The following is a 68,639-nucleotide window of genomic DNA, read 5'->3' as shown; positions in this document are numbered from 1 at the left end:
AGCGACACTTCAACCAGAGCTTGAGACCCCTGCCCCTGCCCCCCACCCCCCTGCTCCTGCGCCTTGGAAGCTACTGAGCGACGCTTCACCCAGAGCTTGAGACCCCCCCTGCCCCCCGCCCCCTTGCTCCTGCGCCTTGGAAGCTACTGAGCGACGGTTCACCCAGAGCTTGAGACCCCCCTACCCACCGCCCCCCTGCTCCTGCGCCTTGGAAGCTACTGAGCGATGCTTCACCCAGAGCTTGAGAGCCTCCCTGCCCCCCACCCCCCTGCTGCTGCGCCTTGGAAGCTACTGAGCGACGCTTCACCCAGAGCTTGAAACCCCCCCTGCCCCCGCCCCCCTGCTCCTGCGTCTTGGAAGCTACTGAGCGACGCTTCACCCAGAGCTTGAGACCCCCCCTGCCCCCCGCCCCCCTGCTCCTGCACCTTGGAAGCTAATGAGCGACACTTCAATCAGAGTTTAAGACCCCTTCATCTGCCCCCCGCCCCCCTGCTCCTGCACCTTGGAAGCTACTGAGCTAAGCTTCACCCAGAGCTTGAGAGCCCCCCTGCTCCTGCGCCTTGGAAGCTACTGAGCGACGCTTCACCCCGAGCTTGAGACCCCCCCTGACCCCTGCTCCCCTGCTCCTGCGCCTTGGAAGCTACTGAGCGATGCTTCACCCAGAGCTTGAGAACACCCCCCTGCCCCCCGGCCCCCTGCTCCTGTGGCTTGGAAGATACTGAGCAACGCTTCACCCAGAGCTTGAGACCCCCCTTCCCCCCACCCCCCTGCTCCTGCACCTTGGAAGCTACTGAGCGACGCTTCACCCAGAGCTTGAGAGCCCCCCGCCCCCCTGCTCCTGCGCCTTGGAAGTTACTGAGCGACGCTTCACCTAGAGCTTGAGAGCCCCCCTGCCCCCTGCCCCCCCTGCTCCTGCGCCTTGGAAGCTACTGAGCGACGCTTCACCCAGAGCTTGAGAGCCCCCCGCCCCCCTGCTCCTGCGCCTTGGAAGCTACTGAGCGACGCTTCACCCAGAGATTGAGACCTTCCCCCTGCCACCCGCTCGATGCTCCTGCTCCTTGAAAGCTAGTGAGTGATGCTTCACCAAGAGTTTGAGAGCCCCCCTGCCGCCAGCCCCCCTGCTGCTGTGCCTTGGAAGATACTGAGCGACGCTTCACCCATAGCTTGAGAGCCCCCTCCCTGCCCCCCGCCCCCCTGCTCCTGCGCCTTGGAAGCTACTGAGCGACGCTTCACCCAGAGCTTGAGACCCACCCCTACCCCCCGCCTCCCTGCTCCTGCACCTTGGAAGCTACTGAGCAACCGTTCACCCAGAGATTGAGACCCTCCCCTGCCCCCCGCCCCCCTGCTCCTGTGCCTTGGAAGCTACTGAGCGACGCTTCACCCAGAGCTTGGGAACCCCCCCTGCTCTCTGCCCCCCCCCTGCTCCTGCGCCTTGGAAGCTACTGAGCAACGCTTCACCCAGAGCTTGAGACCCCCCTCCCTGCCCCCCCGGCCCCCTGCTCCTGCGGCTTGGATGCTACTGAGCGATGCTTCACCCAGAGCTTGAGAGCCCCCCGCCCCCTGCTCCTGTGCCTTGGAAGCTACTGAGCGACGCTTCACCAGAGCTTGAGAGCCCCTCCCTGCCCCCCGCCCCCCTGCTCCTGCGCCTTGGAAGCTACTGAGCGATGCTTCACCCAGAGCTTGAGAGCCCCCCCTGCCCCCGTCCCCCTGCTCCTGCGCCTTGGAAGCTACTGAGCGACGCTTCACCCAGAGCTTGAGAGAGCCCCCCCTGCCCCCGCCCCCCTGCTCGTGCGCCTTGGAAGCTACTGAGCGATGTTTCACCCAGAGCTTGACAGCCCCCCCGTGCCCCCCGCCCCTCTGCTCCTGCGCCTTGGAAGCAACTGAGCGACGCTTCACCCAGAGCTTGAGACCCCCAATGCCCCCCGCCCACCTGCTCCTGCGCCTTGGAAGCTACTGAACGACGCTTCAACCAGAGCTTGAGACCCCTGCCCCTACCCCCCGACCCCCTGCTCCTGCGCCTTGGAAGCTACTGAGCGACGCTTCACCCAGAGCTTGAGAGCCACCCTGCTCCTGCGCCTTGGAAGCTACTGAGCGACGCTTCACCCAGACCTTGAGACCCCCCCTGACCCCCGCCCCCCTGCTCCTGCGCCTTGGAAGCTACTAAGCGACGCTTCACCCAGAGCTTGACACCCCCCCTGCCCCCTGGCCTCCTGCTCCTGCGGCTTGGAAGCTACTGAACAACGCTTCACCCAGAGCTTGAGACCCACCCTGCCCCCCCCGCTCCTGCGCCTTGGAAGCTACTGAGCAACACTTCACCCAGAGCTTGAGAGCCCCCCGCCCCCCTGCTCCTGGGCCTTGGAAGCTACTGAGTGACGCTTCACCCAGAGCTTGAGAAACACCCCCCTGCCCCCCGCACTCCTGCTCCTGTGCCTTGGAAGCTACTGAGCGACGCTTCACCCAGAGCTTGAGAGACCCACCCTGCCACCCTGCTCCTGCGCCTTGGAAGCTACTGAGCGACGCTTCACCCAGAGCTTGAGGCGCCCCCTGCCCCCCGCCCCCCGCCCCCCTGCGCCTGTGCCTTATAAGCTACTGAGCGACGCTTCACCCAGAGCTTGAGAGCCCCCCCTGCACCGCCCCCCTGCTCCTGCACCTTGGAAGCTACTGAGCGAAGCTTCACCCAGAGCTTGAGACCCCCCCTGCCCCCCGCCCCCCTGTTCCTGCGCCTTGGAAGCTACTGAGCGACGCTTCACCCAGAGTTTGAGAGCCCCCCGCCCCCCTGCTCCTGCGCCTTGGAAGCTACTGAGCGACGCTTATACCAAAGCTTGAGAGACCCCCTGCCCTCCGCCCCCCTGCTCCTGCGCCTTAGAAGCTACTGAGCGACACTTCAGCCAGAGCTTGAGACCCCCCCTGGCCACCCCCCTGCTCCTGCGCCTTGGAAGCTACTGAGCGACGCTTCACCTAGAGCTTGAGAGCCCCCCCTGCCCCCCACCCCCTGCTCCTGCGCCTTGGAAGCTACTGAGCGACACTTCAACCAGAGCTTGAGACCCCTGCCCTTGCCCCCCGCCCCCCTGCTCCTGCGCCTTGGAAGCTACTAAGCGACGCTTCACCCAGAGCTTGAGACCCCCCCTGACCCCCGTCCCCCTGCTCCTGCGCCTTGGAAGCTACTGAGCGACGCTTCACCCAGAGCTTGAGACCCCCCCTGCCCCCTGGCCCCCTGCTCCTGCGGCATGGAAGCTACTGAGCTATGCTTCACCAAGAGCTTGAGCCCCCCCCTGCCCCCCGCCCCCCGGCTCCTGCGCCTTGGAAGCTACTGAGCGATGCTTCACCCAGAGCTTGAGACCCCCCCTGCCCCCCGCCCCCTTGCTCCTGCGCCTTCGAAGCTACTGAGCGACGCTTCACCCAGAGCTTGAGACCCCCCCTGCCCCCGCCCCCCTGCTCCTGCGCCTTGGAAGCTACTGAGCGATGCTTCACCCAGAGCTTGAGAGCCCCCCCGCCCCACCCCCCTGCTCCTGCACCTTGGAAGCTACTGAGCGACACTTCAACCAGAGCTTGAGACCCCTGCCCCTGCCCTCCGCCCCCCTGCTCCTGCGCCTTGGAAGCTACTGAGCGACGCTTCACGCAGAGCTTGAGACCCCACCTGCCCCCCGCCCCCCTGCTCCTGCGCCTTGGAAGCTACTGAACGACGCTTCACCCAGAGCTTGAGAGCCCCCCCTGCCCCCCGCCCCCCTGCTCCTGTACCTTGGAAGCTACTGAGCGACACTTCACCCAGAGCTTGAGAGCCCCCCTGCCCCCCGCCCCCCTGCTCCTGCACCTTGGAAGCTACTGAGCGACACTTCACCCAGAGCTTGAGACCCCCCCTGCCCCCCGCCCCCCTGCTCCTGCGCCTTGGAAGCTACTGAGCGACGCTTCACCCAGAGCTTGAGACCCCCCCTGACCCCCGCCCCCCTGCTCCTGCGCCTTGGAAGCTACTGAGCGACGCTTCACCCAGAGCTTGAGACCCCCCCTGCCCCCTGGCCCCCTGCTCCTGCGGCTTGGAAGCTACTGAGCGACGCTTCACCCAGAGCTTGAGCCCCCCCCTGCCCCCCGCCCCCCGGCTCCTGCGCCTTGGAAGCTACTGAGCGATGCTTCACCCAGAGCTTGAGACCCGCCCTGCCCCCCGCCCCCTTGCTCCTGCGCCTTCGAAGCTACTGAGCGACGCTTCACCCAGAGCTTGAGACCCCCCCTGCCCCCGCCCCCCTGCTCCTGCGCCTTGGAAGCTACTGAGCGATGCTTCACCCAGAGCTTGAGAGCCCTGCCCCTGCCCTCCGCCCCCCTGCTCCTGCGCCTTGGAAGCTACTGAGCGACGCTTCACGCAGAGCTTGAGACCCCACCTGCCCCCCGCCCCCTGCTCCTGTGCCTTGGAAGCTACTGAGCAACGCTTCACCCAGAGCTTGAGAGCCCCCCCTACCCCCCGCCCCCCTGCTCCTGCACCTTGGAAGCTACTGAGCGATGGTTCACCCAGAGCTTGAGACTCCCCCTGCCCCCCGACCCCTGCTCCTGCGCCTTGGAAGCTACTGAGCAACGCTTCACCCAGAGCTTGAGAGCCCCCCCTTCCCCCTGCCCCCCTGCTCCTGTGCCTTGGAAGCTACTGAGCGACGCTTCACGCAGAGCTTGAGACCCCACCTGCCCCCCGCCCCCTGCTCCTGTGCCTTGGAAGCTACTGAGCGACGCTTCACCCAGAGTTTGAGAGCCCCCCCCCTGCCCTCCGCCCCCTGCTCCTGCGCCTTGGAAGCTACTGAGTGACACTTCACCGAGAGCTTGAGACTCCCCCTGCCCCCCGACCCCTGCTCCTGCGCCTTGGAAGCTACTGAGCAACGCTTCACCCAGAGCTTGAGAGCCCCCCCTTCCCCCTGCCCCCCTGCTCCTGTGCCTTGGAAGCTACTGAGCGACGCTTCAACCAGAGCTTGAGACCCCTGCCCCTGCCCCCCGCCCCCCTGCTCCTGCGCCTTGGAAGCTACTGAGCAACGCTTCACCCAGAGCTTGTGAGCCCCCCGCCCCCCTGCTCCTGCGCCTTGGAATCTACTGAGCGACGCTTCACCCAGAGCTTGAGAGCCCCCCCTGTCCCCCGCCCCCCTGCTCCTGCACCTTGGAAGCTACTGAGCGATGCTTCACCCAGAGCTTGAGAGCCCTCCCCCCCTGCCCCCCTGCTCCTGCGCCTTAGAAGCTTCTGAGCGATGCTTCACCCAGAGCTTTAGAGCCCCCCCGCCCTCCGCCCCCCTGCTCCTGCGCCTTGGAAGCTACTGAGCGATGCTTCACCCAGAGCTTGAGACCCCCCCCGCCCCCCACCCCCTGCTCCTGCGCCTTGGAAGCTACTGAGCGACGCTTCACCCAGAGCTTGAGACCCCCTCTGCCCCCTGCCCCCCTGCTCCTGCGCCTTGGAAGCTACTGAGCGACGCTTCACCCAGAGCTTTAGAGCCCCCCTGCCCTCCGCCCCCCTGCTCCTGCGCCTTGGAAGCTACTGAGCGACGCTTCACCCAGAGCTTGAGACCCCCCCCGCCCCCCACCCCCTGCTCCTGCGCCTTGGAAGCTACTGAGCGACGTTTCACCCAGAGCTTGAAAGCCCCCCCTGCCCCCGCCCCCCTGCTCCTGCACCTTGGAAGCTACTGAGCGACACTTCAACCAGAGCTTGAGACCCCTGCCCCTGCCCCCCACCCCCCTGCTCCTGCGCCTTGGAAGCTACTGAGCGACGCTTCACCCAGAGCTTGAGACCCCCCCCTGCCCCCCGCACCCTTGCTCCTGCGCCTTGGAAGCTACTGAGCGACGGTTCACCCAGAGCTTGAGACCCCCCTACCCACCGCCCCCCTGCTCCTGCGCCTTGGAAGCTACTGAGCGATGCTTCACCCAGAGCTTGAGAGCCTCCCTGCCCCCCACCCCCCTGCTGCTGCGCCTTGGAAGCTACTGAGCGACGCTTCACCCAGAGCTTGAGACCCCCCCTGCCCCCGCCCCCCTGCTCCTGCGTCTTGGAAGCTACTGAGCGACGCTTCACCCAGAGCTTGAGACCCCCCCTGCCCCCCGCCCCCCTGCTCCTGCACCTTGGAAGCTAATGAGCGACACTTCAATCAGAGCTTAAGACCCCTTCATCTGCCCCCCGCCCCCCTGCTCCTGCACCTTGGAAGCTACTGAGCTAAGCTTCACCCAGAGCTTGAGAGCCCCCCTGCTCCTGCGCCTTGGAAGCTACTGAGCGACGCTTAACCCCGAGCTTGAGACCCCCCCTGACCCCTGCTCCCCTGCTCCTGCGCCTTGGAAGCTACTGAGCGATGCTTCACCCAGAGCTTGAGAACACCCCCCTGCCCCCCGGCCCCCTGCTCCTGTGGCTTGGAAGATACTGAGCAACGCTTCACCCAGAGCTTGAGACCCCCCTTCCCCCCACCCCCCTGCTCCTGCACCTTGGAAGCTACTGAGCGACGCTTCACCCAGAGCTTGAGAGCCCCCCGCCCCCCTGCTCCTGCGCCTTGGAAGTTACTGAGCGACGCTTCACCTAGAGCTTGAGAGCCCCCCTGCCCCCCGCACCCCCTGCTCCTGCGCCTTGGAAGCTACTGAGCGACGCTTCACCCAGAGCTTGAGAGCCCCCCCGCCCCCCTGCTCCTGCGCCTTGGAAGCTACTGAGCGACGCTTCACCCAGAGATTGAGACCTTCCCCCTGCCACCCGCTCGATGCTCCTGCTCCTTGAAAGCTAGTGAGTGATGCTTCACCAAGAGTTTGAGAGCCCCCCTGCCGCCAGCCCCCCTGCTGCTGTGCCTTGGAAGATACTGAGCGACGCTTCACCCATAGCTTGAGAGCCCCCTCCCTGCCCCCCGCCCCCCTGCTCCTGCGCCTTGGAAGCTACTGAGCGACGCTTCACCCAGAGCTTGAGACCCACCCCTACCCCCCGCCTCCCTGCTCCTGCACCTTGGAAGCTACTGAGCAACCGTTCACCCAGAAATTGAGACCCTCCCCTGCCCCCCGCCCCCCCTGCTCCTGTGCTTTGGAAGCTACTGAGCGACGCTTCACCCAGAGCTTGGGAACCCCCCCTGCTCTCTGCCCCCCCATGCTCCTGCGCCTTGGAAGCTACTGAGCAACGCTTCACCCAGAGCTTGAGACCCCCCTCCCTGCCCCCCCGGCCCCCTGCTCCTGCGGCTTGGATGCTACTGAGCGATGCTTCACCCAGAGCTTGAGAGCCCCCCGCCCCCTGCTCCTGTGCCTTGGAAGCTACTGAGCGACGCTTCACCAGAGCTTGAGAGCCCCTCCCTGCCCCCCGCCCCCCTGCTCCTGCGCCTTGGAAGCTACTGAGCGATGCTTCACCCAGAGCTTGAGAGCCCCCCCTGCCCCCGTCCCCCTGCTCCTGTGCCTTGGAAGCTACTGAGCGACGCTTTACCCAGAGCTTGAGAGAGCCCCCCCTGCCCCCGCCCCCCTGCTCGTGCGCCTTGGAAGCTACTGAGCGATGTTTCACCCAGAGCTTGACAGCCCCCCCGTGCCCCCCGCCCCTCTGCTCCTGCGCCTTGGAAGCAACTGAGCGACGCTTCACCCAGAGCTTGAGACCCCCAATGCCCCCTGCCCACCTGCTCCTGCGCCTTGGAAGCTACTGAACGACGCTTCAACCAGAGCTTGAGACCACTGCCCCTGCCCCCCGACCCCCTGCTCCTGCGCCTTGGAAGCTACTGAGCGACGCTTCACCCAGAGCTTGAGAGCCACCCTGCTCCTGCGCCTTGGAAGCTACTGAGCGACGCTTCACCCAGACCTTGAGACCCCCCCTGACCCCCGCCCCCCTGCTCCTGCGCCTTGGAAGCTACTGAGCGACGCTTCACCCAGAGCTTGACACCCCCCCTGCCCCCTGGCCTCCTGCTCCTGCGGCTTGGAAGCTACTGAGCGACGCTTCACCCAGAGCTTGAGCCCCCCCCTGCCCCCCGCCCCCCGGCTCCTGCGCCTTGGAAGCTACTGAGCGATGCTTCACCCAGAGCTTGAGACCCCCCCTGCCCCCCGCCCCCCTGCTCCTGCGCCTTGGAAGCTACTGAGCGACGCTTCACCCAGAGCTTGAGACCCCCCCTGACCCCCGCCCCCCTGCTCCTGCGCCTTGGAAGCTACTGAGCGACGCTTCACCCAGAGCTTGAGACCCCCCCTGCCCCCTGGCCCCCTGCTCCTGCGGCTTGGAAGCTACTGAGCGACGCTTCACCCAGAGCTTGAGCCCCCCCCTGCCCCCCGCCCCCCGGCTCCTGCGCCTTGGAAGCTACTGAGCGATGCTTCACCCAGAGCTTGAGACCCGCCCTGCCCCCCGCCCCCTTGCTCCTGCGCCTTCGAAGCTACTGAGCGACGCTTCACCCAGAGCTTGAGACCCCCCCTGCCCCCGCCCCCCTGCTCCTGCGCCTTGGAAGCTACTGAGCGATGCTTCACCCAGAGCTTGAGAGCCCTGCCCCTGCCCTCCGCCCCCCTGCTCCTGCGCCTTGGAAGCTACTGAGCGACGCTTCACGCAGAGCTTGAGACCCCACCTGCCCCCCGCCCCCTGCTCCTGTGCCTTGGAAGCTACTGAGCAACGCTTCACCCAGAGCTTGAGAGCCCCCCCTGCCCCCCGCCCCCCTGCTCCTGCACCTTGGAAGCTACTGAGCGATGGTTCACCCAGAGCTTGAGACCTCCCCCGCCCCCCGCCCCCCTGCTCCTGCCCCTTGGAAGCTACTGAGCGACGCTTCACCCAGAGCTTGAGAGCCACCCTGCTCCTGCGCCTTGGAAGCTACTGAGCGACGCTTCACCCAGACCTTGAGACCCCCCCTGACCCCCGCCCCCCTGCTCCTGCGCCTTGGAAGCTACTGAGCGACGCTTCACCCAGAGCTTGACACCCCCCCTGCCCCCTGGCCTCCTGCTCCTGCGGCTTGGAAGCTACTGAGCGACGCTTCACCCAGAGCTTGAGCCCCCCCCTGCCCCCCGCCCCCCGGCTCCTGCGCCTTGGAAGCTACTGAGCGATGCTTCACCCAGAGCTTGAGACCCCCCCTGCCCCCCGCCCCCCTGCTCCTGCGCCTTGGAAGCTACTGAGCGACGCTTCACCCAGAGCTTGAGACCCCCCCTGACCCCCGCCCCCCTGCTCCTGCGCCTTGGAAGCTACTGAGCGACGCTTCACCCAGAGCTTGAGACCCCCCCTGCCCCCTGGCCCCCTGCTCCTGCGGCTTGGAAGCTACTGAGCGACGCTTCACCCAGAGCTTGAGCCCCCCCCTGCCCCCCGCCCCCCGGCTCCTGCGCCTTGGAAGCTACTGAGCGATGCTTCACCCAGAGCTTGAGACCCGCCCTGCCCCCCGCCCCCTTGCTCCTGCGCCTTCGAAGCTACTGAGCGACGCTTCACCCAGAGCTTGAGACCCCCCCTGCCCCCGCCCCCCTGCTCCTGCGCCTTGGAAGCTACTGAGCGATGCTTCACCCAGAGCTTGAGAGCCCTGCCCCTGCCCTCCGCCCCCCTGCTCCTGCGCCTTGGAAGCTACTGAGCGACGCTTCACGCAGAGCTTGAGACCCCACCTGCCCCCCGCCCCCTGCTCCTGTGCCTTGGAAGCTACTGAGCAACGCTTCACCCAGAGCTTGAGAGCCCCCCCTGCCCCCCGCCCCCCTGCTCCTGCACCTTGGAAGCTACTGAGCGATGGTTCACCCAGAGCTTGAGACCTCCCCCGCCCCCCGCCCCCCTGCTCCTGCCCCTTGGAAGCTACTGAGCGACGCTTCACCCAGAGTTTGAGAGCCCCCCCCTGCCCTCCGCCCCCTGCTCCTGCGCCTTGGAAGCTACTGAGTGACACTTCACCGAGAGCTTGAGACTCCCCCTGCCCCCCGACCCCTGCTCCTGCGCCTTGGAAGCTACTGAGCAACGCTTCACCCAGAGCTTGAGAGCCCCCCCTTCCCCCTGCCCCCCTGCTCCTGTGCCTTGGAAGCTACTGAGCGACGCTTCAACCAGAGCTTGAGACCCCTGCCCCTGCCCCCCGCCCCCCTGCTCCTGCGCCTTGGAAGCTACTGAGCAACGCTTCACCCAGAGCTTGTGAGCCCCCCGCCCCCCTGCTCCTGCGCCTTGGAATCTACTGAGCGACGCTTCCCCCAGAGCTTGAGAGCCCCCCCTGTCCCCCGCCCCCCTGCTCCTGCACCTTGGAAGCTACTGAGCGATGCTTCACCCAGAGCTTGAGAGCCCTCCCCCCCTGCCCCCCTGCTCCTGCGCCTTAGAAGCTTCTGAGCGATGCTTCACCCAGAGCTTTAGAGCCCCCCCGCCCTCCGCCCCCCTGCTCCTGCGCCTTGGAAGCTACTGAGCGATGCTTCACCCAGAGCTTGAGACCCCCCCCGCCCCCCACCCCCTGCTCCTGCGCCTTGGAAGCTACTGAGCGACGCTTCACCCAGAGCTTGAGACCCCCTCTGCCCCCTGCCCCCCTGCTCCTGCGCCTTGGAAGCTACTGAGCGACGCTTCACCCAGAGCTTTAGAGCCCCCCTGCCCTCCGCCCCCCTGCTCCTGCGCCTTGGAAGCTACTGAGCGACGCTTCACCCAGAGCTTGAGACCCCCCCCGCCCCCCACCCCCTGCTCCTGCGCCTTGGAAGCTACTGAGCGACGTTTCACCCAGAGCTTGAAAGCCCCCCCTGCCCCCGCCCCCCTGCTCCTGCACCTTGGAAGCTACTGAGCGACACTTCAACCAGAGCTTGAGACCCCTGCCCCTGCCCCCCACCCCCCTTGCTCCTGCGCCTTGGAAGCTACTGAGCGACGGTTCACCCAGAGCTTGAGACCCCCCTACCCACCGCCCCCCTGCTCCTGCGCCTTGGAAGCTACTGAGCGATGCTTCACCCAGAGCTTGAGAGCCTCCCTGCCCCCCACCCCCCTGCTGCTGCGCCTTGGAAGCTACTGAGCGACGCTTCACCCAGAGCTTGAGACCCCCCCTGCCCCGCCCCCCTGCTCCTGCGTCTTGGAAGCTACTGAGCGACGCTTCACCCAGAGCTTGAGACCCCCCCCTGCCCCCCGCCCCCCTGCTCCTGCACCTTGGAAGCTAATGAGCGACACTTCAATCAGAGCTTAAGACCCCTTCATCTGCCCCCCGCCCCCCTGCTCCTGCACCTTGGAAGCTACTGAGCTAAGCTTCACCCAGAGCTTGAGAGCCCCCCTGCTCCTGCGCCTTGGAAGCTACTGAGCGACGCTTAACCCCGAGCTTGAGACCCCCCCTGACCCCTGCTCCCCTGCTCCTGCGCCTTGGAAGCTACTGAGCGATGCTTCACCCAGAGCTTGAGAACACCCCCCTGCCCCCCGGCCCCCTGCTCCTGTGGCTTGGAAGATACTGAGCAACGCTTCACCCAGAGCTTGAGACCCCCCTTCCCCCCACCCCCCTGCTCCTGCACCTTGGAAGCTACTGAGCGACGCTTCACCCAGAGCTTGAGAGCCCCCCGCCCCCCTGCTCCTGCGCCTTGGAAGTTACTGAGCGACGCTTCACCTAGAGCTTGAGAGCCCCCCTGCCCCCCGCCCCCCCTGCTCCTGCGCCTTGGAAGCTACTGAGCGACGCTTCACCCAGAGCTTGAGAGCCCCCCCGCCCCCCTGCTCCTGCGCCTTGGAAGCTACTGAGCGACGCTTCACCCAGAGATTGAGACCTTCCCCCTGCCACCCGCTCGATGCTCCTGCTCCTTGAAAGCTAGTGAGTGATGCTTCACCAAGAGTTTGAGAGCCCCCCTGCCGCCAGCCCCCCTGCTGCTGTGCCTTGGAAGATACTGAGCGACGCTTCACCCATAGCTTGAGAGCCCCCTCCCTGCCCCCCGCCCCCCTGCTCCTGCGCCTTGGAAGCTACTGAGCGACGCTTCACCCAGAGCTTGAGACCCACCCCTACCCCCCGCCTCCCTGCTCCTGCACCTTGGAAGCTACTGAGCAACCGTTCACCCAGAGATTGAGACCCTCCCCTGCCCCCCGCTCCCCTGCTCCTGTGCTTTGGAAGCTACTGAGCGACGCTTCACCCAGAGCTTGGGAACCCCCCCTGCTCTCTGCCCCCCCCTGCTCCTGCGCCTTGGAAGCTACTGAGCAACGCTTCACCCAGAGCTTGAGACCCCCCTCCCTGCCCCCCCGGCCCCCTGCTCCTGCGGCTTGGATGCTACTGAGCGATGCTTCACCCAGAGCTTGAGAGCCCCCCGCCCCCTGCTCCTGTGCCTTGGAAGCTACTGAGCGACGCTTCACCAGAGCTTGAGAGCCCCTCCCTGCCCCCCGCCCCCCTGCTCCTGCGCCTTGGAAGCTACTGAGCGATGCTTCACCCAGAGCTTGAGAGCCCCCCCTGCCCCCGTCCCCCTGCTCCTGTGCCTTGGAAGCTACTGAGCGACGCTTTACCCAGAGCTTGAGAGAGCCCCCCCTGCCCCCGCCCCCCTGCTCGTGCGCCTTGGAAGCTACTGAGCGATGTTTCACCCAGAGCTTGACAGCCCCCCCGTGCCCCCCGCCCCTCTGCTCCTGCGCCTTGGAAGCAACTGAGCGACGCTTCACCCAGAGCTTGAGACCCCCAATGCCCCCTGCCCACCTGCTCCTGCGCCTTGGAAGCTACTGAACGACGCTTCAACCAGAGCTTGAGACCCCTGCCCCTGCCCCCCGACCCCCTGCTCCTGCGCCTTGGAAGCTACTGAGCGACGCTTCACCCAGAGCTTGAGAGCCACCCTGCTCCTGCGCCTTGGAAGCTACTGAGCGACGCTTCACCCAGACCTTGAGACCCCCCCTGACCCCCGCCCCCCTGCTCCTGCGCCTTGGAAGCTACTGAGCGACGCTTCACCCAGAGCTTGACACCCCCCCTGCCCCCTGGCCTCCTGCTCCTGCGGCTTGGAAGCTACTGAACAACGCTTCACCCAGAGCTTGAGACCCACCCTGCCCCCCCCGCTCCTGCGCCTTGGAAGCTACTGAGCAACACTTCACCCAGAGCTTGAGAGCCCCCCGCCCCCCTGCTCCTGGGCCTTGGAAGCTACTGAGTGACGCTTCACCCAGAGCTTGAGAAACACCCCCCTGCCCCCCGCACCCCTGCTCCTGTGCCTTGGAAGCTACTGAGCGACGCTTCACCCAGAGCTTGAGAGACCCACCCTGCCACCCTGCTCCTGCGCCTTGGAAGCTACTGAGCGACGCTTCACCCAGAGCTTGAGGCGCCCCCTGCCCCCCGCCCCCCTGCGCCTGTGCCTTATAAGCTACTGAGCGACGCTTCACCCAGAGCTTGAGAGCCCCCCCTGCCCACCGCCCCCCTGCTCCTGCACCTTGGAAGCTACTGAGCGAAGCTTCACCCAGAGCTTGAGACCGCCCCTGCCCCCCGCCCCCCTGTTCCTGCGCCTTGGAAGCTACTGAGCGACGCTTCACCCAGAGTTTGAGAGCCCCCCGCCCCCCTGCTCCTGCGCCTTGGAAGCTACTGAGCGACGCTTATACCAAAGCTTGAGAGACCCCCTGCCCTCCGCCCCCCTGCTCCTGCACCTTAGAAGCTACTGAGCGACACTTCAGCCAGAGCTTGAGACCCCCCCTGGCCACCCCCCTGCTCCTGCGCCTTGGAAGCTACTGAGCGACGCTTCACCTAGAGCTTGAGAGCCCCCCCTGCCCCCCACCCCCTGCTCCTGCGCCTTGGAAGCTACTGAGCGACACTTCAACCAGAGCTTGAGACCCCTGCCCTTGCCCCCCGCCCCCCTGCTCCTGCGCCTTGGAAGCTACTAAGCGAGGCTTCACCCAGAGCTTGAGACCCCCCCTGACCCCCGCCCCCCTGCTCCTGCGCCTTGGAAGCTACTGAGCGACGCTTCACCCAGAGCTTGAGACCCCCCCTGCCCCCTGGCCCCCTGCTCCTGCGGCATGGAAGCTACTGAGCTATGCTTCACCAAGAGCTTGAGCCCCCCCTACCCCCCGCCCCCCGGCTCCTGCGCCTTGGAAGCTACTGAGCGATGCTTCACCCAGAGCTTGAGACCCCCCCTGCCCCCCGCCCCCTTGCTCCTGCGCCTTCGAAGCTACTGAGCGACGCTTCACCCAGAGCTTGAGACCCCCCCTGCCCCCGCCCCCCTGCTCCTGCGCCTTGGAAGCTACTGAGCGATGCTTCACCCAGAGTTTGAGAGCCCCCCCGCCCCACCCCCCTGCTCCTGCACCTTGGAAGCTACTGAGCGACACTTCAACCAGAGCTTGAGACCCCTGCCCCTGCCCTCCGCCCCCCTGCTCCTGCGCCTTGGAAGCTACTGAGCGACGCTTCACGCAGAGCTTGAGACCCCACCTGCCCCCCGCCCCCCTGCTCCTGCGCCTTGGAAGCTACTGAACGACGCTTCACCCAGAGCTTGAGAGCCCCCCCTGCCCCCCGCCCCCCTGCTCCTGCACCTTGGAAGCTACTGAGCGACACTTCACCCAGAGCTTGAGACCCCCCCTGCCCCCCGCCCCCTGCTCCTGCACCTTGGAAGCTAATGAGCGACACTTCAATCAGAGCTTAAGACCCCTTCATCTGCCCCCGCCCCCCTGCTCCTGCACCTTGGAAGCTACTGAGCTAAGCTTCACCCAGAGCCTGAGAGCCCCCCTGCTCCTGCGCCTTGGAAGCTACTGAGCGACGCTTCACCCCGAGCTTGAGACCCCCCTGACCCCTGCTCCCCTGCTCCTGCGCCTTGGAAGCTACTGAGCGATGCTTCACCCAGAGCTTGAGAACACCCCCCTGCCCCCCGGCCCCCTGCTCCTGTGGCTTGGAAGATACTGAGCAAGGCTTCACCCAGAGCTTGAGACCCCCCTGCCCCCACCCCCCTGCTCCTGCACCTTGGAAGCTACTGAGCGACGCTTCACCCCGAGCTTGAGAGCGTCCCGCCCCCCTGCTCCTGCGCCTTGGAAGTTACTGAGCGACGCTTCACCTAGAGCTTGAGAGCCCCCCCTGCCCCCCGCCCCCCTGCTCCTGCGCCTTGGAAGCTACTGAGCGACGCTTCACCCAGAGCTTGAGAGCCCCCCCGCTCGATGCTCCTGCTCCTTGAAAGCTAGTGAGTGATGCTTCATCAAGAGTTTGAGAGCCCCCCTGCCGCCCGCCCCCCTGCTGCTGTGCCTTGGAAAATACTGAGCGACGCTTCACCCATAGCTTGAGAGCCCCCTCCCTGCCCCCCGCCCCCCAGCTCCTGCGCCTTGGAAGCTACTGAGCGACGCTTCACCCAGAGCTTGAGACCCACCCCTACCCCCCGCCTCCCTGCTCCTGCACCTTGGAAGCTACTGAGCAACGCTTCACCCAGAGATTGAGACCCTCCCCTGCCCCCCGCCCCCCTGCTCCTGTGCCTTGGAAGCTACTGAGCGACGCTTCACCCAGAGCTTGAGAGCCCCCCCTGCTCTCTGCCCCCCCTGCTCCTGCGCCTTGGAAGCTACTGAGCGACGCTTCACCCAGAGCTTGAGACCCCCCTCCCTGCCCCCCGGCCCCCTGCTCCTGCGGCTTGGATGCTACTGAGCGATGCTTCACCCAGAGCTTGAGAGCCCCCCGCCCCCTGCTCCTGCGCCTTGGAAGCTACTGAGCGACGCTTCACCAGAGCTTGAGAGCCACCCCCTGCCCCCCGCCCCCCTGCTCCTGCGCCTTGGAAGCTACTGAGCGATGCTTCACCCAGAGCTTGAGAGCCCCCCCTGCCCCCGTCCCCCTGCTCCTGCGCCTTGGAAGCTACTGAGCGACGCTTCACCCAGAGCTTGAGAGAGCCCCCCTGCCCCCGCCCCCCTGCTCGTGCGCCTTGGAAGCTACTGAGCGATGTTTCACCCAGAGCTTGATAGCCCCCCCGTGCCCCCCGCCCCTCTGCTCCTGCGCCTTGGAAGCAACTGAGTGACGCTTCACCCAGAGCTTGAGACCCCCAATGCCCCCCGCCCCCCTGCTCCTGCGCCTTGGAAGCTACTGAACAACGCTTCAACCAGAGCTTGAGACCCCTGCCCCTGCCCCCCGCCCCCCTGCTCCTGCGCCTTGGGAGCTACTGAGCGACGCTTCACCCAGAGCTTGAGAGCCACCCTGCTCCTGCGCCTTGGAAGCTACTGAGCGACGCTTCACCCAGACCTTGAGACCCCCCCTGACCCCCGCCCCCCTGCTCCTGCGCCTTGGAAGCTACTGAGCGACGCTTCACCCAGAGCTTGACACCCCCCCTGCCCCCTGGCCCCCTGCTCCTGCGGCTTGGAAGCTACTGAACAACGCTTCACCCAGAGCTTGAGACCCACCCTGCCACCCCCTGCTCCTGCGCCTTGGAAGCTAATGAGCAACACTTCACCCAGAGCTTGAGAGCCCCCCGCCCCCCTGCTCCTGGGCCTTGGAAGCTACTGAGTGACGCTTCACCCAGAGCTTGAGAAACACCCCCCTGCCCCCCGCACCCCTGCTCCTGTGCCTTGGAAGCTACTGAGCGACGCTTTACCCAGAGCTTGAGAGACCCACCATGCCACCCTGCTCCTGCGCCTTGGAAGCTACTGAGCGACGCTTCACCCAGAGCTTGAGACGCCCCCTGCCCCCTGCCCCCCGCCCCCCTGCGCCTGCGCCTTGGAAGCTACTGAGCGACGCTTCACCCAGAGCTTGAGAGCCCCCCTGCCCCCTGCCCCCTGCTCCTGCACCTTGGAAGCTACTGAGCGAAGCTTCACCCAGAGCTTGAGACCCCCCCTGCCCCCCGCCCCCCTGTTCCTGCGCCTTGGAAGCTACTGAGCGACGCTTCACCCAGAGCTTGAGAGCCCCCAGCCCCCCTGCTCCTGCGCCTTGGAAGCTACTGAGCGACGCTTATACCAAAGCTTGAGAGCCCCCCTGCCCTCCGCCCCCCTGCTCCTGCGCCTTAGAAGCTACTGAGCGACACTTCAGCCAGAGCTTGAGACCCCCCCTGGCCACCCCCCTGCTCCTGCGCCTTGGAAGCTACTGAGCGACGCTTCACCTAGAGCTTGAGAGCCCCCCCTGCCCCCCACCCCCTGCTCCTGCGCCTTGGAAGCTACTGAGCGACACTTCAACCAGAGCTTGAGACCCCTGCCCTTGCCCCCCGCCCCCCTGCTCCTGCGCCTTGGAAGCTACTGAGCGACGCTTCACCCAGAGCTTGGGACCCCCCCTGACCCCCGCCCCCCTGCGCCTTGGAAGCTACTGAGCGACGCTTCACCCAGAGCTTGAGACCCCCCCTGCCCCCCGCCCCCCGGCTCCTGCGCCTTGGAAGCTACTGAGCGATGCTTCACCCAGAGCTTGAGACCCCCCTGCCCCCCGCCCCCTTGCTCCTGCGCCTTCGAAGCTACTGAGCGACGCTTCACCCAGAGCTTGAGACCCCCCCTGCCCCCCGCCCCCCTGCTCCTGCGCCTTGGAAGCTACTGAGCGATGCTTCACCCAGAGCTTGAGAGCCCCCCCGCCCCACCCCCCTGCTCCTGCACCTTGGAAGCTACTGAGCGACACTTCAACCAGAGCTTGAGACCCCTGCCCCTGCCCTCCGCCCCCCTGCTCCTGCGCCTTGAAGCTACTGAGCGACGCTTCACGCAGAGCTTGAGACCCCACCTGCCCCCCGCCCCCCTGCTCCTGCGCCTTGGAAGCTACTGAACGACGCTTCACCCAGAGCTTGAGAGCCCCCCCTGCCCCCCGCCCCCTGCTCCTGCACCTTGGAAGCTACTGAGCGACACTTCACCCAGAGCTTGAGGACCCCCCCTGCCCCCCACCCCCCTGCGCCTTGGAAGCTACTGATCGACGCTTCACCCAGAGCTTGAGACCCCCCTACCCCCCGCCCCCCTGCTCCTGCACCTTGGAAGCTACTGAGCGACGCTTCACCCAGAGCTTGAGAGCACCCCCCTGCCCCCGTCCCCCTGCTCCTGCACCTTGGAAGCTACTGAGCGACACTTCAATCAGAGCTTGAGACCCCTGCCCCCCGCCCCCCTGCTCCTGCGCCTTGGAAGCTACTGAGCTAAGCTTCACCCAGAGCTTGAGACCCCCCTGTCCCCCGCCCCCTGCTCCTGCGCCTTGGAAGCTACTGAGCGACCCTTCACACAGAGCTTGAGAGCCATCCCCCCCGATCCCCGCCCCCCTGCTCCTGCGCCTTGGAAGCCACTGAGCGACGCTTCACCCAGAGCTTGAGACCCCCCTGACCCCCGCCGCCCTGCTCCTGCGCCTTGGAAGCTACTGAGAGATGCTTCACCCAGAGCTTGAGAACCCCCCTGCCCCCGGCCCCCTGCTCCTGCGGCTTGGAAGCTACTGAGTGACGCTTCACCCAGAGCTTGAGACCCCCCCTTCCCCCCGCACCCCTGCTCCTGTGCCTTGGAAGCTACTGAGCGACGCTTCACCCAGAGCTTGAGAGCCCCCCCCCTGCCACCCTGCTCCTGCGCCTTGGAAGCTACTGAGCGACGCTTCACCCAGAGCTTGAGACCCCCCCTGCCCCCCGCCCCCCGCCCCCCTGCGCCTGCGCCTTGGAAGCTACTGAACGACGCTTCACCCAGAGCTTGAGAGACCCCCTGCCCCCCGCCCCCCTGCTCCTGCACCTTGGAAGCTACTGAGCGAAGCTTCACACAGAGCTTGAGACCCCACCTGCCCCCCACCCCCCTGCTCCTGCGCCTTGGAAGCTACTAAGCGTCGCTTCACCCAGAGCTTGAGAGCCCCCCTGCTCCTGCGCCTTGGAAGCTACTGAGCGACGCTTCACCCCGAGCTTGAGACCCCCCCTGCCCCCGCCCCCCTGCTCCTGCGCCTTGGAAGCTACTGAGCGACATTTCAACCAGAGCTTGAGACCCCTGCCCCCACCCCCCTGCTCCTGCGCCTTGGAAGCTACTGAGCTAAGCTTCACCCAGAGCTTGAGAGCCCCCCCGCCCCCTGGCCCCCTGCTCCTGCGGCTTGGAAGCTACTGAGTGACGCTTCACCCAAAGCTTGAGACCCCCCCTGCCCGCCGCCCCCCTGCTCCTGCGCCTTGGAAGCTACTGAGCGACGCTTCACCAGAGCTTGAGAGCCCCCCGCCCCCCTGCTCCTGCGCCTTGGAAGCTACTGAGCGACGCTTCACCCAGAGCTTGAGAGCCCCCCCCCTGCTCCTGCGCCTTGGAAGCTACTGAGCGACGCTTCACCCAGAGCTTGAGAGCCCCCCTGCGCCCCTGCTCCTGCGCCTTGGAAGCTACTGAGCGACGCTTCACCCAGAGCTTGAGAGCCCCCCCTGCCCTCATCCAGCCTGCTCCTGCACCTTGGAAGCTACTGAGCGACGCTTCACCCAGAGCTTGAGACCCCTGCCCCTGCCCCCCGCACCCCTGCTCCTGCGCCTTGGAAGCTACTGAGAGACGCTTCACCCAGAGCTTGAGAGCCCCCCTTCCCCCCGCCCCCCTGCGACCTGCGCCTTGGAAGCTACTGAGCGACGCTTCAACCAGAGCTTGAGACTCCTGCCCCTGCCCCCCACCCCCCTGCTCCTGCGCCTTGGAAGCTACTGAGCAACGCTTCACCCAGAGCTTGAGAGCCCCCCGCCTCCCTGCTCCTGCGCCTTGGAATCTACTGAGCGACGCTTCACCCAGACCTTGAGAGCCCCCCCTGTCGCCCTCCCCCTGCTCCTGCGCCTTGGAAGCTACTGAGCGATGCTTCACGCAGAGCTTGAGAGCCCTCCCCCCTGCCCCCCGCCACCCTGCTCCTGCGCCTTGAAAGCTACTGAGCGACGCTTCACCCAGAGCTTGAGACCCCTCCTGCCCCCCGCCCCCCTGCTCCTGCGCCTTGGAAGCTACTGAGCGATGCTTCACCCAGAGCTTGAGAGCCCCCCCCGCCCCACCCCCCTGCTCCTGCACCTTGGAAGCTACTGAGCGACACTTCAACCAGAGCTTGAGACCCCTGCCCCTGCCCTCCGCCCCCCTGCTCCTGCGCCTTGGAAGCTACTGAGCGACGCTTCACGCAGAGCTTGAGACCCCACCTGCCCCCCGCCCCCCTGCTCCTGCGCCTTGGAAGCTACTGAACGACGCTTCACCCAGAGCTTGCGAGCCCCCCCTGCCCCCCGCCCCCCTGCTCCTGCACCTTGGAAGCTACTGAGCGACACTTCACCCAGAGCTTGAGACCCCCCCTGCCCCCCACCCCCCTGCGCCTTGGAAGCTACTGAGCGACGCTTCACCCAGAGCTTGAGACCCCCCTACCCCCCGCCCCCCTGCTCCTGCACCTTGGAAGCTACTGAGCGACGCTTCACCCAGAGCTTGAGAGCACCCCCCTGCCCCCGTCCCCCTGCTCCTGCACCTTGGAAGCTACTGAGCGACACTTCAATCAGAGCTTGAGACCCCTGCCCCCCGCCCCCCTGCTCCTGCGCCTTGGAAGCTACTGAGCTAAGCTTCACCCAGAGCTTGAGACCCCCCTGCCCCCCGCCCCCTGCTCCTGCGCCTTGGAAGCTACTGAGCGACGCTTCACACAGAGCTTGAGAGCCATCCCCCCGATCCCCGCCCCCCTGCTCCTGCGCCTTGGAAGCTACTGAGCGACGCTTCACCCAGAGCTTGAGACCCCCCTGACCCCCGCCGCCCTGCTCCTGCGCCTTGGAAGCTACTGAGCGATGCTTCACCCAGAGCTTGAGAACCCCCCTGCCCCCGGCCCCCTGCTCCTGCGGCTTGGAAGCTACTGAGTGACGCTTCACCCAGAGCTTGAGACCCCCCCTTCCCCCCGCACCCCTGCTCCTGTGCCTTGGAAGCTACTGAGCGACGCTTCACCCAGAGCTTGAGAGCCCCCCCTGCCACCCTGCTCCTGCGCCTTGGAAGCTACTGAGCGACGCTTCACCCAGAGCTTGAGACCCCCCCTGCCCCCTGCCCCCCGCCCCCCTGCGCCTGCGCCTTGGAAGCTACTGAACGACGCTTCACCCAGAGCTTGAGAGCCCCCCTGCCCCCCGCCCCCCTGCTCCTGCACCTTGGAAGCTACTGAGCGAAGCTTCACACAGAGCTTGAGACCCCACCTGCCCCCCACCCCCCTGCTCCTGCGCCTTGGAAGCTACTAAGCGTCGCTTCACCCAGAGCTTGAGAGCCCCCCTGCTCCTGCGCCTTGGAAGCTACTGAGCGACGCTTCACCCCGAGCTTGAGACCCCCCCTGCCCCCGCCCCCCTGCTCCTGCGCCTTGGAAGCTACTGAGCGACACTTCAACCAGAGCTTGAGACCCCTGCCCCCACCCCCCTGCTCCTGCGCCTTGGAAGCTACTGAGCTAAGCTTCACCCAGAGCTTGAGAGCCCCCCTGCTCCTGCGCCTTGGAAGCTACTGAGTGATGCCTCACCCAGAGCTTGAGACCCCCCCTGACCCGTGCCCCCTGCTCCTGCGCCTTGGAAGCTACTGAGAGACGCTTCACCCAGAGCTTGAGACCCCCCCGCCCCCCGGCCCCCTGCTCCTGCGGCTTGGAAGCTACTGAGTGACGCTTCACCCAAAGCTTGAGACCCCCCCTGCCCCCCGCCCCCCTGCTCCTGCGCCTTGGAAGCTACTGAGCGACGCTTCACCAGAGCTTGAGAGCCCCCCGCCCCCCTGCTCCTGCGCCTTGGAAGCTACTGAGCGACGCTTCACCCAGAGCTTGAGAGCCCCCCCCTGCTCCTGCGCCTTGGAAGCTACTGAGCGACGCTTCACCCAGAGCTTGAGAGCCCCCCTGCCCCCCGCCCCCCTGCTCCTGCGCCTTGGAAGCTACTGAGCGACGCTTCACCCAGAGCTTGAGAGCCCCCCCTGCTCCTGCGCCTTGGAAGCTACTGAGCGACGCTTCACCCAGAGCTTGAGAGCCCCCCTGCCCCCCGCCCCCCTGCTCCTGCACCTTGGAAGCTACTGAGCGACGCTTCACCCAGAGCTTGAGACCCCTGCCCCTGCCCCCCGCACCCCTGCTCCTGCGCCTTGGAAGCTACTGAGAGACGCTTCAGCCAGAGCTTGAGAGCCCCCCTTACCCCCCCCCTGCGACCTGCGCCTTGGAAGCTACTGAGCGACGCTTCAACCAGAGCTTGAGACCCCTGCCCCTGCCCCCCACCCCCTGCTCCTGCGCCTTGGAAGCTACTGAGCAACGCTTCACCCAGAGCTTGAGAGCCCCCCGCCCCCCTGCTCCTGCGCCTTGGAATCTAATGAGCGACGCTTCACCCAGACCTTGAGAGCCCCCCCTGTCTCCCTCCCCCTGCTCCTGCGCCTTGGAAGCTACTGAGCGATGCTTCACGCAGAGCTTGAGAGCCCTCCCCCCTGCCCCCCGCCACCCTGCTCCTGCGCCTTGAAAGCTACTGAGCGACGCTTCACCCAGAGCTTGAGAGCCCCCCCTGCTCCTGCGCGTTGGAAGCTACTGAGCGACGCTTCACCCAGATCTTGAGACTCCCCCGACCCCCGCCCCCCTGTTCCTGCGCCTTGGAAGCTACTGAGCAAAGCTTCACCCAGAGCTTGAGACCCCCACCTGCCCCCCCGGCTCCCTGCTCCTGCGGCTTTGAAGCTACTGAGCGACGCTTCACCCAGAGCTTGAGACCCCCCCTGCCCCCCGCTCCCCTGCTCCTGCGCCTTGGAAGCTACTGAGCAACACTTCACCCAGAGCTTGAGACCCCCCCTGCCCCACGCCACCCTGCTCCTGCGCCTTGGAAGCTACTGAGCGACACTTCACCCAGAGCTTGAGACCCCCCCCGCCCCCCACCCCCCTGCTCCTGCGCCTTGGAAGCTACTGAGCTACGCTTCACCCAGAGCTTGATAGACCCCCCCGCCCTCCGCCCCCTGCTCCTGCGCCTTGGAAGCTACTGAGCGACGCTTCACCCAGAGCTTGAGACCCCCCGCCCCCCTGCTCCTGCACCTTGGAAGCTACTGAGCGAAGCTTTACCCAGAGCTTGAGACCCCCCTGCCCCCCTGCTCCTGCGCCTTGGAAGCTACTGAGCGACGCTTCACCCAGAGTTTGAGAGCCCCCCCCTGCCGCCGCCCCCTGCTCCTGCGCCTTGGAAGCTACTGAGCGACACTTCACCCCGAGCTTGAGACCCGACTTGCCGCCCGCCCTCTTGCTCCTGTGCCTTGGAAGCTACTGAGCGACGCTTCACCCAGAGCTTGAGACCCCCCTGCCCCCGCCCCCCTGCTCCTGCGCCTTGGAAGCTACTGAGCGATGCTTCACCCAGAGCTTGAGAGCCCTCCCTGCCCCGCCCCCTGCTCCTGCACCTTGGAAGCTACTGAGCGACACTTCAACCAGAGCTTGAGACCACTGCCAATGCCCTCAGCCCCCCTGCTCCTGCGCCTTGGAAGCTACTGAGCGACACTTCACCCAGAGCTTGAGACCCTCCCCCTGCCCCCCACCCCCCTGCTCCTGCGCCTTGGAAGCTACTGAGCGACGCTTCACCCAGAGCTTGAGACCACCCCTGCCCCCCTGTCCCCCTGCTCCTGCGCCTTGGAAGCTACTGAGCGACGCTTCACCCAGAGCTTGAGAGCCCCCCTGCTCCTGCGCCTTGGAAGCTACTGAGCGGCGCTTCACCCAGAGCTTGAAACCCCCCCCGCCCCCCCCGCCCCCCTGCTCCTGCGCCTTGGAAGCTACTGAGCGACGCTTCGCCCAGAGCTTGAGAGCCCCCCCCGCCCTCCGCTCCCCTGCTCCTGCGCCTTGGAAGCTACTGAGTGACGCTTCACCGAGAGCTTGAGACCCCCCCTGCCCCCCGACCCCTGCTACTGCGACTTGGAAGCTACTGAGCGACGCTTCACCCAGAGCTTGAGACCCCGCTGCCCCCCGCCCCCCTGCTCCTGCGCCTTGGAAGCTACTGAGCGACGCTTCACCCAGAGCTTGAGAGCCCCCCGCCCCCTGCTCCTACACCTTGGAAGCTACTGAGCAATGCTTCACCTAGTGCTCGAGAGCCCCCTCTGCCCCCCGCCCCCCTGCTCCTGCGCCTTGGAAGCTACTGAATGACGCTTCACCAGAGCTTGAGAGCCCTCCCCCTGCCCCCCGCCCCCCTGCTCCTGCGCCTTGGAAGCTACTGAGCGATGCTTCACCCAGAGCTTGAGAGCCCCCCCTGCCCCCGTCCCCCTGCTCCTGCGCCTTGGAAGCTACTGATCGACGCTTCACCCAGAGCTTGAGAGAGCCCCCCTGCCCCCGCCCCCCTGCTCGTGCGCCTTGGAAGCTACTGAGCGATGTTTCACCCAGAGCTTGAAAGCCCCCCGTGCCCCCCGCCCCTCTGCTCCTGCGCCTTGGAAGCAATTGAGCAACGCTTCACCCAGAGCTTGAGACCCCCAATGCCCCCCGCCCCCCTGCTCCTGCGCCTTGGAAGCTACTGAACGACGCTTCAACCAGAGCTTGAGACCCCTGCCCCTGCCCCCCGCCCCCCTGCTCCTGCGCCTTGGAAGCTACTGAGCGATGCTTCACCCAGAGCTTGAGAGCCACCCTGCTCCTGCGCCTTGGAAGCTACTGAGCGACGCTTCACCCAGACCTTGAGACCCCCCTGACCCCCGCCCCCCTGCTCCTGCGCTTTGGAAGCTACTGAGCGACGCTTCACCCAGAGCTTGACACCCCCCCTGCCCCCTGGCCCCCTGCTCCTGCGGCTTGGAAGCTACTGAACAACGCTTCACCTAGAGCTTTAGACAAAACCTGCCCCCCCCTGCTCCTGCGCCTTGGAAGCTACTGAGCAACACTTCACCCAGAGCTTGAGAGCCCCCCGCCCCCCTGCTCCTGGGCCTTGGAAGCTACTGAGTGACGCTTCACCCAGGGCTTGAGAAACACCCCCCTGCCCCCCGCACCCCTGCTCCTGTGCCTTGGAAGCTACTGAGCGACGCTTCACCCAGAGCTTGAGAGACCCACCCTGCCACCCTGCTCCTGCGCCTTGGAAGCTACTGAGCGACGCTTCACCCAGAGCTTGAGACGCCCCCTGCCCCCCACCCCCCGCCCCCCTGCGCCTGCGCCTTGGAAGCTACTGAGCGATGCTTCACCCAGAGCTTGAGAGCCCCCCTGCCCCCCGCCCCCTGCTCCTGCACCTTGGAAGCTACTGAGCGAAGCTTCACCCAGAGCTTGAGACCCCCCCTGCCCCCCGCCCCCCTGTTCCTGCGCCTTGGAAGCTACTGAGCGACGCTTCACCCAGAGCTTGAGAGCCCCCAGCCCCCCTGCTCCTGCGCCTTGGAAGCTACTGAGCGACGCTTATACCAAAGCTTGAGAGCCCCCCTGCCCTCCGCCCCCCTGCTCCTGCGCCTTAGAAGCTACTGAGCGACACTTCAGCCAGAGCTTGAGACCCCCCCTGGCCACCCCCCTGCTCCTGCGCCTTGGAAGCTACTGAGCGACGCTTCACCTAGAGCTTGAGAGCCCCCCCTGCCCCCCACCCCCTGCTCCTGCGCCTTGGAAGCTACTGAGCGACACTTCAACCAGAGCTTGAGACCCCTGCCCTTGCCCCCCGCCCCCCTGCTCCTGCGCCTTGGAAGCTACTGAGCGACGCTTCACCCAGAGCTTGGGACCCCCCCTGACCCCCGCCCCCCTGCTCCTGCGCCTTGGAAGCTACTGAGCGACGCTTCACCCAGAGCTTGAGACCCCCCTTGCCCCCTGGCCCCCTGCTCCTGCGGCTTGGATGCTACTGAGCGATGCTTCACCAAGAGCTTGAGCCCCCCCCTGCCCCCCGCCCCCCGGCTCCTGCGCCTTGGAAGCTACTGAGCGATGCTTCACCCAGAGCTTGAGACCCCCCTGCCCCCCGCCCCCTTGCTCCTGCGCCTTCGAAGCTACTGAGCGACGCTTCACCCAGAGCTTGAGACCCCCCCTGCCCCCCGCCCCCCTGCTCCTGCGCCTTGGAAGCTACTGAGCGATGCTTCACCCAGAGCTTGAGAGCCCCCCCTCCCCACCCCCCTGCTCCTGCACCTTGGAAGCTACTGAGCGACACTTCAACCAGAGCTTGAGACCCCTGCCCCTGCCCTCTGCCCCCCTGCTCCTGCGCCTTGGAAGCTACTGAGCGACGCTTCACGCAGAGCTTGAGACCCCACCTGCCCCCCGCCCCCCTGCTCCTGCGCCTTGGAAGCTACTGAACGACGCTTCACCCAGAGCTTGAGAGCCCCCCCTGCCCCCCGCCCCCCTGCTCCTGCACCTTGGAAGCTACTGAGCGACACTTCACCCAGAGCTTGAGACCCCCCTGCCCCCACCCCCCTGCGCCTTGGAAGCTACTGAGCGACGCTTCACCCAGAGCTTGAGACCCCCCTAACCCCCGCCCCCCTGCTCCTGCACCTTGGAAGCTACTGAGCGACGCTTCACCCAGAGCTTGAGAGCACCCCCCTGCCCCCGTCCCCCTGCTCCTGCACCTTGGAAGCTACTGAGCGACACTTCAATCAGAGCTTGAGACCCCTGCCCCCCGCCCCCCTGCTCCTGCGCCTTGGAAGCTACTGAGCTAAGCTTCACCCAGAGCTTGAGACCCCCCTGCCCCCCGCCCCCTGCTCCTGCGCCTTGGAAGCTACTGAGCGACGCTTCACACAGAGCTTGAGAGCCATCCCCCCGATCCCCGCCCCCCTGCTCCTGCGCCTTGGAAGCCACTGAGCGACGCTTCACCCAGAGCTTGAGACCCCCCTGTCCCACGCCGCCCTGCTCCTGCGCCTTGGAAGCTACTGAGCGATGCTTCACCCAGAGCTTGAGAACCCCCCTGCCCCCGGCCCCCTGCTCCTGCGGCTTGGAAGCTACTGAGTGACGCTTCACCCAGAGCTTGAGACCCCCCCTTTCCCCCCGCACCCCTGCTCCTGTGCCTTGGAAGCTACTGAGCGACGCTTCACCCAGAGCTTGAGAGCCCCCCCCCTGCCACCCTGCTCCTGCGCCTTGGAAGCTACTGAGCGACGCTTCACCCAGAGCTTGAGACCCCCCCTGCCCCCGCCCCCCGCCCCCCTGCGCCTGCGCCTTGGAAGCTACTGAACGACGCTTCACCCAGAGCTTGAGAGCCCCCCTGCCCCCCGCCCCCCTGCTCCTGCACCTTGGAAGCTACTGAGCGAAGCTTCACACAGAGCTTGAGACCCCACCTGCCCCCCACCCCCCTGCTCCTGCGCCTTGGAAGCTACTAAGCGTCGCTTCACCCAGAGCTTGAGAGCCCCCCTGCTCCTGCGCCTTGGAAGCTACTGAGCGACGCTTCACCCCGAGCTTGAGACCCCCCCTGCCCCCGCCCCCCTGCTCCTGCGCCTTGGAAGCTACTGAGCGACATTTCAACCAGAGCTTGAGACCCCTGCCCCCACCCCCCTGCTCCTGCGCCTTGGAAGCTACTGAGCTAAGCTTCACCCAGAGCTTGAGAGCCCCCCTGCTCCTGCGCCTTGGAAGCTACTGAGTGATGCTTCACCCAGAGCTTGAGACCCCCCCTGACCCCTGCCCCCTGCTCCTGCGCCTTGGAAGCTACTGAGTGACGCTTCACCCAGAGCTTGAGACCCCCCCCGCCACCCGGCCCCCTGCTCCTGCGGCTTGGAAGCTACTGAGTGACGCTTCACCCAAAGCTTGAGACCCCCCCTGCCCCCCGCCCCCCTGCTCCTGCACCTTGGAAGCTACTGAGCAACGCTTCACCAGAGCTTGAGAGCCCCCCGCCCCCCTGCTCCTGCGCCTTGGAAGCTACTGAGCGACGCTTCACCCAGAGCTTGAGAGCCCCCCTGCCCCCCGCCCCCCTGCTCCTGCGCCTTGGAAGCTACTGAGCGACGCTTCACCCAGAGCTTGAGAGCCCCCCCTGCCCTCCGCCAGCCTGCTCCTGCACCTTGGAAGCTACTGAGCGACGCTTCACCCAGAGCTTGAGACCCCTGCCCCTGCCCCCCGCACCCCTGCTCCTGCGCCTTGGAAGCTACTGAGAGACGCTTCACCCAGAGCTTGAGAGCCCCCCTTCCCCCCCCCCCTGCGACCTGCGCCTTGGAAGCTACTGAGCGACGCTTCAACCAGAGCTTGAGACTCCTGCCCCTGCCCCCCACCCCCCTGCTCCTGCGCCTTGGAAGCTACTGAGCAACGCTTCACCCAGAGCTTGAGAGCCCCCCGCCCCCCTGCTCCTGCGCCTTGGAATCTACTGAGCGACGCTTCACCCAGACCTTGAGAGCCCCCCCTGTCCCCCTCCCCCTGCTCCTGCGCCTTGGAAGCTACTGAGCGATGCTTCACGCAGAGCTTGAGAGCCCTCCCCCCTGCCCCCCGCCACCCTGCTCCTGCGCCTTGAAAGCTACTGAGCGACGCTTCACCCAGAGCTTGAGACCCCTCCTGACCCCCGCCCCCCTGCTCCTGCGCCTTGGAAGCTACTGAGCGATGCTTCACCCAGAGCTTGAGAGCCCCCCCCGCCCCACCCTCCTGCTCCTGCACCTTGGAAGCTACTGAGCGACACTTCAACCAGAGCTTGAGACCCCTGCCCCTGCCCTCCGCCCCCCTGCTCCTGCGCCTTGGAAGCTACTGAGCGACGCTTCACGCAGAGCTTGAGACCCCACCTGCCCCCCGCCCCCCTGCTCCTGCGCCTTGGAAGCTACTGAACGACGCTTCACCCAGAGCTTGAGAGCCCCCCCTGCCCCCCGCCCCCCTGCTCCTGCACCTTGGAAGCTACTGAGCGACACTTCACCCAGAGCTTGAGACCCCCCCTGCCCCCCACCCCCCTGCGCCTTGGAAGCTACTGAGCGACGCTTCACCCAGAGCTTGAGACCCCCCTACCCCCCCCTAGCCTGCTTCTGCACCTTGGAAGCTACTGAGCGACGCTTCACCCAGAGCTTGAGACCCCTGCCCCTGCCCCCCGCACCCCTGCTCCTGCGCCTTGGAAGCTACTGAGAGACGCTTCACCCAGAGCTTGAGAGCCCCCCTTCCCCCCGCCCCCCTGCGACCTGCGCCTTGGAAGCTACTGAGCGACGCTTCAACCAGAGCTTGAGACTCCTGCCCCTGCCCCCCACCCCCCTGCTCCTGCGCCTTGGAAGCTACTGAGCAACGCTTCACCCAGAGCTTGAGAGCCCCCCGCCCCCCTGCTCCTGCGCCTTGGAATCTACTGAGCGACGCTTCACCCAGACCTTGAGAGCCCCCCCTGTCCCCCTCCCCCTGCTCCTGCGCCTTGGAAGCTACTGAGCGATGCTTCACGCAGAGCTTGAGAGCCCTCCCCCCTGCCCCCCGCCACCCTGCTCCTGCGCCTTGAAAGCTACTGAGCGACGCTTCACCCAGAGCTTGAGACCCCTCCTGCCCCCCGCCCCCCTGCTCCTGCGCCTTGGAAGCTACTGAGCGATGCTTCACCCAGAGCTTGAGAGCCCCCCCCGCCCCACCCCCCTGCTCCTGCACCTTGGAAGCTACTGAGCGACACTTCAACCAGAGCTTGAGACCCCTGCCCCTGCCCTCCGCCCCCCTGCTCCTGCGCCTTGGAAGCTACTGAGCGACGCTTCACACAGAGCTTGAGACCCCACCTGCCCCCCGCCCCCCTGCTCCTGCGCCTTGGAAGCTACTGAACGACGCTTCACCCAGAGCTTGAGAGCTCCCCCTGCCCCCCGCCCCCCTGCTCCTGCACCTTGGAAGCTACTGAGCGACGCTTCACCCAGAGCTTGAGACCCCCCCTGCCCCCCACCCCCCTGCGCCTTGGAAGCTACTGAGCGACGCTTCACCCAGAGCTTGAGACCCCCCTACCCCCCGCCCCCCTGCTCCTGCACCTTGGAAGCTACTGAGCGACGCTTCACCCAGAGCTTGAGAGCACCCCCCTGCCCCCGTCCCCCTGCTCCTGCACCTTGGAAGCTACTGAGCGACACTTCAATCAGAGCTTGAGACCCCTGCCCCCCGCCCCCCTGCTCCTGCGCCTTGGAAGCTACTGAGCTAAGCTTCACCCAGAGCTTGAGACCCCCCTGCCCCCCGCCCCCTGCTCCTGCGCCTTGGAAGCTACTGAGCGACGCTTCACACAGAGCTTGAGAGCCATCCCCCCGATCCCCGCCCCCCTGCTCCTGCGCCTTGGAAGCTACTGAGCGACGCTTCACCCAGAGCTTGAGACCCCCCTGACCCCCGCCGCCCTGCTCCTGCGCCTTGGAAGCTACTGAGCGATGCTTCAACCAGAGCTTGAGAACCCCCCTGCTCCCGGCCCCCTGCTCCTGCGGCTTGGAAGCTACTGAGTGACGCTTCACCCAGAGCTTGAGACCCCCCCTTCCCCCCGCACCCCTGCTCCTGTGCCTTGGAAGCTACTGAGCGACGCTTCACCCAGAGCTTGAGAGCCCCCCCCGCCACCCTGCTCCTGCGCCTTGGAAGCTACTGAGCGACGCTTCACCCAGAGCTTGAGACCCCCCCTGCCCCCCGCCCCCCGCCCCCCTGCGCCTGCGCCTTGGAAGCTACTGAACGACGCTTCACCCAGAGCTTGAGAGCCCCCCTGCCCCCCGCCCCCCTGCTCCTGCACCTTGGAAGCTACTGAGCGAAGCTTCACACAGAGCTTGAGACCCCACCTGCCCCCCACCCCCCTGCTCCTGCGCCTTGGAAGCTACTAAGCGTCGCTTCACCCAGAGCTTGAGAGCCCCCCTGCTCCTGCGCCTTGGAAGCTACTGAGCGACGCTTCACCCCGAGCTTGAGACCCCCCCTGCCCCCGCCCCCCTGCTCCTGCGCTTGGAAGCTACTGAGCGACATTTCAACCAGAGCTTGAGACCCCTGCCCCCACCCCCCTGCTCCTGCGCCTTGGAAGCTACTGAGCTAAGCTTCACCCAGAGCTTGAGAGCCCCCCTGCTCCTGCGCCTTGGAAGCTACTGAGTGATGCTTCACCCAGAGCTTGAGACCCCCCCTGACCCCTGCCCCCTGCTCCTGCGCCTTGGAAGCTACTGAGCGACGCTTCACCCAGAGCTTGAGACCCCCCCCGCCCCCCGGCCCCCTGCTCCTGCGGCTTGGAAGCTACTGAGTGACGCTTCACCCAAAGCTTGAGACCCCCCCTGCCCCCCGCCCCCCTGCTCCTGCGCCTTCGAAGCTACTGAGCGACGCTTCACCAGAGCTTGAGAGCCCCCCGCCCCCCTGCTCCTGCGCCTTGGAAGCTACTGAGCGACGCTTCACCCAGAGCTTGAGAGCCACCCCCCCCTGCTCCTGCGCCTTGGAAGCTACTGAGCGACGCTTCACCCAGAGCTTGAGAGCCCCCCTGCCCCCCGCCCCCCTGCTCCTGCGCCTTGGAAGCTACTGAGCGACGCTTCACCCAGAGCTTGAGAGCCCCCCCTGCCCTCCGCCAGCCTGCTCCTGCACCTTGGAAGCTACTGAGCGACGCTTCACCCAGAGCTTGAGACCCCTGCCCCCCGCACCCCTGCTCCTGCGCCTTGGAAGCTACTGAGAGACGCTTCACCCAGAGCTTGAGAGCCCCCCTTCCCCCCGCCCCCCTGCGACCTGCGCCTTGGAAGCTACTGAGCGACGCTTCAACCAGAGCTTGAGACTCCTGCCCCTGCCCCCCACCCCCCTGCTCCTGCGCCTTGGAAGCTACTGAGCAACGCTTCACCCAGAGCTTGAGAGCCCCCCGCCCCCCTGCTCCTGCGCCTTGGAATCTACTGAGCGACGCTTCACCCAGACCTTGAGAGCCCCCCCTGTCCCCCTCCCCCTGCTCCTGCGCCTTGGAAGCTACTGAGCGATGCTTCACGCAGAGCTTGAGAGCCCTCCCCCCTGCCCCCCGCCACCCTGCTCCTGCGCCTTGAAAGCTACTGAGCGACGCTTCACCCAGAGCTTGAGACCCCTCCTGCCCCCCGCCCCCCTGCTCCTGCGCCTTGGAAGCTACTGAGCGATGCTTCACCCAGAGCTTGAGAGCCCCCCCCGCCCCACCCCCCTGCTCCTGCACCTTGGAAGCTACTGAGCGACACTTCAACCAGAGCTTGAGACCCCTGCCCCTGCCCTCCGCCCCCCTGCTCCTGCGCCTTGGAAGCTACTGAGCGACGCTTCACACAGAGCTTGAGACCCCACCTGCCCCCCGCCCCCCTGCTCCTGCGCCTTGGAAGCTACTGAACGACGCTTCACCCAGAGCTTGAGAGCTCCCCCTGCCCCCCGCCCCCCTGCTCCTGCACCTTGGAAGCTACTGAGCGACACTTCACCCAGAGCTTGAGACCCCCCCTGCCCCCCACCCCCCTGCGCCTTGGAAGCTACTGAGCGACGCTTCACCCAGAGCTTGAGACCCCCCTACCCCCCGCCCCCCTGCTCCTGCACCTTGGAAGCTACTGAGCGACGCTTCACCCAGAGCTTGAGAGCACCCCCCTGCCCCCGTCCCCCTGCTCCTGCACCTTGGAAGCTACTGAGCGACACTTCAATCAGAGCTTGAGACCCCTGCCCCCCGCCCCCCTGCTCCTGCGCCTTGGAAGCTACTGAGCTAAGCTTCACCCAGAGCTTGAGACCCCCCTGCCCCCCGCCCCCTGCTCCTGCGCCTTGGAAGCTACTGAGCGACGCTTCACACAGAGCTTGAGAGCCATCCCCCCGATCCCCGCCCCCCTGCTCCTGCGCCTTGGAAGCTACTGAGCGACGCTTCACCCAGAGCTTGAGACCCCCCTGACCCCCGCCGCCCTGCTCCTGCGCCTTGGAAGCTACTGAGCGATGCTTCAACCAGAGCTTGAGAACCCCCCTGCTCCCGGCCCCCTGCTCCTGCGGCTTGGAAGCTACTGAGTGACGCTTCACCCAGAGCTTGAGACCCCCCCTTCCCCCCGCACCCCTGCTCCTGTGCCTTGGAAGCTACTGAGCGACGCTTCACCCAGAGCTTGAGAGCCCCCCCCGCCACCCTGCTCCTGCGCCTTGGAAGCTACTGAGCGACGCTTCACCCAGAGCTTGAGACCCCCCCTGCCCCCCGCCCCCCGCCCCCCTGCGCCTGCGCCTTGGAAGCTACTGAACGACGCTTCACCCAGAGCTTGAGAGCCCCCCTGCCCCCCGCCCCCCTGCTCCTGCACCTTGGAAGCTACTGAGCGAAGCTTCACACAGAGCTTGAGACCCCACCTGCCCCCCACCCCCCTGCTCCTGCGCCTTGGAAGCTACTAAGCGTCGCTTCACCCAGAGCTTGAGAGCCCCCCTGCTCCTGCGCCTTGGAAGCTACTGAGCGACGCTTCACCCCGAGCTTGAGACCCCCCTGCCCCCGCCCCCCTGCTCCTGCGCCTTGGAAGCTACTGAGCGACACTTCAACCAGAGCTTGAGACCCCTGCCCCCACCCCCCTGCTCCTGCGCCTTGGAAGCTACTGAGCTAAGCTTCACCCAGAGCTTGAGAGCCCCCCTGCTCCTGCGCCTTGGAAGCTACTGAGTGATGCTTCACCCAGAGCTTGAGACCCCCCCTGACCCCTGCCCCCTGCTCCTGCGCCTTGGAAGCTACTGAGAGACGCTTCACCCAGAGCTTGAGACCCCCCCCGCCCCCCGGCCCCCTGCTCCTGCGGCTTGGAAGCTACTGAGTGATGCTTCACCCAAAGCTTGAGGCCCCCCCTGCCCCCCGCCCCCCTGCTCCTGCGCCTTGGAAGCTACTGAGCGACGCTTCACCAGAGCTTGAGAGCCCCCCGCCCCCCTGCTCCTGCGCCTTGGAAGCTACTGAGCGACGCTTCACCCAGAGCTTGAGAGCCCCCCCCTGCTCCTGCGCCTTGGAAGCTACTGAGCGACGCTTCACCCAGAGCTTGAGAGCCCCCCTGCCCCCCGCCCCCCTGCTCCTGCGCCTTGGAAGCTACTGAGCGACGCTTCACCCAGAGCTTGAGAGCCCCCCCTGCCCTCCGCCAGCCTGCTCCTGCACCTTGGAAGCTACTGAGCGACGCTTCACCCAGAGCTTGATACCCCTGCCCCTGCCCCCCGCACCCCTGCTCCTGCGCCTTGGAAGCTACTGAGAGACGCTTCAGCCAGAGCTTGAGAGCCCCCCTTCTCCCCGCCCCCCTGCGACCTGCGCCTTGGAAGCTACTGAGCGACGCTTCAACCAGAGCTTGAGACCCCTGCCCCTGCCCCCCACCCCCCTGCTCCTGCGCCTTGGAAGCTACTGAGCAACGCTTCACCCAGAGCTTGAGAGCCCCCCGCCCCCCTGCTCCTGCGCCTTGGAATCTACTGAGCGACGCTTCACCCAGACCTTGAGAGCCCCCCCTGTCCCCCTCCCCCTGCTCCTGCGCCTTGGAAGCTACTGAGCGATGCTTCACGCAGAGCTTGAGAGCCCTCCCCCCTGCCCCCCGCCACCCTGCTCCTGCGCCTTGAAAGCTACTGAGCGACGCTTCACTCAGAGCTTGAAACCCCCCCGCCCCCCCCGCCCCCCTGCTCCTGCGCCTTGGAAGCTACTGAGCGACGCTTCGCCCAGAGCTTGAGAGCCCCCCCCTGCCCTCCGCTCCCCTGCTCCTGCGCCTTGGAAGCTACTGAGTGACGCTTCACCGAGAGCTTGAGACCCCCCCTGCCCCCCGACCCCTGCTACTGCGACTTGGAAGCTACTGAGCGACGCTTCACTCAGAGCTTGAGACCCCCCTGCCCCCCGCCCCCCTGCTACTGCGCCTTGGAAGCTACTGAGCGACGCTTCACCCAGAGCTTGAGAGCCCCCCGCCCCCTGCTCCTACACCTTGGAAGCTACTGAGCAATGCTTCACCTAGTGCTTGAGAGCCCCCTCTGCCCCCCGCCCCCCTGCTCCTGCGCCTTGGAAGCTACTGAGCGACGCTTCACCCAGAGCTTGAGAGCCCCCCGCCCCCCACCCCCTGCTCCTGCGCCTTGGAAGCTACTGAGCGACGCTTCACCCAGAGATTGAGACCCCCCCGCCCCCCGCCACCCTGCTCCTGCACCTTGGAAGTTACTGAGCAACGCTTCACCCAGAGCTTGAGAGCCCCCCTGCCCCCCGCCCCCCTGCTCCTGCACCTTGGAAGCTACTGAGCGATGCTTCACCCAGAGCTTGAGACCTCCCCCGCCCCCCGCCCCCCTGCTCCTGCGCCTTGGAAGCTACTGAGCGACGCTTCACCCAGAGTTTGAGAGCCCCCCCCTGCCCTCCGCCCCCCTGCTCCTGCGCCTTGGAAGCTACTGAGTGACGCTTCACCGAGAGCTTGAGACTCCCCCTGCCCCCCGACCCCTGCTCCTGCGCCTTGGAAGCTACTGAGCAACGCTTCACCCAGAGCTTGAGAGCCCCCCCTTCCCCCTGCCCCCCTGCTCCTGTGCCTTGGAAGCTACTGAGCGACGCTTCAACCAGAGCTTGAGACCCCTGCCCCTACCCCCCGCCCCCCTGCTCCTGCGCCTTGGAAGCTACTGAGCAACGCTTCACCCAGAGCTTGTGAGCCCTCCGCCCCCCTGCTCCTGCGCCTTGGAATCTACTGAGCGACGCTTCACCCAGAGCTTGAGAGGCCCCCCCTGTCCTCCGCCCCCCTGCTCCTGCACCTTGGAAGCTACTGAGCGATGCTTCACCCAGAGCTTGAGAGCCCTCTCCCCCTGCCCCCCTGCTCCTGCGCCTTAGAAGCTACAGAGCGACGCTTCACCCAGAGCTTTAGAGCCCCCCCGCCCTCCGCCCCCCTGCTCCTGCGCCTTGGAAGCTACTGAGCGACGCTTCACCGAGAGCTTGAGACCCCCCCGCCCCCCACCCCCTGCTCCTGCGCCTTGGAAGCTACTGAGCGACGCTTCACTCAGAGCTTGAGACCCCCCCTGCCCCCTGCCCCCCTGCTCCTGCGCCTTGGAAGCTACTGAGCGACGTTTCACCCAGAGCTTGAGAGCCCCCCCCTGCCCCCGCCCCCCTGCTCCTGCACCTTGGAAGCTACTGAGCAACGCTTCACCCAGAGCTTGAGACCCCCCTGATCCCCGCCCCCTTGCTCCTGCGCCTTGGAAGCTACTGAGCGACGCTTCACCCAGAGCTTGAGACGCCCCTACCCACCGCCCCCCTGCTCCTGCGCCTTGGAAGCTACTGAGCTATGCTTCACCCAGAGCTTGAGAGCCTCCCTACCCACCGCCCCCCTGCTCCTGCGCCTTGGAAGCTACTGAGCGACGCTTCACCCAGAGCTTGAGAGCCCCCCCTGCCCTCCGCCAGCCTGCTCCTGCACCTTGGAAGCTACTGAGCGACGCTTCACCCAGAGCTTGAGACCCCTGCCCCTGCCCCCCGCACCCCTGCTCCTGCGCCTTGGAAGCTACTGAGAGACGCTTCACCCAGAGCTTGAGAGCCCCCCTTCCCCCCGCCCCCCTGCGACCTGCGCCTTGGAAGCTACTGAGCGACGCTTCAACCAGAGCTTGAGACTCCTGCCCCTGCCCCCCACCCCCCTGCTCCTGCGCCTTGGAAGCTACTGAGCAACGCTTCACCCAGAGCTTGAGAGCCCCCCGCCCCCCTGCTCCTGCACCTTGGAATCTACTGAGCGACGCTTCACCCAGACCTTGAGAGCCCCCCCTCCCCTGCTCCTGCGCCTTGGAAGCTACTGAGCGATGCTTCACGCAGAGCTTGAGAGCCCTCCCCCTGCCCCCTGCCACCCTGCTCCTGCGCCTTGAAAGCTACTGAGCGACGCTTCACCCAGAGCTTGAGACCCCTCCTGCCCCCCGCCCCCCTGCTCCTGCGCCTTGGAAGCTACTGAGCGATGCTTCACCCAGAGCTTGAGAGCCCCCCCGCCCCACCCCCCTGCTCCTGCACCTTGGAAGCTACTGAGCGACACTTCAACCAGAGCTTGAGACCCCTGCCCCTGCCCTCCGCCCCCCTGCTCCTGCGCCTTGGAAGCTACTGAGCGACGCTTCACGCAGAGCTTGAGACCCCACCTGCCCCCCGCCCCCCTGCTCCTGCGCCTTGGAAGCTACTGAACGACGCTTCACCCAGAGCTTGAGAGCCCCCCTGCCCCCCGCCCCCCTGCTCCTGCACCTTGGAAGCTACTGAGCGACACTTCACCCAGAGCTTGAGACCCCCCCTGCCCCCCACCCCCCTGCGCCTTGGAAGCTACTGAGCGACGCTTCACCCAGAGCTTGAGACCCCCCTACCCCCCGCCCCCCTGCTCCTGCACCTTGGAAGCTACTGAGCGACGCTTCACCCAGAGCTTGAGAGCACCCCCCTGCCCCCGTCCCCCTGCTCCTGCACCTTGGAAGCTACTGAGCGACACTTCAATCAGAGCTTGAGACCCCTGCCCCCCGCCCCCCTGCTCCTGCGCCTTGGAAGCTACTGAGCTAAGCTTCACCCAGAGCTTGAGACCCCCCTGCTCCCCGCCCCCTGCTCCTGCGCCTTGGAAGCTACTGAGCGACGCTTCACACAGAGCTTGAGAGCCATCCCCCCGATCCCCGCCCCCCTGCTCCTGCGCCTTGGAAGCTACTGAGCGACGCTTCACCCAGAGCTTGAGACCCCCCTGACCCCCGCCGCCCTGCTCCTGCGCCTTGGAAGCTACTGAGCGATGCTTCACCCAGAGCTTGAGAACCCCCCTGCCCCCGGCCCCCTGCTCCTGCGGCTTGGAAGCTACTGAGTGACGCTTCACCCAGAGCTTGAGACCCCCCTTCCCCCCGCACCCCTGCTCCTGTGCCTTGGAAGCTACTGAGCGACGCTTCACCCAGAGCTTGAGAACCCCCCTGCCCCCCGCCCCCCTGCGCCTGCGCCTTGGAAGCTACTGAACGACGCTTCACCCAGAGCTTGAGAGCCCCCCCCGCCACCCTGCTCCTGCGCCTTGGAAGCTACTGAGCGACGCTTCACCCAGAGCTTGAGAACCCCCCTGCCCCCCGCCCCCCTGCGCCTGCGCCTTGGAAGCTACTGAACGACGCTTCACCCAGAGCTTGAGAGCCCCCCTGCCCCCCGCCCCCCTGCTCCTGCACCTTGGAAGCTACTGAGCGAAGCTTCCCACAGAGCTTGAGACCCCACCTGCCCCCCACCCTCCTGCTCCTGCGCCTTGGAAGCTACTAAGCGTCGCTTCACCCAGAGCTTGAGAGCCCCCCTGCTCCTGCGCCTTGGAAGCTACTGAGCGACGCTTCACCCCAAGCTTGAGACCCCCCATGCCCCCGCCCCCCTGCTCCTGCGCCTTGGAAGCTACTGAGCGACACTTCAACCAGAGCTTGAGACCCCTGCCCCCACCCCCCTGCTCCTGCGCCTTGGAAGCTACTGAGCTAAGCTTCACCCAGAGCTTGAGAGCCCCCCTGCTCCTGCGCCTTGGAAGCTACTGAGTGATGCTTCACCCAGAGCTTGAGACCCCCCCTGACCCCTGCCCCCTGCTCCTGCGCCTTGGAAGCTACTGAGAGACGCTTCACCCAGAGCTTGAGACCCCCCCCGCCCCCCGGCCCCCTGCTCCTGCGGCTTGGAAGCTACTGAGTGACGCTTCACCCAAAGCTTGAGACCCCCCCTGCCCCCCGCCCCCCTGCTCCTGCGCCTTGGAAGCTACTGAGCGACGCTTCACCAGAGCTTGAGAGCCCCCCGCCCCCCTGCTCCTGCGCCTTGGAAGCTACTGAGCGACGCTTCACCCAGAGCTTGAGAGCCCCCCCCTGCTCCTGCGCCTTGGAAGCTACTGAGCGACTCTTCACCCAGAGCTTGAGAGCCCCCCTGCCCCCCGCCCCCCTGCTCCTGCGCCTTGGAAGCTACTGAGCGACGCTTCACCCAGAGCTTGAGAGCCCCCCCTGCCCTCCGCCAGCCTGCTCCTGCACCTTGGAAGCTACTGAGCGACGCTTCGCCCAGAGCTTGAGACCCCTGCCCCTGCCCCCCGCACCCCTGCTCCTGCGCCTTGGAAGCTACTGAGAGACGCTTCACCCAGAGCTTGAGAGCCCCCCTTCCCCCCGCCCACCTGCGACCTGCGCCTTGGAAGCTACTGAGCGACGCTTCAACCAGAGCTTGAGACCCCTGCCCCTGCCCCCCACCCCCCTGCTCCTGCGCCTTGGAAGCTACTGAGCAACGCTTCACCCAGAGCTTGAGAGCCCCCCGCCCCCCTGCTCCTGCGCCTTGGAATCTACTGAGCGACGCTTCACCCAGACCTTGAGAGCCCCCCCTGTCCCCTTCCCCCTGCTCCTGCGCCTTGGAAGCTACTGAGCGATGCTTCACACAGAGCTTGAGAGCCCTCCCCCCTGCCCCCCGCCACCCTGCTCCTGCGCCTTGAAAGCTACTAAGCAACGCTTCACCCAGAGCTTGAGAGCCCCCCCTGCTCCTGCGCGTTGGAAGCTACTGAGCGACGCTTCACCCAGATCTTGAGACCCCCCCGACCCCCGCCCCCCTGTTCCTGCGCCTTGGAAGCTACTGAGCAAAGCTTCACCCAGAGCTTGAGACCCCCACCTGCCCCCCGGCTCCCTGCTCCTGCGGCTTTGAAGCTACTGAGCGACGCTTCACCCAGAGCTTGAGACCCCCCCTGCCCCCCGCTCCCCTGCTCCTGCGCCTTGGAAGCTACTGAGCAACACTTCACCCAGAGCTTGAGACCCCCCCTGCCCCACGCCACCCTGCTCCTGCGCCTTGGAAGCTACTAAGCGACACTTCACCCAGAGCTTGAGACCCCCCTGCCCCCCACCCCCCTGCTCCTGCGCCTTGGAAGCTACTGAGCTACGCTTCACCCAGAGCTTGATAGACCCCCCCGCCCTCCGCCCCCCTGCTCCTGCGCCTTGGAAGCTACTGAGCGATGCTTCACCCAGAGCTTGAGACCCCCCGCCCCCCTGCTCCTGCACCTTGGAAGCTACTGAGCGAAGCTTTACCCAGAGCTTGAGACCCCCCTGCCCCCCTGCTCCTGCGCCTTGGAAGCTACTGAGCGACGCTTCACCCAGAGTTTGAGAGCCCCCCCCTGCCGCCGCCCCCTGCTCCTGCGCCTTGGAAGCTACTGAGCGACACTTCACCCCGAGCTTGAGACCCCCCTTGCCGCCCGCCCTCTTGCACCTGTGCCTTGGAAGCTACTGAGCGACGCTTCACCCAGAGCTTGAGACCCCCCTGCCCCCGCCCCCCTGCTCCTGCGCCTTGGAAGCTACTGAGCGATGCTTCACCCAGAGCTTGAGAGCCCTCCCTGCCCCGCCCCCTGCTCCTGCACCTTGGAAGCTACTGAGCGACACTTCAACCAGAGCTTGAGACCACTGCCAATGCCCTCAGCCCCCCTGCTCCTGCGCCTTGGAAGCTACTGAGCGACACTTCACCCAGAGCTTGAGACCCTCCCCCTGCCCCCCACCCCCCTGCTCCTGCGCCTTGGAAGCTACTGAGCGACGCTTCACCCAGAGCTTGAGACCACCCCTGCCCCCCTGTCCCCCTGCTCCTGCGCCTTGGAAGCTACTGAGCGACGCTTCACCCAGAGCTTGAGAGCCCCCCTGCTCCTGCGCCTTGGAAGCTACTGAGCGATGCTTCACCCAGAGCTTGAAACCCCCCCCGCCCCCCCGCCCCTCTGCTCCTGCGCCTTGGAAGCTACTGAGCGACGCTTCGCCCAGAGCTTGAGAGCCCCCCCCTGCCCTCCGCTCCCCTGCTCCTGCGCCTTGGAAGCTACTGAGTGACGCTTCACCGAGAGCTTGAGACCCCCCCTGCCCCCCGACCCCTGCTACTGCGACTTGGAAGCTACTGAGCGACGCTTCACCCAGAGCTTGAGACCCCCCTGCCCCCCGCCCCCCTGCTCCTGCGCCTTGGAAGCTACTGAGCGACGCTTCACCCAGAGCTTGAGAGCCCCCCGCCCCCTGCTCCTACACCTTGGAAGCTACTGAGCGATGCTTCACCTAGTGCTTGAGAGCCCCCTCTGCCCCCCGCCCCCCTGCTCCTGCGCCTTGGAAGCTACTGAGCGACGCTTCACCCAGAGCTTGAGAGCCCCCCGCCCCCCACCCCCTGCTCCTGCGCCTTGGAAGCTACTGAGCGACGCTTCACCCAGAGATTGAGACCCCCCCGCCCCCCGCCACCCTGCTCCTGCACCTTGGAAGTTACTGAGCAACGCTTCACCCAGAGCTTGAGAGCCCCCCTGCCCCCCGCCCCCCTGCTCCTGCACCTTGGAAGCTACTGAGCGATGCTTCACCCAGAGCTTGAGACCTCCCCCGTCCCCCGCCCCCCTGCTCCTGCGCCTTGGAAGCTACTGAGCGACGCTTCACCCAGAGTTTGAGAGCCCCCCCCTGCCCTCCGCCCCCCTGCTCCTGCGCCTTGGAAGCTACTGAGTGACGCTTCACCGAGAGCTTGAGACTCCCCCTGCCCCCCGACCCCTGCTCCTGCGCCTTGGAAGCTACTGAGCAACGCTTCACCCAGAGCTTGAGAGCCCCCCCTTCCCCCTGCCCCCCTGCTCCTGTGCCTTGGAAGCTACTGAGCGACGCTTCAACCAGAGCTTGAGACCCCTGCCCCTGCCCCCCGCCCCCCTGCTCCTGCGCCTTGGAAGCTACTGAGCAACGCTTCACCCAGAGCTTGTGAGCCCTCCGCCCCCCTGCTCCTGCGCCTTGGAATCTACTGAGCGACGCTTCACCCAGAGCTTGAGAGGCCCCCCATGTCCTCCGCCCCCCTGCTCCTGCACCTTGGAAGCTACTGAGCGATGCTTCACCCAGAGCTTGAGAGCCCTCTCCCCCTGCCCCCCTGCTCCTGCGCCTTAGAAGCTACAGAGCGACGCTTCACCCAGAGCTTTAGAGCCCCCCCGCCCTCCACCCCCCTGCTCCTGCGCCTTGGAAGCTACTGAGCGACGCTTCACCCAGAGCTTGAGACCCCCCCGCCCCCCACCCCCTGCTCCTGCGCCTTGGAAGCTACTGAGCGACGCTTCACCCAGAGCTTGAGACCCCCCCTGCCCCCTGCCCCCCTGCTCCTGCGCCTTGGAAGCTACTGAGCGACGTTTCACCCAGAGCTTGAGAGCCCCCCCCTGCCCCCGCCCCCCTGCTCCTGCACCTTGGAAGCTACTGAGCGACACTTCAACCAGAGCTTGAGACCCCTGCCCCCCACCCCCCTGCTCCTGCGCCTTGGAAGCTACTGAGCAACGCTTCACCCAGAGCTTGAGACCCCCCTGACCCCCGCCCCCTTGCTCCTGCGCCTTGGAAGCTACTGAGCGACGCTTCACCCAGAGCTTGAGACGCCCCTACCCACCGCCCCCCTGCTCCTGCGCCTTGGAAGCTACTGAGCGATGCTTCACCCAGAGCTTGAGAGCCCCCCTGCCCCCCACCCCCCTGCTGCTGCGCCTTGGAAGCTACTGAGCGACGCTTCACCCAGAGCTTGAGACCCCCCCTACCCCCGCCCCCCTGCTCCTGCGCCTTGGAAGCTACTGAGCGACGCTTCACCCAGAGCTTGAGACCCCCCTGCCCCCCGCCCCCCTGCTCCTGCACCTTGGAAGCTAATGAGCGACACTTCAATCAGAGCTTAAGACCCCTTCATCTGCCCCCCGCCCCCCTGCTCCTGCACCTTGGAAGCTACTGAGCTAAGCTTCACCCAGAGCTTGAGAGCCCCCCTGCTCCTGCACCTTGGAAGCTACTGAGCGACGCTTCACCCCGAGCTTGAGACCCCCCCTGACCCCTGCTCCCCTGCTCCTGTGCCTTGGAAGCTACTGAGCGATGCTTCACCCAGAGCTTGAGAACACCCCCCTGCCCCCCGGCCCCCTGCTCCTGTGGCTTGGAAGATACTGAGCAACGCTTCACCCAGAGCTTGAGACCCCCCTGCCCCCCACCCCCCTGCTCCTGCACCTTTTAAGCTACTGAGCGACGCTTCACCCAGAGCTTGAGAGCCCCCCGCCCCCCTGCTCCTGCGCCTTGGAAGTTACTGAGCGACGCTTCACCTAGAGCTTGAGAGCCCCCCCCTGCCCCCCGCCCCCCCTGCTCCTGCGCCTTGGAAGCTACTGAGCGACGCTTCACCCAGAGCTTGAGAGCCCCCCCGCCCCCCTGCTCCTGCGCCTTGGAAGCTAATGAGCGACGCTTCACCCAGAGATTGAGACCTTCCCCCTGCCACCCGCTCGATGCTCCTGCTCCTTGAAAGCTAGTGAGTGATGCTTCACCAAGAGTTTGAGAGCCCCCCTGCCGCCCGCCCCCCTGCTGCTGTGCCTTGGAAGATACTGAGCGACGCTTCACCCATAGCTTGAGAGCCCCCTCCATGCCCCCCGCCCCCCTGCTCCTGGGCCTTGGAAGCTACTGAGCGACGCTTCACCCAGAGCTTGAGACCCACCCCTACCCCCCGCCTCCCTGCTCCTGCACCTTGGAAGCTACTGAGCAACGCTTCACCCAGAGATTGAGACCCTCCCCTGCCCCCCGCCCCCTGCTCCTGTGCCTTGGAAGCTACTGAGCGACGCTTCACCCAGAGCTTGAGAGCCCCCCCTGCTCTCTGCCCCTCCCTGCTCCTGCGCCTTGGAAGCTACTGAGCGATGCTTCACCCAGACCTTGAGACTCCCCTCCCTGCCCCCCCGGCCCCCTGCTCCTGCGGCTTGGATGCTACTGAGCGATGCTTCACCCAGAGCTTGAGAGCCCCCCTCCCCCTGCTCCTGCGCCTTGGAAGCTACTGAATGACGCTTCACCAGAGCTTGAGAGCCCCCCCCCTGCCCCTCGCCCCCCTGCTCCTGCGCCTTGGAAGCTACTGAGCGATGCTTCACCCAGAGCTTGAGAGCCCCCCCTGCCCCTGTCCCCCTGCTCCTGCGCCTTGCAAGCTACTGAGCGATGCTTCACCCAGAGCTTGAGAGAGCCCCCCTGCCCCCGCCCCCCTGCTCGTGCGCCTTGGAAGCTACTGAGCGATGTTTCACCCAGAGCTTGAAAGCCCCCCGTGCCCCCCGCCCCTCTGCTCCTGCGCCTTGGAAGCAACTGAGCAACGCTTCACCCAGAGCTTGAGACCCCCAATGCCCCCCGCCCCCCTGCTCCTGCGCCTTGGAAGCTACTGAACGACGCTTCAACCAGAGCTTGAGACCCCTGCCCCTGCCCCCCGCCCCCCTGCTCCTGCGCCTTGGAAGCTACTGAGCGACGCTTCACCCAGAGCTTGAGAGCCACCCTGCTCCTGCGCCTTGGAAGCTACTGAGCGACGCTTCACCCAGACCTTGAGACCCCCCTGACCCCCGCCCCCCTGCTCCTGCGCTTTGGAAGCTACTGAGCGACGCTTTACCCAGAGCTTGACACCCCCCCTGCCCCCTGGCCCCCTGCTCCTGCGGCTTGGAAGCTACTGAACAACGCTTCACCTAGAGCTTTAGACAAACCCTGCCCCCCCCTGCTCCTGCGCCTTGGAAGCTACTGAGCAACACTTCACCCAGAGCTTGAGAGCCCCAGGCCCCCCTGCTCCTGGGCCTTGGAAGCTACTGAGTGACGCTTCACCCAGGGCTTGAGAAACACCCCCCTGCCCCCCGCACCCCTGCTCCTGTGCCTTGGAAGCTACTGAGCGACGCTTCACCCAGAGCTTGAGAGACCCACCCTGCCACCCTGCTCCTGCGCCTTGGAAGCTACTGAGCGACGCTTCACCCAGAGCTTGAGACGCCCCCTGCTCCCCACCCCCCGCCCCCCTGCGCCTGCGCCTTGGAAGCTACTGAGCGATGCTTCACCCAGAGCTTGAGAGCCCCCGCTGCCCCCCGCCCCCCTGCTCCTGCACCTTGGAAGCTACTGAGCGAAGCTTCACCCAGAGCTTGAGACCCCCCCTGCCCCCCGCTCCCCTGTTCCTGCGCCTTGGAAGCTACTGAGCGACGCTTCACCCAGAGCTTGAGAGCCCCCCGCCCCCCTGCTCCTGCGCCTTGGAAGCTACTGAGCGACGCTTATACCAAAGCTTGAGAGCCCCCCTGCCCTCCGCCCCCTGCTCCTGCGCCTTAGAAGCTACTGAGCGACACTTCAGCCAGAGCTTGAGACCCCCCCTGGCCACCCCCCTGCTCCTGCGCCTTGGAAGCTACTGAGCGACGCTTCACCTAGAGCTTGAGAGGCCCCCCTGCCCCCCACCCCCTGCTCCTGCGCCTTGGAAGCTACTGAGCGACACTTCAACCAGAGCTTGAGACCCCTGCCCTTGCCCCCCGCCCCCCTGCTCCTGCGCCCTTGGAGGCTACTGAGCGACGCTTCACCCAGAGCTTGAGACCCCCCTGACTCCCGCCCCCCTGCTCCTGCGCCTTGGAAGCTACTGAGCGACGCTTCACCGAGAGCTTGAGAGCCCCCCTGCCCCCTGGCCCCCTGCTCCTGCGGTTTGGAAGCTACTGAGCGATGCTTCACCAAGAGCTTGAGCCCCCCTGTCCCCTGCCCCCCGGCTCCTGCGCCTTGGAAGCTACTGAGTGATGCTTCACCCAGAGCTTGAGACCCCCCCTGACCCCCGCCCCCTTGCTCCTGCGCCTTCGAAGCTACTGAGCGACGCTTCACCCAGAGCTTGAGACCCCCCCTGCCCCCCGCCCCCCTGCTCCTGCGCCTGGAAGCTACTGAGCGATGCTTCACCCAGAGCTTGAGAGCCCCCCCGCCCCACCCCCCTGCTCCTGCACCTTGGAAAGCTACTGAGCGACACTTCAACCAGAGATTGAGACCCCTGCCCCTGCCCTCCGCCCCCTGCTCCTGCGCCTTGGAAGCTAACTGAGCGACGCTTCACGCAGAGCTTGAGACCCCACCTGCCCCCCGCCCCCCTGCTCCTGCGCCTTGGAAGCTACTGAACAACGCTTCACCCAGAGCTTGAGAGCCCCCCCTGCCCCCTGCCCCCCTGCTCCTGCACCTTGGAAGCTACTGAGAGACACTTCACCCAGAGCTTGAGACCCCCCCTGCCCCCCACCCCCCTGCTCCTGCGCCTTGGAAGCTACTGAGCGACGCTTCACCCAGAGCTTGAGACCCCCCTACCCCCCGCCCCCCTGCTCCTGCACCTTGGAAGCTACTGAGCGACGCTTCACCCAGAGCTTGAGAGCACCCCCCTGCCCCCGTCCCCCTGCTCCTGCACCTTGGAAGCTACTGAGCAACACTTCAATCAGAGCTTGAGACCCCTGCCCCCCGCCCCCCTGCTCCTGCGCCTTGGAAGCTACTAAGCTAAGCTTCACCCAGAGCTTGAGACCCCCCCTGCCCCCGCCCCGTGCTCCTGCGCCTTGGAAGCTACTGAGCGACGCTTCACACAGAGCTTGAGAGCCATCCCCCCGCTCCCTGCTCCTGCGCCTTGGAAGCTACTGAGCGACGCTTCACCCAGAGCTTGAGACCCCCCTGACCCCCGCCGCCCTGCTCCTGCGCCTTGGAAGCTACTGAGCAATGCTTCACCCAGAGCTTGAGAACCCGCCTGCCCCCGGCCCCCTGCTCGTGCGGCTTGGAAGCTACTGAGTGACGCTTCACCCAGAGCCTTCCCCCCGCACCCCCTGCTCCTGTGCCTTGGAAGCTACTGAGCGACGCTTCACCCAGAGCTTGAGAGCCCCCCCCCTGCCACCCTGCTCCTGCGCCTTGGAAGCTACTGAGCGATGCTTCACCCAGAGCTTGAGACCCCCACCTGCCCCCCGCCCCCCGCCCCCCTGCGCCTGCGCCTTGGAAGCTACTGAACAACGCTTCACCCAGAGCTTGAGAGCCCCCCCTGCCCCCGCCCCCCTGCTCCTGCACCTTGGAAGATACTGAGTGAAGCTTCACACAGAGTCTGAGACCCCCCTGCCCCCCGCCCTCCTGTTCCTGCGCCTTGGAAGCTACTGAGCGACGCTTCACCCAGAGCTTGAGAGCCCCCCCGCCCCTCTGCTCCTGCGCCTTGGAAGCTACAGAGCAACACTTCACCCAGAGCTTGAGAGACCCCCTGCCCCCCGCCCCCCTGCTGCTGCGCCTTGCAAGCTACTGAGCGATGCTTCACCCAGAGCTTGAGAGCCCCCCTGCCCCCTGCCCCCTACTCCTGCGCCTTGAAATCTACTGAGCGACGCTGCACCCAGAGATTGAGACCCCCCTGCCCCCTGCCTCCCTGCTCCTGCACCTTGGAAGCTACTGAGCGACGCTTCACCCAGAGCTTGATAGCCCCCCCGCTGCCCCCCGCCACCCTGCTCCTGCACCTTGGAAGCTACTGAGCGACACGTCACCCAGAGCATGAGACCCCCGCCTGCCCCCCGCCCCCCTGCTCCTGCGCCTTGGAAGCTACTGAGCGAAGCTTCACCCAGAGCTTGAGAGCCCCCCTGCCCTCCGCCCCTCTGCCCCTGCGCCTTGGAAGCAACTGAGCGACCCTTCACCCAGAGCTTGAGACCCCCCTGCTCCTGCGCCTTAGAAGCTACTGAGCGACACTTCACCCAGAGCTTGAGACCCCCCCTGGCCCTCCTCCCCTGCTCCTGCGCCTTGGAAGCTACTGAGCGACGCTTCACCTAGAGCTTGAGAGCCCCCCCTGCCCCCCGCCCCCCTGCTCCTGCGCCTTGGAAGCTACTGAGCGATGCTTCAACCAGAGCTTGAGACCCCTGCCCCTGCCCCCCGCCCCCCTGCTCCTGCGCCTTGGAAGCTACTGAGCGACGCTTCACCCAGAGCATGAGAGCCCCCCTGCTCCTGCGCCTTGGAAGCTTTCTCTGTGACGCTTCACCCAGAGCTTGAGACCCCCCCTGACCCCCGCCCCATTGCTCCTGCGCCTTGGAAGCTACAGAGCAACACTTCACCCAGAGCTTGAGAGACCCCCTGCCCCCCGCCCCCCTGCTGCTGCGCCTTGCAAGCTACTGAGCGATGCTTCACCCAGAGCTTGAGAGCCCCACCTGCCCCCCGCCCCCCTGCTCCTGCGCCTTGGAAGCTACTGATCGACGCTTCACCCAGAGCTTGATAGCCCCCCCAGCCCCCCGCTCCCCTGCTCCTGCGCCTTGGAAGCTACTGAGCGACACTTCACCCAGAGCTTGAGAGCCCCCCCTGCCCCCCGCCCCCCTGCTCCTGCGCCTTGGAAGCTACTGAGCGACGCTTCACCCAGAGCTTGAGAGCCCCCCGCCCCCTGCTCCTGCGCCTTGGAAAGCTACTGAGCGACACTTCACCCAGAGCTTGAGAGCCCCCCCTGCCCCCCGCCCCCCTGCTCCTGCGCCTTGGAAGCTACTGAGCATCGCTTCACCCAGAGCTTGAGACCCCCCTCTGCCCCCCGCCCCCCTGCTCCTGCGCCTTGGAAGCTACTGAGCGACGCTTCACCCAGAGCTTGAGAAAACCCCACTGCCCCCCGCCCCTCTGCGCCTGCGCCTTGGAAGCTACTGAGCGACGCTTCACCCAGAGCTTAGAGCCCCCCCTGCCCCCCGCCCCCCTGCTCCTGCGCCTTGGAAGCTACTGAGCGACGCTTCACCCAGAGCTTGAGAGCCCCCCGCCCCCTGCTCCTGCGCCTTGGAAGCTACTGAGCGATGCTTCACCCAGAGCTTGAGAGCCCCCCCTGCCACCCCGCTCCTGCGCCTTGGAAGCTACCGAGCGACGCTTCATCCAGAGCTTGAGACCCCCCCTGCCCCCCACCCCCTGCACTGCGCCTTGTAAGCTACTGAGCGACGCTTCACCCAGAACTTGAGAGCCCCCCTGCCCGCCGCCCCCCTGCTCCTGCGCCTTGGAAGCTACTGAGTGAAGCTTCACCCAGAGCTTGAGACCCCACCTGCCCCCCGGCCCCCACTGCTCCTGCACCTTGGAAGCTACTAAGCGACGCTTCACCCATAGATTGAGACCCCCCTGCCCCCGCTTCATGCTCCTGCGCATTGGAAGCTACTGAGCGACGCTTCACCCAGAGCTTGAGACCTCCCAAAAGCCCCCCACCCGCTGCTCCTGCACCTTGGAAACTACTGAGCGACGCTTTACCCAGAGCTTGAGACCCCCCCTGCCCCCACCCCCCTGCTCCTCCGCCTTGGAAGCTACTGAGCGACGCTTCACCCAGAGCTTGAGAGCCCCCCCTGCCCTCCGCCCCTCTGCTCCTGCGCCTTGGAAGCAACTGAGCGATGCTTCACCCAGAGCTTGAGACCCCCCTGCCCCCCGCCCCCCTGCTCCTGCGCTTTAGAAGCTACTGAGCGACACTTCACCCAGAGCTTGAGACCCCCCCTGGCCCTCCCCACCCTGCGCCTTGGAAGCTACTGTGCGACGCTTACACCTAGAGCTTGAGAGCCCCCCCTGCCCCCCACCCCCCTTCTCCTGCGCCTTGGAAGCTACTGAGCGATGCTTCAACCAGAGCTTGAGACGCCTGCCCCTGCCCCCCGCCCCCCTGCTCCTGCGCCTTGGAAGCTACTGAGCGACACTTCACCCAGAGCTTGAGACCCCCCCTGCCCCCCGCCCCACTGCTCCTGCGCCTTGGAAGCTACTGAGCGACGCTTCACCCAGAGCTTGAAGAAAAACCACCCTGCCACCCGCCCCCCTGCGCCTGCGCCTTGGAATCTACTGAGCGACGCTTCACCCAGAGCTTGAGAGCCCCCCCTGCCCCCCGCCCCCCTGCTCCTGCGCCTTGGAAGCTACTGAACGAAGCTTCACCCAGAGCTTGAGACCCCACCTGCCCCCCGCCCCCCCTGCTCCTGCGCCTTGGAAGCTACTAAGCGACGCTTCACCCAGAGCTTGAGAGCCCCCCCTGCCCCCAGCCCCCCTGCTCCTGGGCCTTGGAAGCTACTGAGCGATGCTTCACCCAGAGCTTGAGACCGCCCCTGCCCCCCTGCTCCTGCGCCTTGGAAGCTACAGAGCGACGCTTCACCAAGAAATTGAGACCCCCGCTGCCCCCGCCCCCCTTGCTGCTGCGCCTTGGAAGCTACTGAGCGATGCTTCACCCAGAGCTTGCGAGCCCGCCCTGCCCTCTGCCCCCCTGCTCCTGCACCTTGGAAGCTACTGAGCAACGCTTCACCCTGAGCTTGAGACCCCCCCTGCCCCCCGCCCCCTCTGCTCCTGCGCATTGGAAGCTACTGAGCGACGCTTCACTCAGAGCTTGAGAAACAACCCCCCTGCCCCCTGCCCCCCTGCGCCTGCGCCTTGGAAGCTACTGAGCGACGCTTCACCCAGAGCTTGAGAGCCCCCCCTGCCCCCCGCCCCCCTGCTCCTGCGCCTTGGAAGCTACTGAGCGAAGCTTCACCCAGAGCTTGAGACCCCACTGCCCCCCGCCCCCCCTGCTCCTGCGCCTTGGAAGCTACTAAGCAACGATTCACCCAGAGCATGAGACCCCCCCTGCCCCCTGCCCCCCTGTTCCTGCGCCTTGGAAGCTACTGAGCGACGCTTCACCCAGAGCTTGAGAGCCCCCCCGCCCCCCGCCCCCCTGCTCCTGCGCCTTGGAAGCTACTGAGCGCCGCTTCACCCAGAGATTGAGAACCCCCCCTGCCCCCCGCCCCCCTGCTCCTGCGCCTTGGAAGCTACTGAGCGACGCTTCACCCAGAGCTTGAGAGCCCCCCCTGCCCTCCGCCCCTCTGCTCCTGCGCCTTGGATGCAACTGAGCGAGGCTTCACCCAGAGCTTGAGACCCCCCCTGGCCCCCCTGCTCCTGCGCCTTGGAAGCTACTGAGCGACGCTTCACCTAGAGCTTGAGAGCCCCCCCTGCCCCCGCCCCCCTGCTCCTGCGCCTTGGAAGCTACTGAGCGACGCTTCACCCAGAGCTTGAGAGCACCCCACTCCCCTACTCCTGCGGCTTGGAAGCTACTGAGCGACGCTTCACCCAGAGCTTGAGACCCCCCTGCCCCCCGCCCCCTGCTCCTGCGCCTTGGAAGCTACTGAGCGACGCTTCACCCAGAGCTTGAGAGCCCCCCGCCCCCTGCTAGTGCGCCTTGGAAGCTACTGAGCGACGCTTCACCCAGAGATTGAGACCCCCCTGACCCCTCCCCCCTGCTCCTGCGCCTTGGAAGCTACTGAGCGACGCTTCACCCAGAGCTTGAGAGCCCCCCCAGCCCCCGCCCCCCTGCTGCTGCGCCTTGGAAGCTACTGAGCGACGCTTCACCCATAGCTTGAGAGCCCCCTCCCTGCCCCCAGCCCCCTGTCCCCCTGCTCCAGCGCCTTGGAAGCTACTGAGTGACGCTTCACCCAGAGCTTGAGAGCCCCCCTGCCCCCCTGCTCCTGCGCCTTGGAAGCGACTGAGCAATGCTTCACCCAGAGCTTGAGACCCCCCCTGCCCCCCGGCCCCCTGCTCCTGTGCCTTGGAAGCTACTGAGCGACGCTTCACCCAGAGCTTGAGAGCCCCCGCCCCCCTGCTCCTGCACCTTAGAAGCTACTGAGCGACGCTTCACCCAGAGCTTGAGAGCCCCCCGCCTGCCCCCCGCCCCCCTGCTCCTGCGCTTGGAAGCTACTGAGCAATGCCTCACCCAGAGCTTGAGACCCCCCCTGCCCCCTACCCCCTGCTCCTGCACCTTGGACGCTACTGAGCGACGCTTCACCCAGAGCTTGAGAGCCCCCCCTTTGCCCCCCGCCCCCCTTCTCCTGCGCCATGGAAGTTACTGAACGACGCTTCATCCAGAGCTTGAGACCCCTCCCCCTGCCCCACGCCCCTGCGCCTTGTAAGCTACTGAGCGACGCTTCACCCAGAGCTTGAGACCCCCCCGCCCCCCACCCCCCTGCTCCTGCGCCTTGGAAGCTACTGAGCGACGCTTCACCCAGACCTTGTGACCCCCCCCTGCCCCCGGCCACCCGTTCCTGAGCCTTGGAAGCTACTGAGTGATGCTTCACCCAGAGCTTGAGACCCCCCCCTGCCCCACGCTCCATGCTCCTGCGGCTTGGAAGCTACTGAGCGACGCTTCACCCAGAGCTTGAGACCCCCATGCACCCCGCCCCCCTGCTTCTGCGCCTTGGAAGCTACTGAGCGACGCTTCACCCAGAGCTTGAGAGCCCCCCGCCCCCCTGCTCCTGCGCCTTGGAAGCTACTGAGCGACGCTTCACCCAGAGCTTGAGAGCCATCCCCTCGCTCCCCGCCCCCCTGCTCCTGCGCATTGGAAGCTACTGAGCGATGCTTCACCCAGAGCTTGAGAGCCCCCCCGGCCCCCCGCTCCTTCGCCTTGGAAGCTACTGAGCGACGCTTCACCCAGAGCTTGAGACCCCCCCTGCCCCTCCTCCTGCGCCTTGGAAGCTACTAAGCGACGCTTCACCCAGAGCATGAGACACCCCTCTGCCCCCCGCCCCCCTGCTCCTGCGCCTTGGAAGCTACTGAGCGTCGCTTCACCCAGAGCTTGAGAGCCTCCCCCCGCCCCCCTGCTCCTGCGCCTTGGAAGCTACTGAGCGACGCTTCACCCAGAGATTGAGACCCCCCTGCCCCCCGCTCCATGCTCCTGCGCCTTGGAAGCTACTGAGCGACGCTTCACCCAGAGCTTGAGAGCCCCCCCTGCCCCCTGCCCCCTGCCACTGCGCCTTGGAAGCTACTGAGCGACACGTCACCCAGAGCTTGAGAGCCCCCCCTGCCCCCAGACCCCTGCTCCTGCGCCTTGGTAGCTACTGAGCGACGCTTAACCCAGAGCTTGAGAGCCCCCCCTGCCCCCAGCCCCCCTGCTCCTGCGCCTTGGTAGCTACTGAGCGACGCTTAACCCAGAGCTTGACACCTCCCCCCCTGCCCCCCGCCCCCCTGCTCCTGCGCCTTGGAAGCTACTGAGCGACGCTTCAAAAGGAGCTTGAGACCCCCCCACCCCCCACCCCCCTGCTCCTGTGCCTTGGAAGCTACTGAGCGACGCTTCATCCAGAGCTTGAGAGACCCCCCCTGCCCCCCGCCCCCTACTCCTGCGCCTTGGGAGCTACTGAGCGACGCTTCACCCAGAGCTTGAGAGCCCCCCCTGCCCCCCGCCCCCCTGCTCCTGCGCCTTGGAAGCTACTGAGCGACCATTCACCCAGAGCTTGAGACCCCCCCTGCCCCCGCCCCCCTGCTCCTGCGCCTTGGAAGCTACTGAGCGACGCTTCACCCAGACCTTGAGAGCTCGCCACTCCCCTGCTCCTGCACCTTGGAAGCTACTGAGCGACGCTTCACCCAGAGCTCGAGAGCCCCCCTTGCCCCCGGCCCCCCTGCTCCTGCGCCTTGGAAGCTACTGAGCAATGCTTCACCCAGAGCTTGAGAGCCCCCTCTGCCCCCCACCCCCCTGCTCCTGCGCCTCGGAAGCTACTGAGCGACGCTTCACCCAGAGCTTGAGAACCCCCCTTCCCCCACCACCCTGCTCCTGCGCCTTTGAAGCTACTGAGCGACGCTTCAGCCAGAGCTTGAGACCCCTTCCCCTGCCCCCCGCCCTCCTGCTCCTGCGCCTTGGAAGCTACTGAGCGATGCTTCACCCAGAGCTTGAGAGCCCCCTGCTCCTGCGCCTTGGAAGCTACTGAGCGACGCTTCACCCAGAGCTTGAGACCACCCCTGCCCCCCTGCCCCCCTGCTCCTGCGCCTTGGAAGCTACTGAGCGACGCTTCACCCAGAGTTTGAGAGCCCCCCTGCTCCTGCGCCTTGGAAGCTACTGAGCAACGCTTCACCCCGAGCTTGAGACCCCCCCTGACCCCTGCCCCCCTGCTCCTGCGCCTTGGAAGCTACTGAGCGACACTTCACCCAGAGCTTGAGACCCTCACCCTGCCCCCCACCGCCCTGCTCCTGCGCCTTGGAAGCTACTGAGCGACGCTTCACCCAGAGCTTGAGAGCCCCCCTGCTCCTGCGCCTTGGAAGCTACTGAGCGACGCTTCACCCCAAGCTTGAGACCCCCCCCTGACCCCTGCCCCCCTGCTCCTGCGCCTTGGAAGCTACTGAGCGACGCTTCACCCAGAGCTTGAGACCACCCCTGCCCCCCGGCCCCCCTGCTCCTGTGCCTTGGAAGCTACTGAGCGATGCTTCACCCAGAGCTTGAGACCCCCCCTACCCCCCGTCCCCCTGCTCCTGCGGCTTGGAAGCTACTGAGCGACGCTTCACCCAGAGCTTGAGAGCCCCCCTGCCCCGCCCCCCTGCTCCTGCACCTTGGAAGCTACTGAGCGACACTTCAACCAGAGCTTGAGACCCCTGCCCCCGCCCTCCGCCCCCCTGCTCCTGCGCCTTGGAAGCTACTGAGCGACACTTCACCGAGAGCTTGAGACCCCCCCTGCCCCCCGACCCCTGCTCCTGCGCCTTGGAAGCTACTGAGCGACGCTTCACCCAGAGCTTGAGACCCCCCCGCCCCCCGCCCTCCTGGTCCTGCGCCTTGGAAGCTACTGAGCGACGCTTCGCCCAGAGCTTGAGAGCCCCCCCGCCCTCCGCCCCCCTGCTCCTGCGCCTTGGAAGCTACTGAGCGACACTTCACCAAGAGCTTGAGACCCCTCCCCCTGCCCCACGCCCCTGCGCCTTGTAAGCTACTGAGCGACGCTTCACCCTGAGCTTGAGACCCCCCCGCCCCCCTGGTCCTGCGCCTTGGAAGCTACTGAGCGACGCTTCACCCAGAGCTTGAGAGCCCCCCCCTGCCCTCCGCCCCCCTGCTCCTGCGCCTTGGAAGCTACTGAGCGTTGCTTCACCCAGAGCTTGAGAGCCTCCCCCCGCCCCCGCCCCCCTGCTCCTGCGCCTTGGAAGCTACTGAGCGACGCTTCACCCAGAGCTTGAGAGCCCCCCTGCCCCCCGCCCCCCTGCCACTGCGCCTTGGAAGCTACTGAGCGACATGTCACCCAGAGCTTGAGAGCCCCCCCTGCCCCCAGCCCCCCTGCTCCTGCGCCTTGGTAGCTACTGAGCGACGCTTAACCCAGAGCTTGAGAGCCCCCACTGCCCCCAGCCCCCCTGCTCCTCCGCCTTGGTAGCTACTGAGCGACGCTTAACCCAGAGCTTGAGACCTCCCCCCCTGCCCCCCGCCCCCCTGCTCCTGCGCCTTGGAAGCTACTGAGCGACGCTTCAAAAAGAGCTTGAGACCCCCCTCCTACCCCCCACCCCCCTGCTCCTGCGCCTTGGAAGCTACTGAGCGACGCTTCATCCAGAGCTTGAGAGACCCCTCCTGCCCCCCGCCCCCTACTCCTGCGCCTTGGGAGCTACTGAGCGACGCTTCACCCAGAGCTTGAGAGCCCCCCCTGCCACCCGCCCCCCTGCTCCTGCGCCTTGGAAGCTACTGAGCGACCATTCACCCAGAGCTTGAGACCCCCCCTTCCCCCGCCCCCCTGCTCCTGCGCCTTGGAAGCTACTGAGCGACGCTTCACCCAGACCTTGAGAGCACCCCACTCCCCTGCTCCTGCACCTTGGAAGCTACTGTGCGATGCTTCACCCAGAGCTCGAGAGCCCCCCTTTCCCCCGGCCCCCCTGCTCCTGCACCTTGGAAGCTACTGAGCGATGCTTCACCCAGAGCTTGAGAGCCCCCTCTGCCCCCCACCCCCCTGCTCCTGTGCCTCGGAAGCTACTGAGCGACGCTTCACCCAGAGCTTGAGAACCCCCCTTCCCCCGCCACCCTGCTCCTGCGCCTTGGAAGCTACTGAGCAACGCTTCAGCCAGAGCTTCAGACCCCTTCCCCTGCCCCACGCCCTCCTGCTCCTGCGCCTTGGAAGCTACTGAGCGATGCTTCACCCAGAGCTTGAGAGCCCCCTGCTCCTGCGCCTTGGAAGCTACTGAGCGACGCTTCACCCAGACTTGAGACCACCCCTGCCCCCCTGCCCCCCTGCTCCTGCACCTTGGAAGCTACTGAGCGACGCTTCACCCAGAGTTTGAGAGCCCCCCTGCTCCTGCGCCTTGGAAGCTACTGAGCAACGCTTCACCCCGAGCTTGAGACCCCCCTGACCCCTGCCCCCCTGCTCCTGCGCCTTGGAAGCTACTGAGCGACACTTCACCCAGAGCTTGAGACCCTCCCCCTGCCCCCCACCCCCCTGCTCCTGCGCCTTGGAAGCTACTGAGCGACGCTTCACCCAGAGCTTGAGAGCCCCCCTGCTCCTGCGCCTTGGAAGCTACTGAGCGACGCTTCACCCCGAGCTTGAGACCCCCCCCGACCCCTGCCCCCCTGCTCCTGCGCCTTGGAAGCTACTGAGCGACGCTTCACCCAGAGCTTGAGACCACCCCTGCCCCCCTGCCCCCCTGCTCCTGCGCCTTGGAAGCTACTGAGCGATGCTTCACCCAGAGCTTGAGACCCCCCCTACCCCCCGTCCCCCTGCTCCTGCGGCTTGGAAGCTACTGAGCGACGCTTCACCCAGAGCTTGAGAGCCCCCCCTGCCCCGCCCCCCTGCTCCTGCACCTTGGAAGCTACTGAGCGACACTTCAACCAGAGCTTGAGACCCCTGCCCCCGCCCTCCGCCCCCCTGCTCCTGCGCCTTGGAAGCTACTGAGCGACACTTCACCGAGAGCTTGAGACCCCCCTGCCCCCCGACCCCTGCTCCTGCGCCTTGGGAGCTACTGAGCGACGCTTCACCCAGAGCTTGAGACCGCCCCCGCCCCCCGCCCCCCTGGTCCTGCGCCTTGGAAGCTACTGAGCGACGCTTCGCCCAGAGCTTGAGAGCCCCCCCCTGCCCTCCGCCCCCCTGCTCCTGCGCCTTGGAAGCTACTGAGTGACGCTTCACCGAGAGCTTGAGACCCCCCCTGCCCCCCGACCCCTGCTCCTGCGCCTTGGAAGCTACTGAGCGGCGATTCACCCAGAGCTTGAGACCCCCCTGCCCCCCGCCCCCCTGCTCCTGCTCCTTGGAAGCTACTGAGCGACGCTTCACCCAGAGCTTGAGAGCCCCCCGCCCCCTGCTCCTGCGCCTTGGAAACTACTGAGCGATGCTTCACCTAGAGCTTGAGAGCCCCCTCTGCCCCCCGCCCCCCTGCTCCTGCGCCTTGGAAGCTACTGAACGACGCTTCACCCAGAGCTTGAGAGCCCCCCGCCCCCCTGCTTCTGCGCCTTAGAAGCTACTGAGCGACGCTTCACCCAGAGATTGAGACCCCCCCGCCCCCCGCCACCCTGCTCCTGCGCCTTGGAAGTTACTGAGCGACGCTTCACCCAGAGCTTGAGAGCCCCCCTGCCCCCCGCCCCCCTGCTCCTGCGCCTTGGAAGCTACTGAGCGACGCTTCACCCAGAGATTGACACCCCCACCCCCTGCTGCATGCTCCTGCGCCTTGGAAGCTACTGAGCGATGCTTCACCCAGAGCTTGAGAGCCCCCCTGCCCCTCTGCTCCTGCGCCTTGGAAGCTACTGAACTATGCTTCACCCAGAGCTTGAGAGCCCCCCCTGCCCTCCGCCCCCCTGCTCCTGCGCCTTGGAAGCTACTGAGTGACGCTTCACAGAGAGCTTGAGACCCCCCCTGCCCCCCCGACCCCTGCTCCTGCACCTTGGAAGCTACTGAGCGACGCTTCACCCAGAGCTTGAGACCCCCCTGCCCCCCGACCTCTGCTCCTGCGCCTTGGAAGCTACTGAGCGACGCTTCACCCAGAGCTAGAGAGCCCCCCGCCCCCTGCTCCTGTGCCTTGGAAACTACTGAGCGATGCTTCACCTAGAGCTTGAGAGCCCCCTCTGCCCCCCGCCCCCCTACTCCTGCGCCTTGGAAGCTACTGAGCGACGCTTCACCCAGAGCTTGAGAGCCCCCCGCCCCCCTGCTCCTGCGCCTTGGAAGCTACTGAGCGACGCTTCACCCAGAGATTGAGACCCCCCCGCTCCCCGCCACCCTGCTCCTGCGCCTTGGAAGTTACTGAGCGACGCTTCACCCAGAGCTTGAGAGCCCCCCCTGCCCCTGCCCCCCTGCTCCTGCACCTTGGAAGCTACTGAGCGACGCTTCACCCAGAGCTTCAGACCCCACCCGCCCCCCTGCTCCTGCGCCTTGGAAGCTACTGAGCGACGCTTCACCCAGAGATTGAGACCCCCCACCCCCTGCTGCATGCTCCTGCGCCTTGGAAGCTACTGAGCGATGCTTCACCCAGAGCTTGAGAGCCCCCCTGCCCTCTGCCCCTCTGCTCCTGCGCCTTGGAAGCTACTGAACTATGCTTCACCCAGAGCTTGAGAGCCCTCCTGCCCCCCTGCTCCTGCGCCTTGGAAGCTACTGAGTGACACTTCACCGAGAGCTTGAGACTCCCCCTGCCCCCCGACCCCTGCTCCTGCACCTTGGAAGCTACTGAGCAACGCTTCACCCAGAGCTTGAGAGCCCCCCCTTCCCCCTGCCCCCCTGCTCCTGTGGATTGGAAGCTACTGAGCGACGCTTCAACCAGAGCTTGAGACCCCTGCCCCCCGCCCCCTGCTCCTGCGCCTTGGAAGCTACTGAGCAACGCTTCTCCCAGAGCTTGTGAGCCCCCCGCCCCCCTGCTCCTGCGCCTTGGAATCTACTGAGCGACGCTTCACCCAGAGCTTGAGAGCCCCCCCCTGTCCCCCGCCCCCCTGCTCCTGCGCCTTGGAAGCTACTGAGCGATGCTTCACCCAGAGCTTGAGAGCCCTCCCCCCTGCTCCTGCGCGATGGAAGCTTCTGAGCGACGCTTCACCCAGAGCTTGAGAGCCCCCCGCCCCCTGCCCCCCTGCGCCTTAGAAGCTACTGAGCGACGCTTCACCCAGAGCTTGAGAGCCCCCCTGCCCCCCGGCTCCGGCGCCTTGGAAGCTACTGAGCGACGCTTCGCCCAGAGCTTGAGAGCCCCCCCGCCCTCCGCCCCCCTGCTCCTGCGCCTTGGAAGCTACTGAGCGACACTTCACCAAGAGCTTGAGACCCCTCCCCCTGCCCCACGCCCCTGCGCCTTGTAAGCTACTGAGCGACACTTCACCCTGAGCTTGAGACCCCCCAGCCCCCCGCCCCCCTGGTCCTGCGCCTTGGAAGCTACTGAGCGACGCTTCACCCAGAGCTTGAGAGCCCCCCCCTGCCCTCCGCCCCCCTGCTCCTGCGCCTTGGAAGCTACTGAGCGTTGCTTCACCCAGAGCTTGAGAGCCTCCCCCCGCCCCCGCCCCCCTGCTCCTGCGCCTTGGAAGCTACTGAGCGACGCTTCACCCAGAGCTTGAGAGCCCCCCTGCCCCCCGCCCCCCTGCCACTGCGCCTTGGAAGCTACTGAGCGACATGTCACCCAGAGCTTGAGAGCCCCCCCTGCCCCCAGCCCCCCTGCTCCTGCGACTTGGTAGCTACTGAGCGACGCTTAACCCAGAGCTTGAGAGCCCCCACTGCCCCCAGCCCCCCTGCTCCTACGCCTTGGTAGCTACTGAGCGACGCTTAACCCAGAGCTTGAGACCCCCCCCCCTGCCCCCCGCCCCCCTGCTCCTGCGCCTTGGAAGCTACTGAGCGACGCTTCAAAAAGAGCTTGAGACCCCCCTCCTACCCCCACCCCCCTGCTCCTGCGCCTTGGAAGCTACTGAGCGACGCTTCATCCAGAGCTTGAGAGACCCCTCCTGCCCCCCGCCCCCTACTCCTGCGCCTTGGGAGCTACTGAGCGACGCTTCACCCAGAGCTTGAGAGCCCCCCCTGCCACCCGCCCCCCTGCTCCTGCGCCTTGGAAGCTACTGAGCGACCATTCACCCAGAGCTTGAGGCCCCCCCTTCCCCCGCCCCCCTGCTCCTGCGCCTTGGAAGCTACTGAGCGACGCTTCACCCAGACCTTGAGAGCACCCCACTCCCCTGCTCCTGCACCTTGGAAGCTACTGTGCGATGCTTCACCCAGAGCTCGAGAGCCCCCCTTTCCCCCGGCCCCCCTGCTCCTGCACCTTGGAAGCTACTGAGCGATGCTTCACCCAGAGCTTGAGAGACCCCTCTGCCCCCCACCCCCCTGCTCCTGTGCCTCGGAAGCTACTGAGCGACGCTTCACCCAGAGCTTGAGAACCCCCCTTCCCCCGCCACCCTGCTCCTGCGCCTTGGAAGCTACTGAGCGACGCTTCAGCCAGAGCTTCAGACCCCTTCCCCTGCCCCACGCCCTCCTGCTCCTGCGCCTTGGAAGCTACTGAGCGATGCTTCACCCAGAGCTTGAGAGCCCCCTGCTCCTGCGCCTTGGAAGCTACTGAGCGACGCTTCACCCAGACTTGAGACCACCCCTGCCCCCCTGCCCCCCTGCTCCTGCACCTTGGAAGCTACTGAGCGACGCTTCACCCAGAGTTTGAGAGCCCCCCTGCTCCTGCGCCTTGGAAGCTACTGAGCAACGCTTCACCCCGAGCTTGAGACCCCCCTGACCCCTGCCCCCCTGCTCCTGCGCCTTGGAAGCTACTGAGCGACACTTCACCCAGAGCTTGAGACCCTCCCCCTGCCCCCCACCCCCCTGCTCCTGCGCCTTGGAAGCTACTGAGCGACGCTTCACCCAGAGCTTGAGAGCCCCCCTGCTCCTGCGCCTTGGAAGCTACTGAGCGACGCTTCACCCCGAGCTTGAGACCCCCCCCGACCCCTGCCCCCCTGCTCCTGCGCCTTGGAAGCTACTGAGCGACGCTTCACCCAGAGCTTGAGACCACCCCTGCCCCCCTGCCCCCCTGCTCCTGCGCCTTGGAAGCTACTGAGCGATGCTTCACCCAGAGCTTGAGACCCCCCCTACCCCCCGTCCCCCTGCTCCTGCGGCTTGGAAGCTACTGAGCGATGCTTCACCCAGAGCTTGAGAGCCCCCCCTGCCCCGCCCCCCTGCTCCTGCACAATGGAAGCTACTGAGCGACACTTCAACCAGAGCTTGAGACCCCTGCCCCCGCCCTCCGCCCCCCTGCTCCTGCGCCTTGGAAGCTACTGAGCGACACTTCACCGAGAGCTTGAGACCCCCCTGCCCCCCGACCCCTGCTCCTGCGCCTTGGGAGCTACTGAGCGACGCTTCACCCAGAGCTTGAGACCGCCCCCGCCCCCCGCCCCCCTGGTCCTGCGCCTTGGAAGCTACTGAGCGACGCTTCGCCCAGAGCTTGAGAGCCCCCCCCTGCCCTCAGCCCCCCTGCTCCTGCGCCTTGGAAGCTACTGAGTGACGCTTCACCGAGAGCTTGAGACCCCCCCTGCCCCCCGACCCCTGCTCCTGCGCCTTGGAAGCTACTGAGCGGCGATTCACCCAGAGCTTGAGACCCCCCTGCCCCCCGCCCCCCTGCTCCTGCGCCTTGGAAGCTACTGAGCGACGCTTCACCCAGAGCTTGAGAGCCCCCCGCCCCCTGCTCCTGCGCCTTGGAAACTACTGAGCGATGCTTCACCTAGAGCTTGAGAGCCCCCTCTGCCCCCCGCCCCCCTGCTCCTGCGCCTTGGAAGCTACTGAACAACGCTTCACCCAGAGCTTGAGAGCCCCCCGCCCCCCTGCTTCTGCGCCTTAGAAGCTACTGAGCGACGCTTCACCCAGAGATTGAGACCCCCCCGCCCCCCGCCACCCTGCTCCTGCGCCTTGGAAGTTACTGAGCGACGCTTCACCCAGAGCTTGAGAGCCCCCCCTGCCCCCCGCCCCCCTGCTCCTGCACCTTGGAAGCTACTGAGCGACGCTTCACCCAGAGCTTCAGACCCCACCCGCCCCCCTGCTCCTGCGCCTTGGAAGCTACTGAGCGACGCTTCACCCAGAGATTGACACCCCCCACCCCCTGCTGCATGCTCCTGCGCCTTGGAAGCTACTGAGCGATGCTTCACCCAGAGCTTGAGAGCCCCCCTGCCCCTCTGCTCCTGCGCCTTGGAAGCTACTGAACTATGCTTCACCCAGAGCTTGAGAGCCCCCCCTGCCCTCCGCCCCCCTGCTCCTGCGCCTTGGAAGCTACTGAGTGACGCTTCACAGAGAGCTTGAGACCCCCCCTGCCCCCCCGACCCCTGCTCCTGCACCTTGGAAGCTACTGAGCGACGCTTCACCCAGAGCTTGAGACCCCCCTGCCCCCCGACCTCTGCTCCTGCGCCTTGGAAGCTACTGAGCGACGCTTCACCCAGAGCTAGAGAGCCCCCCGCCCCCTGCTCCTGCGCCTTGGAAACTACTGAGCGATGCTTCACCTAGAGCTTGAGAGCCCCCTATGCCCCCCGCCCCCCTACTCCTGCGCCTTGGAAGCTACTGAGCGACGCTTCACCCAGAGCTTGAGAGCCCCCCGCCCCCCTGCTCCTGCGCCTTGGAAGCTACTGAGCGACGCTTCACCCAGAGATTGAGACCCCCCCGCTCCCCGCCACCCTGCTCCTGCGCCTTGGAAGTTACTGAGCGACGCTTCACCCAGAGCTTGAGAGCCCCCCCTGCCCCTGCCCCCCTGCTCCTGCACCTTGGAAGCTACTGAGCGACGCTTCACCCAGAGCTTCAGACCCCACCCGCCCCCCTGCTCCTGCGCCTTGGAAGCTACTGAGCGACGCTTCACCCAGAGATTGAGACCACCCACCCCCTGCTGCATGCTCCTGCGCCTTGGAAGCTACTGAGCGATGCTTCACCCAGAGCTTGAGAGCCCCCCTGCCCTCTGCCCCTCTGCTCCTGCGCCTTGGAAGCTACTGAACTATGCTTCACCCAGAGCTTGAGAGCCCCTCCTGCCCCCCTGCTCCTGCGCCTTGGAAGCTACTGAGTGACACTTCACCGAGAGCTTGAGACTCCCGCTGCCCCCCGACCCCTGCTCCTGCACCTTGGAAGCTACTGAGCAACGCTTCACCCAGAGCTTGAGAGCCCCCCCTTCCCCCTGCCCCCTGCTCCTGTGGATTGGAAGCTACTGAGCGACGCTTCAACCAGAGCTTGAGACCCCTGCCCCCCGCCCCCTGCTCCTGCGCCTTGGAAGCTACTGAGCAACGCTTCTCCCAGAGCTTGTGAGCCCCCCGCCCCCCTGCTCCTGCGCCTTGGAATCTACTGAGCGACGCTTCACCCAGAGCTTGAGAGCCCCCCCTGTCCCCCGGCCCCCTGCTCCTGCGCCTTGGAAGCTACTGAGCGATGCTTCACCCAGAGCTTGAGAGCCCTCCCCCCTGCTCCTGCGCGATGGAAGCTTCTGAGCGACGCTTCACCCAGAGCTTGAGAGCCCCCCGCCCCCTGCCCCCCTGCGCCTTAGAAGCTACTGAGCGACGCTTCACCCAGAGCTTGAGAGCCCCCCTGCCCCCCGGCTCCGGTGCCTTGGAAGCTACTGAGCGACACTTCAACCAGAGCTTGAGACCCCTGCCCCTGCCCCCCACCCCCCTGCTCCTACGCCTTGGAAGCTACTGAGCGACGCTTCACCCAGAGCTTGAGACCCCCCCTGCCCCCCGCCCCCTTGCTCCTGCGCCTTGGAAGCTACTGAGCGACGCTTCACCCAGAGCTTGAGACCCCCCTACCCACCGCCCCCCTGCTCCTGCACCTTGGAAGCTACTGAGCGATGCTTCACCCAGAGCTTGAGAGCCCCCCTGCCCCCCACCCCCCTGCTGCTGCGCCTTGGAAGCTACTGAGCGACGCTTCACCCAGAGCTTGAGACCCCCCCAGCCCCCGCCCCCCTGCTCCTGCGCCTTGGAAGCTACTGAGCGACGCTTCACCCAGAGCTTGAGACCCCCCTGCCCCCCGCCCCCCTGCTCCTGCACCTTGGAAGCTAATGACCGACACTTCAATCAGAGCTTAAGACCCCTTCATCTGCCCCCCGCCCCCCTGCTCCTGCACCTTGGAAGCTACTGAGCTAAGCTTCAACCAGAGCTTGAGAGCCCCCCTGCTCCTGCGCCTTGGAAGCTACTGAGCGATGCTTCACCCCGAGCTTGAGACCCCCCCTGACCCCTGCTCCCCTGCTCCTGCGCCTTGGAAGCTACTGAGCGATGCTTCACCCAGAGTTTGAGAATACCCCCCTGCCCCCCGGCCCCCTGCTCCTGTGGCTTGGAAGATACTGAGCAACGCTTCACCCAGAGCTTGAGACCCCCCTGCCCCCCACCCCCCTGCTCCTGCACCTTGGAAGCTACTGAGCGACGCTTCACCCAGAGCTTGAGAGCCCCCCGCCCCCCTGCTCCTGCGCCTTGGAAGTTACTGAGCGACGCTTCACCTAGAGCTTGAGAGCCCCCCCTGCCCCCCGTCCCCCCTGTTCCTGCGCCTTGGAAGCTACTGAGCGACGCTTCACCCAGAGCTTGAGAGCCCCCCCGCCCCCCTGCTCCTGCGCCTTGGAAGCTACTGAGCGACGCTTCACCCAGAGATTGAGACCTTCCCCCTGCCACCCGCTCGATGCTCCTGCTCCTTGAAAGCTAGTGAGTGATGCTTCACCAAGAGTTTGAGAGCCCCCCTGCTGCCCGCCCCCCTGCTGCTGTGCCTTGGAAGATACTGAGCGACGCTTCACCCATAGCTTGAGAGCCCCCTCCCTGCCCCCCGCCCTCCTGCTCCTGCGCCTTGGAAGCTACTGAGCGACGCTTCACCCAGAGCTTGAGACCCACCCCTACCCCCCGCCTCCCCGCTCCTGCACCTTGGAAGCTACTGAGCAACGCTTCACCCAGCGATTGAGACCCTCCCCTGCGCCCCGCCCCCCTGCTCCTGTGCCTTGGAAGCTACTGAGCGACGCTTCACCCAGAGCTTGAGAGCCCCCCCTGCTCTCTGCCCCCCCTGCTCCTGCGCCTTGGAAGCTACTGAGCGACGCTTCACCCAGAGCTTGAGACCCCCCTCCCTGCCCCCCCGGCCCCCTGCTCCTGCGGCTTGGATGCTACTGAGCGTTGCTTCACCCAGAGCTTGAGAGCCCCCCGCCCCTGCTCCAGCGCCTTGGAAGCTACTGAGCGACTATTCACCAGAGCGTGAGAGCCCCCCCCTGCCCCCCGCCCCCCTGCTCCTGCGAGTTGGAAGCTACTGAGCGATGCTTCACCCAGAGCTTGAGAGCCACCCCTGCCCCCGTCCCCATGCTCCTGCGCCTTGGAAGCTACTGAGCGACGCTTCACCCAGAGCTTGAGAGAGCCCCCCTGCCCCAGCCCCCCTGCTTGTGCGCCTTGGGAGCTACTGAGCGATGTTTCACCCAGAGCTTGATAGCCCCCCATGCCCCCCGCCCCTCTGCTCCTGCGCCTTGGAAGCAACTGAGCGACGCTTCACCCAGAGCTTGAGACCCCCAATGCCCCCCGCCCCCCTGCTCCTGCGCCTTGGAAGCTACTGAATGACGCTTCAACCAGAGCTTGAGACCCCTGCCCCTGCCCCTGCCCCCCGTCCCCCTGCTCCTGCGCCTTGGAAGCTACTGAGCGACGCTTCACCCAGAGCTTGAGAGCCACCCTGCTCCTGCGCCTTGGAAGCTACTGAGCGACGCTTCACCCAGACGTTGAGACCCCCCCGACCCCCGCCCCCCTGCTCCTGCGCCTTGGAAGCTACTGAGCGACGCTTCACCCAGAGCTTGACACCCCCCCTGCCCCCTGGCCCCCTGCTCCTGCGGCTTGGAAGCTACTGAACAACGCTTCACCCAGAGCTTGAGACCCACCCTGCCCCCCTGCTCCTGGGCCTTGGAAGCTACTGAGTGACGCTTCACCCAGGGCTTGAGAAACTCCCCCCTGCCCCCCGCACCCCTGCTCCTGTGCCTTGGAAGCTACTGAGCGACGCTTCACCCAGAGCTTGAGAGACCCACCCTGCCACCCTGCTCCTGCGCCTTGGAAGCTACTGAGCGACGCTTCACCCAGAGCTTGAGACGCCCCCTGCCCCCCGCCCCCCCCTGCACCTGCGCCTTGGAAGTTACTGAGCGACGCTTCACCCAGAGCTTGAGAGCCTCCCCTGCCCCCCACCCCCCTGCTCCTGCACCTTGGAAGCTACTGAGAGAAGCTTCACCCAGAGCTTGAGACCCCCCCTGCCCCCCGCCACCCTGTTCCTGCGCCTTGGAAGCTACTGAGCGACGCTTCACCCAGAGCTTGAGACCACCCCTGCCCCCCTGCCCCCCTGCTCCTGCGCCTTGGAAGCTACTGAGCGACGCTTCACCCAGAGTTTGAGAGCCCCCCTGCTCCTGCGCCTTGGAAGCTACTGAGCAACGCTTCACCCCGAGCTTGAGACTCCCCCTGACCCCTGCCCCCCTGCTCCTGCGCCTTGGAAGCTACTGAGCGACACTTCACCCAGAGCTTGAGACCCTCCCCCTGCCCCCCACCCCCCTGCTCCTGCGCCTTGGAAGCTACTGAGCGACGCTTCACCCAGAGCTTGAGAGCCCCCCTGCTCCTGCGCCTTGGAAGCTACTGAGCGACGCTTCACCCCGAGCTTGAGACCCCCCTGACCCCTGCCCCCCTGCTCCTGCGCCTTGGAAGCTACTGAGCGACGCTTCACCCAGAGCTTGAGACCACCCCTGCCCCCCTGCCCCCCTGCTCCTGCGCCTTGGAAGCTACTGAGCGATGCTTCACCCAGAGCTTGAGACCCCCCTACCCCCGTCCCCCTGCTCCTGCGGCTTGGAAGCTACTGAGCGACGCTTTTCCCAGAGCTTGAGAGCCCCCCCTGCCCCGCCCCACTGCTCCTGCACCTTGGAAGCTATTGAGCGACACTTCAACCAGAGCTTGAGAGCCCCCCGCCCCCCGCCCCCCTGCTCCTGCGCCTTGGAAGCTACTGAGCGACGCTTCACCCAGAGCTTGAGAGCCCCCCGCCCCCTGCTCCTTCACCTTGGAAGCTACTGAGCGATGCTTCACCCAGATCTTGAGAGCCCCCCCTGCCACCCCGCTCCTGCGCCTTGGAAGCTACCGAGCGACGCTTCATCCAGAGCTTGAGACCCCCCCTGCCCCCCGCCCCCTGCGCCTGCACCTTGGAAGCTACTGAGCGACGCTTCACCCAGAACTTGAGAGCCCCCCTGCCCGCCGCCCCCCTGCTCCTGCGCCTTGGAAGCTACTGAGTGAAGCTTCACCCAGAGCTTGAGACCCCACCTGCCCACCGGCCCCCCCTGCTCCTGCACCTTGGAAGGTACTAAGCGACGCTTCACCCAGAGATTGAGACCCCCCTGCCCCCCGCTTCATGCTCCTGCGCATTGGAAGCTACTGAGCGACGCTTCACCCAGAGCTTGAGAGCTCCCAAAAGCCCCCCACCCGCTGCTCCTGCACCTTGGAAGCTACTGAGCAACGCTTTACCCAGAGCTTGAGACCCCCACTGCCCCCACCCCCCTGCTCCTCCGCCTTGGAAGCTACTGAGCGACGCTTCACCCAGAGCTTGAGAGCCCCCCCCTGCCCTCCGCCCCTCTGCTCCTGCGACTTGGAAGCAACTGAGCGATGCTTCACCCAGAGCTTGAGACCCCCCTGCCCACCGCCCCCCTGCTCCTGCGCTTTAGAAGCTACTGAGCGACACTTCACCCAGAGCTTGAGACCCCCCCTGGCCCTCCCCACCCTGCTCCTGCGCCTTGGAAGCTACTGAGCGACGCTTCACCTAGAGCTTGAGAGCCCCCCCTGCCCCCCACCCCCCTGCTCCTGCGCCTTGGAAGCTACTGAGCGATGCTTCAACCAGAGCTTGAAACCCCTGCCCCCGCCCCCCTGCCTCTGCGCCTTGGAAGCTACTGAACGACACTTCACCCAGAGCTTGAGACCCCCCCTGCCCCCCGCCCCACTGTTCCTGCGCCTTGGAAGCTACTGAGCAACGCTTCACCCAGAGCTTGAGATCCCCCCGCCCCCCTGCTCCTGTGCCTTGGAAGCTACTGAGCGACGCTTCACCCAGAGCTTGAGAAAAACCCCCCTGCCCACCGCCCCCCTGCGCCTGCGCCTTGGAATCTACTGAGCGACGCTTCACCCAGAGCTTGAGAGCCCCCCCTGCCCCCCGCCCCCCTGCTCCTGCGCCTTGGAAGCTACTGAGCGAAGCTTCACCCAGAGCTTGAGACCCCACCTGCCCCCCGCCCCCCCTGCTCCTGCGCCTTGGAAGCTACTAAGCGACGCTTCACCCAGAGCTTGAGAGCCCCCCCTGCCCCCAGCCCCCCTGCTCCTGGGCCTTGGAAGCTACTGAGCGATGCTTCACCCAGAGCTTGAGACCCCCCCTGCCCCCCTGCTCCTGCACCTTGGAAGCTACAGAGCGACGCTTCACCAAGAGATTGAGACCCCCACTGCCCCCCGCCCCCCTGCTGCTGCGCCTTGGAATCTACTGAGCGACGCTTCACTCAGAGCTTGAGAAACAACCCCCCTGCCCCCTGCTCCCCTGCGCCTGCGCCTTGGAAGCTACTGAGCGACGCTTCACCCAGAGCTTGAGAGCCCCCCCTGCCCCCCGCCCCCCTGCTCCTGCGCATTGGAAGCTACTGAGCGACGCTTCACTCAGAGCTTGAGAAACAACCCCCCTGCCCCCCTGCGCCTGCGCCTTGGAAGCTACTGAGCGACGCTTCACCCAGAGCTTGAGAGCCCCCCCTGCCCCCCGCCCCCCTGCTCCTGCGCCTTGGAAGCTACTGAGCGAAGCTTCACCCAGAGCTTGAGACCCCACCTGCCCCCGCCCCCCCTGCTCCTGCGCCTTGGAAGCTACTGAGCAACGCTTCACCCTGAGCTTGAGACCCCCCTGCCCCCCGCCCCTCTGCTCCTGCGCATTGGAAGCTACTGAGCGACGCTTCACTCAGAGCTTGAGAAACAACTCCCCTGCCCCCTGCCCCTCTGCGCCTGCGCCTTGGAACCTACTGAGCGACGCTTCACCCAGAGCTTGAGAGCCCCCCCTGCCCCCCGCCCCCCTGCTCCTGCGCCTTGGAAGCTACTGAGCGAAGCTTCACCCAGAGCTTGAGACCCCACCTGCCCCCCGCGCCCCCCTGCTCCTGCGCCTTGGAAGCTACTAAGCAACGATTCACCCAGAGCATGAGACCCCCCCTGCCCCCTGCCCCCCTGTTCCTGCGCCTTGGACGCTACTGAGCGATGCTTCACCCAGAGCTTGAGAGCCCCCCCGCCCCCCCGCCCCACTGCTCCTGCGCCTTGGAAGCTACAGAGCGACGCTTCACCCAGAGATTGAGACCCCCCCTGCCCCCCGCCCCTCTGCTCCTGCGCCTTGGATGCAACTGAGCGAGGCTTCACCCATAGCTTGAGACCCCCCCTGCCCCCCCCCTGCTCCTGCGCCTTGGAAGCTACTGAGCAACGCTTCTCCCAGAGCTTGTGAGCCCCCCGCCCCCCTGCTCCTGCGCCTTGTAATCTACTGAGCGACGCTTCACCCAGAGCTTGAGAGCCCCCCCTGTCCCCCGCCCCCCTGCTCCTGCGCCTTGGAAGCTACTGAGCGATGCTTCACCCAGAGCTTGAGAGCCCTCCCCCCTGCTCCTGCGCGATGGAAGCTTCTGAGCGACGCTTCACCCAGAGCTTGAGAGCCCCCCGCCCCCTGCCCCCCTGCGCCTTAGAAGCTACTGAGCGACGCTTCACCCAGAGCTTGAGAGCCCCCCTGCCCCCTGGCTCCGGCGCCTTGGAAGCTACTGAGCGACGCTTCGCCCAGAGCTTGAGAGCCCCCCCGCCCTCCGCCCCCCTGCTCCTGCGCCTTGGAAGCTACTGAGCGGCACTTCACCAAGAGCTTGAGACCCCTCCCCCTGCCCCACGCCCCTGCGCCTTGTAAGCTACTGAGCGACGCTTCACCCTGAGCTTGAGACCCCCCGGCCCCCCGCCCCCCTGGTCCTGCGCCTTGGAAGCTACTGAGCGACGCTTCACCCAGAGCTTGAGAGCCTCCCCCTGCCCTCCGCCCCCCTGCTCCTGCGCCTTGGAAGCTACTGAGCGTTGCTTCACCCAGAGCTTGAGAGCCTCCCCCCGCCCCCGCCCCCCTGCTCCTGCGCCTTGGAAGCTACTGA

Source organism: Ambystoma mexicanum, chromosome 6q (assembly GCF_040938575.1).
Source record: "Ambystoma mexicanum isolate Mex_15411 chromosome 6q, UKY_AmexF1_1, whole genome shotgun sequence".
In the NCBI taxonomy this organism is placed as follows: Eukaryota; Metazoa; Chordata; class Amphibia; order Caudata; family Ambystomatidae; genus Ambystoma; species Ambystoma mexicanum.
Note: the sequence above shows the minus strand (reverse complement) of the source record.